General features: G+C 37.6%; 5 protein-coding genes across 5 annotated transcripts; 1 reads left to right on the top strand and 4 right to left on the bottom strand.

Annotated features, from left to right (window-relative positions):
- Window positions 1-38,743: 38,743 nt before the first annotated feature.
- On the bottom strand, window positions 38,744-39,603 carry LOC140885258 (MYB-like transcription factor ETC3). Its single transcript, XM_073292201.1, has 3 exons — window positions 39,498-39,603; window positions 39,295-39,382; window positions 38,744-39,028 (listed from the first exon to the last, which is right to left on the bottom strand). Exons 1-3 carry the CDS (start codon window positions 39,553-39,555, stop codon window positions 38,884-38,886), a joined length of 291 nt encoding a protein of 96 aa, XP_073148302.1. The 5' UTR covers window positions 39,556-39,603; the 3' UTR covers window positions 38,744-38,883.
- Window positions 39,604-41,877: 2,274 nt separating this feature from the next.
- Window positions 41,878-50,812, bottom strand: LOC140882526 (histone H3-like centromeric protein CENH3). The gene is made up of 7 exons (XM_073288582.1): window positions 50,701-50,812; window positions 50,575-50,600; window positions 50,419-50,458; window positions 45,177-45,301; window positions 43,818-43,892; window positions 42,452-42,527; window positions 41,878-42,234 (listed from the first exon to the last, which is right to left on the bottom strand). Exons 1-7 carry the CDS (start codon window positions 50,753-50,755, stop codon window positions 42,179-42,181), a joined length of 453 nt encoding a protein of 150 aa, XP_073144683.1. The 5' UTR covers window positions 50,756-50,812; the 3' UTR covers window positions 41,878-42,178.
- A 1,008-nt stretch (window positions 50,813-51,820) lies between these two features.
- LOC140882948 (rhodanese-like domain-containing protein 4, chloroplastic) lies at window positions 51,821-54,797 on the bottom strand. The gene is made up of 8 exons (XM_073289212.1): window positions 53,930-54,797; window positions 53,359-53,461; window positions 53,180-53,254; window positions 52,967-53,041; window positions 52,819-52,893; window positions 52,537-52,617; window positions 52,195-52,407; window positions 51,821-52,092 (listed from the first exon to the last, which is right to left on the bottom strand). Exons 1-8 carry the CDS (start codon window positions 54,529-54,531, stop codon window positions 52,045-52,047), a joined length of 1,272 nt encoding a protein of 423 aa, XP_073145313.1. The 5' UTR covers window positions 54,532-54,797; the 3' UTR covers window positions 51,821-52,044.
- A 1,015-nt stretch (window positions 54,798-55,812) lies between these two features.
- LOC140882430 (protein WHAT'S THIS FACTOR 1 homolog, chloroplastic) lies at window positions 55,813-58,052 on the top strand. Its single transcript, XM_073288429.1, has one exon. The coding sequence runs from the start codon at window positions 56,061-56,063 to the stop codon at window positions 57,669-57,671; it is 1,611 nt and encodes a 536-aa protein (XP_073144530.1). The 5' UTR covers window positions 55,813-56,060; the 3' UTR covers window positions 57,672-58,052.
- Window positions 58,053-62,482: 4,430 nt separating this feature from the next.
- Window positions 62,483-65,606, bottom strand: LOC140878383 (uncharacterized). Its single transcript, XM_073281983.1, has 6 exons — window positions 65,040-65,606; window positions 64,451-64,948; window positions 64,145-64,280; window positions 63,993-64,003; window positions 62,906-63,424; window positions 62,483-62,629 (listed from the first exon to the last, which is right to left on the bottom strand). Exons 1-6 carry the CDS (start codon window positions 65,604-65,606, stop codon window positions 62,483-62,485), a joined length of 1,878 nt encoding a protein of 625 aa, XP_073138084.1.
- Between the last annotated feature and the right edge of the window lie 6,270 nt (window positions 65,607-71,876).

Genomic DNA, 71,876 nt, shown 5'->3' with positions numbered 1-71,876 from the left:
GCACCGCTAATTGCCGGAGATGAAGAAGCTAAGGCAGATCAGTTCATCAACGGGTTGAACCCCGATGTCTTCACGTTGGTTAACACCAACAGGCCTAGCAACTTTACGGATGCCATGAATTACGCAAAGGGAGCAGAAGCAGGCTTGTGGAGGCAAAGAGGTAATCAGGGGGCACCTCAGCAGCAGAGGCAGTATCAGAACCAACCATCTCAGTACCAGAATCAGCCACCTCAACATCAGAACCAGCAGCAGAGGTATGAAGGTGGTAGCAGTGGGGGAAACAGAAAAGATCAGTACAAAGCAAGAGGTAAACAGTTCAAGAGGCAAGGAAACAGTTCGTCCAGTTCCAGTGGTTCGAAGCAATTTGGTTCAGGACCGAGTTCTGGGTCATCATCGTTGTACTACATCAAGTGTGGAGGAAGACACTCACCGGATCAGTGTGTGGGAGTCTTCGGCAATTGTAACACATGTCAGCAACCGGGACACTTCTCTAAGGTATGCCCTCAACGTAACAGAGATAGAGCTCAGAGTGGGAGTTCGTCTAGACCTGCAGCTCAGCCTGAGAGGCAGTCTTCTGCAGTGCACTCTTTCCAGCCTCAGCAGCAGAACCGACAGGGAGGTAACTCTAGTGCAAATCAGCCTCCGAGACAGCAAGCACGAGTCTTTGCATTGACAGAGGATCAGGCTCAGGAAGCACCTGACGATGTCATAGCAGGTAACTGTTCGATTTTCGATTATTCTGCTCATGTCTTGATAGATACGGGTGCTTCCCATTCTTTTATCTCTGAGAAATTCGTATTATTGCATGCTTTGCCAACTGAATGGTTGCCTACAGTAGTAGCTGTTACTTCACCTTTGGGTGGAGGAATTGTTTCTATCAGATTAGTCAGGAACTGTGAACTGTGTTTTGAAGGAAATTTGTTAGAATTCGACTGTATTGTACTTGGACTGTCAGACTTTGATTGTATTGTCGGGATAGATGCTTTAACCAAGTACAGGGCGACAGTCGATTGTTTCCAGAAAGTTGTCAGGTTCAGATCGGAAAGGGCAGACGAGTGGAAATTCTTTGGTAAGGGTTCTCGATCTAGAATTCCTTTGATTTCAGTGTTATCTATGACTCGTTTGCTACAGAAAGGTGCAGAAGGATTTTTGGTGTATGCAGTTGATGTACTGAAATCTAGCCCAGCTTTGGTAGATTTACCGGTGGTTAGAGAATTTGCTGATGTGTTCCCAGAAGATGTTCCTGGTTTGCCACCTATTCGAGAAATCGAATTCAGCATTGACTTAGTGCCAGGTACTCAACCTATTTCAAAAGCTCCTTATCGTATGGCACTTGTTGAATTGAGAGAGTTGAAGGAACAGCTTGAGGATTTGATTTCCAAGGGATACATCAGACCTAGTGTATCGCCTTGGGGTGCTCCGGTGCTTTTTGTTCGGAAGAAGGATGGTTCTATGCGGTTCTATATTGACTACCGCCAATTGAATCAGGCTACAGTTAAGAACAGGTATCCTTTACCCCGAATAGATGACTTATTTGATCAGCTGCAGGGTTCTTCTGTCTTCTTTAAGATTGATCTGAGGTCAGGTTATCACCAGTTGAGAGTGCGAGAGGAAGACGTTCCTAAGACCGCATTCAGGACGAGGTATGGTCATTTTGAGTTTATAGTCATGCCGTTCGGTTTGACTAACGCCCCAGCGGTTTTTATGGGTTTGATGAACCGTATCTTTCAGTGTTATTTAGATGAGTTCGTTATTATCTTTATAGATGATATTCTTATCTACTCGAAGAACCGTACTGACCATGCAGAGCACTTGAGAATCGTCTTGCAGATTTTGCGAGTTGAGCAGTTGTTTGCCAAGTTGTCCAAGTGTGAATTCTGGTTAGATCGAGTTGTCTTTCTCGGTCATATTATTTCTGAAGATGGGATTTCTGTTGATCCCAGCAAGATTGAAGCGGTTATGAATTGGCCTAGACCTACATCAGTACCTGAGATCCGAAGCTTCATGGGTTTAGCTGGTTATTACCGTCGTTTCATCGAGGGTTTCTCGTCTATTGCCAAGCCAATTACCCAGCTGACTCAGAAGAATGCGCCTTTTTTTTGGACTCCAGATTGTGAGGCTAGCTTTGTTGATCTGAAGAGGAGACTGACCAGTGCTCCAATTCTTTCTATTCCGAAGGGTACTGGAGGTTTCACAGTCTATTGTGATGCTTCTAACCAAGGCTTGGGTTGTGTTCTTATGCAGCATAAGCATGTGGTGGCGTATGCATCGAGGCAGCTGAAACCGCACGAGACTCGTTATCCGGTTCATGATCTTGAACTAGCCGCGATCGCCTTTGCTTTGAAGATCTGGCGTCACTATCTTTATGGTGAGTCCTTTGAGATCTTTTCTGATCATAAGAGTCTTAAGTACTTGTTTTCTCAGGCAGAGCTGAATATGAGACAGAGAAGGTGGTTAGATCTGTTGAAAGATTTCGACTGTGAGATCAAGTATTATCCGGGGAAGTCGAATGCAGTTGCAGATGCGTTGAGCCGAAAGCTTTGTTCTTTATCTCTTTCTACTATTGGTGTTTCTCAATTGATCAATGATTGTTGCACTTCTGGTTTAGAGTTTGAAACAGATAGGGAGACTATCAGAGTGTTTGCTATTCAAGCCGAACCGGAGTTGTTTATTGCAATCAGAGAAGCACAGAAGTCTGAGCTGAGCATTCAGGTTTCAGTAGAGAAAGTCAGATCGGGTCATCAGTCTGAATTCCAGGTTAGAGATGATGTTTTGTTCGTGAATAACCGTCTTGTTGTGCCTGATGTTCCGGAGTTGAGACAGCGTATTCTCCGAGAGGCTCATTGCAGTCGGTTCAGTATTCATCCTGGAGGTCGTAAGATGTACAACGATCTGAAGAACCAGTTCTGGTGGAAGAGAATGAAGAGCGACGTAGCGAGGTTTGTATCTCGGTGTTTGAACTGTCAGCAAGTTAAAGCAGAACGGAAGCGACCAGGAGGTCTGTTGCACAGTTTATCTGTTCCTGAATGGAAATGGGATCACATTTCTATGGATTTTGTCACGAAGCTACCACAATCCGTTCGAGGATGCGATGCTATTTGGGTAGTGAACGACCGATTGACGAAGTCTGCGTGTTTTATTCCGTACAAGATGACGTATCGTCATGATCAGATGGCTGAGTTGTATGTTAGCAATATTGTGAAATTGCATGGTGTGCCAAAGTCGATCGTTTTAGACAGAGATCCTAGATTCACTTCGCACTTCTGGCATAGTCTTCAGGGGGCACTTTGTACTCGATTGCATCTGAGTACAGCTTATCATCCTCAGACCGATGGACAGTCAGAGCAGACTATCCAGACGTTGGAGGATATGCTGCGAGCGGTGGTGCTAGAATTTGGCACTAGTTGGCAGGATTCTTTGCCTCTTGTCGAGTTTTCTTACAACAACAGCTTCCAAGCGAGTATCGGTATGGCGCCTTTCGAGGCTTTGTACGGCAAGAAGTGCCGATCTCCGCTGTTTTGGGATGATTTATCCGAGTCACCAGATTTGGGACCGGAAATGCTTCGAGATATGGCAGAGCAGGTTAAGATCATTCAGACCAGAATGAAGTCAGCTCAAGATAGACAAGCGAAGTATGCGAACGTCAGACGTAGACCTCTGAGTTTTGAGCAGGGAGACCGTGTTTTCGTTAAGATTTCTCCGTTCAGAGGCACCGTCAGATTTGGTAAGAGAGGAAAGTTATCTCCGAGATTCATCGGTCCGTACGAGATTCTCGAGAAGATAGGCGATCTTGCCTACAGACTTGCACTTCCTCCATCTTTATCTGGTATTCACGACGTTATTCACGTCTCTATGCTGCGAAAGTATCATCCAGATCCTTCTCAGGTTCTTCAGCCTGACGAAGCCGAGTTAGATGAGACTCTAAGCTACTTTGAGCGACCGATTCAGATCCTTGATCGGAAGGAGAAACAACTCAGAACCAAGTCGATCCCATTAGTGAAAGTGCAGTGGAGCCGTCACGGAGTCGAGGAAGCGACTTGGGAGACAGAATCTGACATGAGACAGCGTTTTCCAGAGTTATTCAGTTGACGTGAGTTCTTCTTACTGTCTTTAGTTCTTTATTCTAGCTTATGAGTTGTGGTTCTTGTTGATTTCGATGACGAAATCTCTTCTTAGTGGGGGAGAATTGTAAAGCCCCATTTTTATCTTAATTGAATTTATTTGAGTTAATCAGAGATTACAGAGTTCCCGAGCCGGTTTGATTTTGATCAGGGTCCTTTTTGAAAATTTTGTAAATTTCAGGGACTAAAATGCAAATATTAATTTTTATATATTATCTACTCATAGATTTTAATTGGAGAAGCATCCATCTTCCTCTCCAAGACCGTGAACCTCCATTGAAATGCCTATTTGGAGTTTTGAGCTTTCAGATTTCCTCCCGAGCTCGATCCGTCCGTTGGAATTTATTTCTGAAGGCAGATTAGTGATCACTGCAGTGAGAGCTCTGTTATATCGTAAGTTCTTCTTCGATCCGATACATTCTAGTTTTTGGATGTTGTTAGAATCGTTCTAGATTCGAGTATGTTGTTCTTGACAGAGTTCTGATCGTTTATTATCTGTCGGTTTTGAAATAGAGCGACGTTCGGAATTGTTATGATTTTTGGAAGCCATTTTCGAAAATCATGGTTTTGAGATTTGTTGGGTTTGTCTTGTTGTTGTTGTATTAGCATTGATTTGAGTTGATATCGGTATTGAACTGCTGTCTGCGTTGCCGGTTTGTTCAGTTTATAGCCGTTATGCCGTCGGTTTGAGTTTTGGGGATTTTGAACCGTTTTTGAGTTGTTGGAACTTGGCTTATAAGTTGATCTTGGTTATTGATCATTCGTTTGTCTCCGTACAGATTCGTTTGGAGGTATCAAGCCCAGAGTTAGCAGTTGTTTGATCATTTCCGAGATTTGAACAAAGAACGGTATAGAGCATTTCCTTGAACCGTTGCCTTGTTGTTGTTAGATTGTATAGTTGTTGATACAGTCTCTTTTGTAGCGTATCCAGAGTTGGAAGCTACTGCATTGAAAGGTAAAAGCAGTCATCGTAGCGGGATAGCATACTCGGGACTGTGGTTCTCGAGTTTTCCCTTTTGAAACCACATACTTGCATTTACACTTGTTCTAACATGAGGAACTTGTGTCTTGTTTGATTTTATTGGCTTTTGTTAAATGACTTATGTGTTATATTTATGTTATGCATTCATCTTGAGCCAATCTTGTTTTCAGCGGGCAGAACCGCCCTTTTTGTTTAGACGTTTGGGAACTATGATTGAGTGGCCTAGGTTGTAGTATTTCGCCTAGTGCTAGCATACTCATTATGGTTGCTCAAAGTCTAGAGGAGTGGGATACGTGGCACCACCTCGATTGGGAGAGTCGGTGAGTCGTTACGTGATCTCATCCTCGGGATCCCAAAAGCAGAGCAGCACTCCCTTGTTTATCAGAATCGATATCCTGGTTTTAAAGACATGCATATCTTTAGCTTCGACTTGAATATGTTGTTTTGATAGCATGTTGTATATCCATTTTTTGATATGTTGCTTTTACTGGGATTGTTGTTCTCATCGGTTATCCGGCTGTTTCTTTGTTTTGTATGTGTACTTGGCAACAGGTGGGGCAGGATCAAGTCAGAAGAGGCATGGTTAGCCCCGAGAGAAAGTTGTAGCAGTGAGACTCGGTTTAGAAGTCGTGTCAGCATGTCTACCTAGTGTTGTTAGAACATGTTTAGATAACGAACTTCATTATTATGTTGTATTGTCATGCAAGCTTTGCCGTGTTGTTATCGTGGCATGTTCTATTTTGGAATAGTTGTTAAACTCTAGAACTTCATGTATTAATCGGAGGAACTGCATTTATAATGTATGTGTTGATTTGGATTACATTGGAATAGTTTTAGATGGAATTGCAAAGCATGTTTTTTGCTGTTCTGTTTCTGCTGTAGGGGGTGCCTGAGCTGCAATTTTTAGCAGCCCGAGCGCACCCCAATCTGAGAACTCAGTAGCGCCTCTGTCCAGGGCGCGCTCGAGCGGCGGTTTTTGTCCGCCCGAGCGCGGCCCTCTTTAAAAAAAAAAAAAAAAATTTCTCCTTGGCTTTGCTTTTAGTTCTTAGATGTTTAGAACCGAGGTCTCACAATAGAGATGTTCAAAGCATGCAAATGGATATTCATATAATGAATGATCGAACTACCCTATTCGGACTTTCCAAGTGGTTATCACTTATCGAGTGGATAAAGTCCGCGGTTTTGGTTGTACACCATTAGTCCTTATTACTTGAAACATCATTGAGACTCTATATGCTAGTACTGTACTTTGACTCGTTTACCGACTCTATTGGGGTCATCAGGTGTCGGGATTTGGTACAGTTATGACACATATAGGAGTCGATGCTTTGTTGTCAAGGATTCACCACATACTTGCGAGTGTGGATATCCTATGCGATCTGAGGAGATATTAGTGTGAAGAATCTCTGGCCAGAGTACATGATGTGTTTTAGGTTACTTGGCGTTCCTAGTAACACATGCGATGTCACTAATAGATCTCCAATATGTTATGCATAGTTATCGAATCTCGAACGACTCTCGATATACCAATGGTTGTTGATTCGATCGGGATATATGGATGAAGGGACTGTTGTAAAACTGGCGAGTTCCCAGACCAATTACGATTGATACCCGGTGCAGCGGAAGTTTAAAAATTTTTCATGGAACGTTTCCATGGTATGGGTATCAACCGTTCATCGATTGAATTACGTGTGTGTAAAATTTAAATAACAATTAAATAAATTTTACCTCAAATCTCGCAACGAGATTAATGGACACCAACAGAACAATTCTGCTCTTGTTGTCTCTCCCTGGAACCGATGAACGCCTTCAATCAGGTCCACGAACAGAGGTTTAATCCCTCTGATAGATTGCACTAGAAAATCTATCAGAAGTTTTCTGCGAAGAGAATAAACGAATCTGATTCGCTATTCCTTACTGCGATTCAAAATCACAGACCGGAAAATCTCGGGCAGAGTATGGGAGGGGTCGGCCGAACAGAGAGAGAGAGCTGGGGTTCGAAATTTTCTCTGTCTCAAAAATTATGACCTGTTGTGTGTAATTTCTGTACTGAAATAACTTATTTATAATGCAGGCCACTAACACCTTAGGGCCCATTAGTCATAAGCTGGGGCCCGACAAGCAAAGCCCACTCGTACAGAAATTAATATAAAATTCATCGTGACTCCGATTGATGAAACGATTTCACCAATGTGCACAGAAACCATTTCTGCACGTTTTAAAGTCAAAATAAATTTTCCTGAATCCGAATTCAGTGGTTTCCAAAAATGTCCATCCCTATGTCATTTTAGGAAATCCTACTCCCTTACTCTTATTTAAGAAGTCCAACTCCTTAGTTCATTAAATTTAACTCTTTAAATTTAACTATCTCAACGGGGATTAAAACTCCATTACACTGTGTGACCCTCAATGGTTCAGGGATACAGCTAGCCGTGGGCTCACAACTCCTTGTGACTCGGAACAACACTTTCCGACTTGCCCAACGAATCATGGTAAAGCGCCTAGCAACATCGCCCCATGATTCCCTAGGTATCACTGATAGTGCCTACAAGAACCAGTAGATTTTGGTTAGCGTACAGTACGGTCCCTTCATCCATATATCCCGATCGAATCAACAACCATTGGTATATCGAGAGTCGCTCAAGATTCGATAACTATGCAATACATCTTGAAGATCAAATTAGTGACATCGCATGTGCTACTAAGAAACCATTTCTTAAATCACATCAAGTACTCTGGCCAGAGATTTGTCACACTAATATCTCCTCAGATCGCATAGGATATCCACACTCGCAAGTATGTGGTGAATCCTTGACAACAATGCATTGACTCCTATATGTGTCGTAACTGTACCCAATCTCGACACCTGATGACCCCCTCAGAGTCGGTAAACGAGTCAAAGCACAGTACTAGCATATAGAGTCTCCATGATGTTTCAAGTCGTAAGGACTAATGGTGTACAACCAAAACCGCGGACTTTATCCACTCGATAAGTGATAACCACTTGGAAAGTCCGGATAGGGTAGTTCGACTATTCATCCTATGAATATCCATTTGCATGCTTCGAACATCTCCATGTTCCCTACCAATGAAACGTGGTACTCCGCATCGCAAATGCTAGTCTCAAACTCGAGCGATCCTTATCCTTATTATCGGACGGCTCAATCGACTAGGAACGGTTTTAGAATATACAGTGACTATAAGATGTATTTCATGATAGACATCTCCATGTTCTACCACATCTTACATACACTATAGTATATTCAAGGTCTTTATCAAAACAACAATAGTATATCACAATATAACAATATGAAGTAATATAAAGTCATTGCCATAAAAGTGTAAATAATATTAAACAAAAGATTGTTTATACAAAGAGTCAACAAAGCCCATAGCCACACAGTTGGCTCACTGGGCACCCACTCTTACAGGGACCGTACTGTACGCTAACCAAAATCTACTGGTTCTTGCAGGCACTATCAGTAATACCTAAGGAATCATGGGGCGATGTTGCTAGGCGCTCTTACCATGCTTCGATGGGTAAGTCGGAAATTATTGTTCCGAGTCACAAGGAGTTGTGAGCCCACGGCTAGCTGTATTCGTGAACCATTGAGGGTTACACAAGTAATGGATTACTAAAACCCCGTAGAGATAGTTAAATTTAAAGAGTTAAATTTAATGAAAGAGAAGTTGGACTTCTTAATTAAAAGGGAATGGGATTTCCTAAAATGACATAGGGATGGGCATTTTTTAAAATCACTGAATTCGGATTCAGAAAAATTATCTTGACTTTAAAAGATGCAGAAATGGTTTCTGTGCACATTGGTAAAATTAGTTTATCAATCAGAGTCATGATGAATTTTATATTAATTTCTAGAACAACGGGCTTGGCTTGTTGGGCTTAAGTTATGGATTGTGGGCTTTAAGGAGTTAGAGTCATAATGCAATTATAACTTAATCTAGTCTAGAAATTATCTATAAATAAGACTACAGTGTTCGAAAATTACAAGATTTTCAGTCTAGCAATTTTCGAAATTTCAGCCTATATTATTCAAGGGGATTTTCGAAATCCTCTGTCCCTTTTGGAGAAAATTCGGGTTGTGATTTTTGTGAAAAATTACAATCTGAATTAACAGATCATATCTGTTTATTCTCTACGCAAACTTCTGATTGATTTCTAGTGCAGTCAATCAGAGGGTTTTGTTTTCTATTCGTGGACCTGATTGAAGAAACGTTCATTCATCAGTTCCTGGGATATACAACAAGAGCAGATTAAATTCTGTTGGTGTCCATAATCTCGCTTTGAGATTTCAAGGTAAAATATTTAATAGTGATTATTTGTTTTACTTATACAAATTTAATCGTAAAGTTTTGATACCCAGATATGGAATCGTTTCATATTAATAAAATAAATTTTTAAACTTTCGCTGCACCGGGTATCAATTCTAATTGATCTGAACACAGTTTTTCAACAGTGGTATCAAATCCAGGTTGCTCAGATCAAATGATTAAATTAATCAATTGTACAAAATTTTTAAGCCTCGGTTTTTGAAACAAAACGAAAATTTAAAATTGAAATTTTAATGGGCAAATCGGGCAGCGAGCGTCGCTGCCCAAGGGCAGCGAACATTGCTGCCCAATCGCTACCCAGGGCAGCGACGGGCTGCCCAGCCCGGGCCCCTTTTTGGGGAGCAGGCTGCCCGGGATTTTCCCGGGCAGCCCGGAAAAACTATTTTTTAATTTTTAATTAAAATTTTAATTTTTGAAATTCTAGTTTTTGATTCGATCGAAAATTGTTTTTGATTGGTTCACGAGGCATCGGATCGAATTGTTCGAGTCCGAAAATTTTAAAATTGATTTTTGGATAAATTTGAATTTTTGGAAAATTTATAAATTTTATCCGTTAAATTAAATTTTATAAAATTAATTATTTTGGTACAATTGATGATAAGATATGATCTTATGGATGGATAAGATAAAATATGATTTTATCTTTTAAATTATGATGCCTTTGCATGTTTATCCAATTATTTAATTATTGAATTAATTAATGGATAAAGGATGATCGATTGCCATGACCAATGTTTTAGGTGTATGTTAGGTGATTTACATTTGTCTTATTGTTGTTGGTGTTTATTAATGGGCTTGGTTTATAGCTCAATATGATTGTCATATGTAATAAAAGTGGGCCTGGTTTATGGCCCGTTCCCACCCCTAAAAATGTATCACATATTTGTCATCGAAATTTATTGTAAATTTATTAGACTTAGTGGGAGACAAAGATTTGAAGAAATGATGGGCCCAGCAGAAAATGAAGACCGAAGAAATATAAATTGGAAGCACAATATAATAGGATTGCATTGCATACTTGCATATCACCTAGGATTGGACTTAGACTCGTGATTGGCAACCACGGGTCGATGAGTTAATGGGATCGATCATCCTTAAATAATATATGATATTATTGATGTATGCATGTTTAGACAAAATTGTATGAATCCCGCAAGCATACATAAATTGCATGATGAGACAAATTTTCAAAATTAAAAATCCCTCATTTTAAATATGATTTAAAATTGATATCAAGATTAATAAAAAGGGAATTTAAATATTGTTTAAATGTTCCTACCTTCCATCAACGATCAATGTATGAGATGCTACCCGTGGATACGGTCCGGCTCATATTATTGGGGGGGCCCGTTCGTTGGAAAGCTGTACATTGGATCGACACATGTTGTAAGTTGGGTGGAACTCCCATGGGATTGGCTCATATTATTGGGGGATCCACATGGCGACCGTCCATCACAACTTAATATTGATGGGTTATCTTGACATGTCACAATAAACGGCGTCATATTATTGGGCCCTTATTGGACATGAGGTAAAAACATGGGGGTTACTTTGGAAGTAATTGGGCTCTACCTTTTGAAAATTATGGTTGGCTGATATTATTCGGGATCATGATTTGTCAATTGGACTCCATGTTCTCACTAAGGAAAATAGTTTTCCGTTTTCACTAGAGGGTAGTGAAATCGTTAAAATAGTGGGAGTGTAATTCATAAAATAAAATTTGCCATATTTTATGTCTTAGTAAATTAATTAAACAAATCACTGATTATTGTCTGGTTCCTTTTCAGTATTATATTATGATGAATCCACGCAATCCACTGTTTTCAATTCTCGAACAAAACAAATTGACTGGCGCAAACTATACGAAATGGTTCCGTAAGTTGAAAATTATTCTTACTTCGGAAAAAGTTTTCTACGTGTTATAGAAGCCGCCTCCGAAGGAAGCCCCGGCTAATACAAGTCCGGAAGAGTTGGCCAAACTTGATTTATGATGGGACCATGATATCAAGGCCAAATGCCACATGCAGGCTTCGATGTCTGATGAGCTTCAAAGGAGATTCGAGGATGCCGTGAATGCTGCTGACATTCACAAGAACCTCAAGGAACTCTTTGGAGCTCAGTCAAGGTCGGAGAGGTATGCCACCTTCAGAGAGCTCATGACGAGCCACATGCGAGATGGGACTTCGGTCCGTGAGCATGGGGTGCACATGATTGGGCTCATTGAAAAGTTGGTAACACTCGACTTGACTTTGGAGCATGAACTTAGCGCGGACTTGTTGCTTCTATCACTTCCTTCATCGTTTGACGGTTTTGTGATTAACTTCAATATGAACAAGATAGAGGCCACCCTTGAAGAGATGATCAATATGCTTGTCACATATGAAGCCACACTAAAGAAGGATAAACCGGTACTCTTGGTTGGCTCCTCTTCTAACTCTAAGAAAGGACCAAGTGGAAAGGGTAAGAAACGTTCTGCCCCGCCCAAGAAGATTGTACCAAATAAGAAGGGAAAGGACAAGGCTTCAATTGGGATAAAAGATGAAAACGTTTGCCATTACTGCAAGAAACCCGGTCATTGGAAACGTAACTGTAAGGAATACCTCGAACAGTTGCGAACTGCAAAGGGTATGTTTTACATTGAAATAAATGTTTCGCTTAATACTTCTTCTTGGGTATTGGATACCGGATGTGGATCTCACATTTACAATGATTTGCAGATGATGACAAGAAGTCGTAAGCTAAGGATGGGTGAGACCCAGCTAAGGCTCGGGAATGGTTCTAGAGTCGAAGCCAAAGCTATAGGAGACATTTATTTAGTTTTGCAGAACAATTTTAAGTTATTTTTTAGAGATGTTTTATATGTTCCGGATTTGGTCAAAAACATTATATCTATTTCTATGCTTGATAGAGATGGTTTTTCTTGCAATTTTGTGAATGGGATTTGCAATATTTACAAGAATGAATGTTTGATTGGAAATGGACAACTTGAAAACGATCTATATAGCTTAAAATTAAAAGACGTTCCAATTAATTATGTTAATAAACCGGTAACAACAATTAAAATGAAGGACGATAGTCAAAACCCGGCAAACCTTTGGCATGCTAGGCTAGGTCATATTTCCTCAAGGAGGATGAACAAGCTAGTGGGAGAGGGCATGTTTGATATGTCTGATATTAACTCTCTACCTACTTGTAAGTCCTGCCTAAAGGGAAAAATGACTAAATCTCCTTTCAAATGGAAACCTGAGCGTAGTCAAAATCTTTTGGATTTGATCCATACAGATGTTTGCGGTCCATTTAGGATTGGTACTAAATGTGGGAACACCTACTTCATTACCTTTACTGATGATCATTCTAGGTATGGGTATTTATATTTAATGAAATATAAGTCTGAATCATTTGAAAAGTTCAAAGAATTCAAGGCTGAAGTAGAAAACAAACTAGGTAAAAGTATTAAGGCACTTCGATCGGATCGAGGTGGAGAATACTTAAGTACCGAGTTTTTGGACTATCTAAAAGAGAATGGGATTCTCTCTCAGTGGACTCCTCCTATGACACCTCAGCTTAATGGTGTTTCGGAGCGTCGCAATCGAACTTTGTTGGACATGGTTCGATCCATGATGAGCTTCACTGAGCTCCCACCTTCGTTTTGGGGCTACGCACTTGAAACAGCGGTATTGTTGTTAAACAACGTCCACACTAAAGCAGTAAATAAAACACCATACGAGTTATGGAATGGCAAAGCTCCTAAGTATTCGTACTTGAGGATTTGGGGATGTCCTGCTTACGTGAAGCAGACAGTGGGAGATAAATTGGATAGTCGATCTACTTTATGTTATTTTGTAGGGTATCCGAAGAATTCAATCGGATATTATTTCTATCATCCTGCTGAAACAAAAGTGTTTGTTTCAAGGAATGCCACCTTCTTGGAGAAGGAGTTCTTATTGGATAAGAAAGGCAAGATGATGGAACTCGAAGAAATTCGAGAAGAACCCGAGATACAAAATAGTGATCCTACACCTCAAGAATCATCACAAGACACGCCTATTACTAGGAGATCCGAGAGGACTTCTAGGCCTCCTATTAGATATGGTCTTCTTCTTTAAGGGGATCAAAGTGAACCCGACATTGGATGTGATCCAAGAAACTTCAAGGAAGCAATTTCTGATGCGGATTCGAATTTATGGCTTGAAGCTATGCAATCGGAAATAGACTCGATGCATTCTAATCAAGTTTGGTCTTTAGTAGATCCTCCCGATGGAATTGTTCCAATTGGATGCAAATGGATCTACAAGAGAAAGCTTGGGTCTGATGGAAAGGTATTGACCTACAAGGCACGATTGGTGGCAAAAGGTTATACTCAAAGACAATGAGTTGACTATGATGAAACTTTTTCACCAGTCGCAATGTTCAAGTCCATAAGAATCCTTATTGCCATAGCAGCATGGTATGACTATGAGATATGGCAAATGGATGTAAAGACTGCATTTCTTAATGGAAACATTAAGGAAGAGATCTATATGATGCATCCTAAGGGATACACATCCATGGGAAGCGAGCATAAGGTATGCAAGCTTCAGAGATCAATCTATGGTCTCAAACAAGCATCAAGAAGTTGGAACCAGAAATTTGATGAAACGATAAAGGATTTTGGTTTTATCAAGAACCCGGAGGAACCATGCGTGTACAAGAAAGTAGTTAAGAATGCGGTAACATTCTTAGTACTTTATGTTGATGACATCCTACTCATGGGGAATGATGTAGGGATATTGCAGTCAACAAAGATATGGTTATCAGGTAGATTCTCGATGAAGGATTTAGGTGAGGAATCCTATATTCTAGGAATTCAGATCTATAGAGATAGATCTAAAAGAATGATAGGACTCACTCAATCAACCTACATCGACACCATATTGAAAAGGTTTTCTATGGATGAGTCCAAGAGAGGACATCTACCTATGTGTCATGGAGTTTCTCTATCCAAGTCAATGTGTCCCAAGACTGACGAAGAGATAGAGAAGATGACACACGTGCCATATGCGTCAGCCATAGGTAGTATCATGTATGGGATGATATCTACCAGACTGGATGTGGCCTATGCTCTGAGCGTCACGAGCAGATACCAAGCCAATCCCGGTCAAATGCATTGGAAAGCCGTGAAGGATATTCTTAAGTACTTACAAAATAGGAAACGCAACAACTCCCATCTTCAAGAAGGCTAAAAATATTATTTTGGATATAGCAAACAAATTTGAATATCAACATAAAACGAGCCAAAGAATCATCCAAAGTATAAAAAGATTAATCCTGAAAATTCAACACTTTGCTTCTACGTCTACAAGGACTACAACAAACAGATTACATGTGAAAGCTGATAGAACATAATTATCTTCTTATTATAATAATGAACATTATTATTTTCTTTGGTGGGAAAAAGGGCACGGAGGAATTTGGGATACAGCTAGCAAGGACTATGCCGATCATATTTTTTCATTCAGATAGAACTACTAAATATCATGGGGCAGGGCACACAAAAAATAGTCGGGGTCAATGCCGATCTAATATGTTTCCTCAAGGATCTATTTTCTCTAATAAAAAAATTAATCAGTGAAACTTATTAAGGAGATAGCCATAACTTTATAAAATAAAACTCGAATGGTGGCCCTAATTGTGGAGAAAAACAAAACCTTTGGATCAAGACAAATTCCAAAAATCAAGATACATGAGTTAACAAAGAAGAGAAGGAACAAAACATAACTTTCATCATTCACAAACTCCATATTTAATTATCGCTGAAAACATTTCTTAAATGACAATGATAAAAAATTTCAACCTCATTTTAACAGCAGAATCAGAAAGGAGAACTCAAATTTACTGGAGAACTAAATTGTATATATCGGCCACACTTAACCCAAGATGATGGCAAACTATCAACTCTTCCGATTACACAAGTACACAACCGTATCAAATATCGATGAACGAATAATTTTCAAACACTAACTGATATGAATCTAGAAGGCGCTCAAAGATTCATATTGTTCCAAGATTTGCTTCATGATTTACATTCAAGAGTTGAAGGGTTTGGAATTCATGGCAATCAAGTTGGAGTACTTGAAGATCACTTTGAAGGATGCTACAATGTTATTGAAGTCCAAAGAAGTCAAGGGAGTGGAGAAAATGTCAAGAAGAACACAAAAATAGGTGACACATCCCGAGATGTATGCGCGCCCGCGCCTCCCTGACGTGCGCCCGCGCCTGACGGACAGAACTTCATGCGCGCCCACGCCTCCCTGACGTGCGCCCGTGCCTGACGGACAGAACTTCATGCATGCCCGCGCCTTCGAATTTTACACACAGTTAGGCGTGTTGTGTGTGTGCGAGACTTTTTGATATTTTGGCATTATTTTCTATATTTTGAGTCTTTTAATTATACTAGAAAACTTTCTAGATGATATCTTTGATATCTTTAAGCTATATTTTGCGTTATCTTTTATTTTTGATTGTAAACTATAAATACTTTAGTTTATTTCATTAATAAAGAATTCAGATTCAGTATATACAAAAATTATTGAAAATTCTCTCAAGAATTTTATTCAAAGCTTTGCTTTGTTCTTCAAATCAAACTTTCTCAGTTAATTACTTGGAAACGTTTGTCGATTGTTTCTCACTGAAGATTGTCAGATACAAGTTTATCTGAAGGTTTTCTTTGGTTTCAATTGTTGTGGTTTCTGTTGTTAATCGTACCGTCGATTAAAGGTGGAAATCCAAAACCCTATCAATTTTACTTGTTTCAAAGATTGGGCAAAACTTTGAGTTTTTTGTTTATTGGTTAGAGGGTGCGATTCAAATTGTAATCGTGTTTGCTAATCTTACACAACAAGATTCATATCATTTGGTATCAAAGCCAAGGTTTTGAATCAAGTAAGTATCTATATTCATCTATCTCTGTTCTTCGCGTTCTTCGTTCTTCTTATCCGTTCTTCATCGTTCTTCGTTGGAATATTTCCTTCGTCGAATTTCTGTGTCGTTTCTTTAAAACTTGTTATCCAAGTCTCGTGTCTTGTGTTACAAGTTATTAAAAAAAATAGGATTTCGAAATTGTCAAAAAAAAAAAAGGAAGCAAAATAACTTGTGGTCATAATTTCTTGTGTCTTGTGAGTCTTGGGTGCCAAGTCTATTTCAATCTTCATAAAGTCAGTTTCTTGTTTTTTGTGCAATCTACGTGAGTCGATTGGCAAGTGTTTACAAGTTTTGAACTTGTGAGTTTGATATTTAAAATCACAAAGCATCAGCTATTCCATATATTTGAGTGGAAAAACAAGAGTGAATGAGTGATTTTCTTTGGAGTGACTAGTGAGAATTTGGGTGAGGATATTTTATTACTAACCTTTTTCTTGCAGGTACAATGTTTCAAAGAAAATTCGATGGGTATAGGGAGAGTGAAAGGAGGTTTGATTATGGGAGTAGGAGAGAGAGAAAAATTAATGTGTATAGAGATGATGATGGTTGTCGTGGAGAAAAAGATTTTGAATATTATTTGGATAGGATTAAGAAAAATAAAATTCCGTCGTTCCATGGAGATATGGATTCGGAATCATATTTGAAGTGGGAGAAAAGAGTAGATAATATATTTGAAGGTCGTGATTTTTCTGAAGCTAGGAAGTTTAAACTTGTTTTACAAGAGTATACCGACTATGCTTGCACTTGGTGGGATAAAGTGATGGTGAATAGAAAAAGACATGGAATGAGTCCTATTTCTACATGGGATGAGATAAAGAGAGCTATGCGGACACATTTTGCTTCTAATGAGAAGAAAAGTGGAGTTTCCAAACGTGAACGTCAAGGTACATCCAAACTTTCAAATTCTAGTACCTTTGATATTGCATGCTTATGGTGTCGTAGAAAAGATATGCATGATATGAGCCAATGTTTTAAGGAGGCTATGATGAAAGTGTCGGATTTTTGTGTAGAGGTTGAATCTAAATGTGAAGTGGAAGTAGTTGAGAAAATTGAGGTTGATGATAATTCAACTATTGATGATATGAGTGTTAAAATATGTGCGGTGGAAGGTGAATGGCTTGATGAGAAACCTTCTATTGTACATGGTGTGGTTGATAGTGGTGTTAATGTTCGTAAATGTGAAGTGGTAGGTGAGTTTGTAGGTGTTGAAGAGTCATCTAATATTTTTGTTGTAGATGAGAGTCCTATGGATGTTCATAGTGGGACTAGTAATTTGTTATTGGATGAGTCTTGTAATCTTTCTATTCAATTGAGTCCAAAAGAATTTCTTGAGGATCAATTGAAAATTGAAACTTTGAGTGATATGGCTGAAAAAAAGAGTGATGAAAAAAGTGAGATAGCCATAGAAAAAGAAAAAGAAAAAGAAAATTTAGAGGCCGAAAGAAAAAGAGTTCAAAAGAGTGAGATGATATTTGAGGTAAAAAAAGAGAGGAAAGAAAAGAGAGGAAAGAGACCAATAAAAAAAGAAAATATTATGGTCCGAAATTGTGAGGATGAAAATTTTGTGCAATTGAATAAGATCCTTAAATTACTTATGTACAAAGAGGTTTTATCTCATTGTGATGATATAGCCGGTTCAATCCCGAGCATCGTTTGTTCTTCTTTGCAGGATTTTGGAGATGTGTTGTTGAAGAATCAAAGGAGATACAAAACTAAAAGGCTTAACATGTTGGATCCATGTCAAGGTGAGGTTGAATGTTTGAAAATTGTTCCCTTTGAGAGGTACGATGTATGATACCCCGTGAAATTATTTTAACCCGAATCCGTTCGTTATGGGTTTATGAGGGTTGGCCCAATTATTGAATTATAATCATTAGGCAAGGTCCAGCCCAGTTTTACACATGTTAGGGCTTTACTTGAACTGGGCTGTTATCTATGGGCCGACCAGAGCTGGGCCCTAATGGGCTGGATAGACTTCTCTAAGTCTCGGATTTACATGCATTGTGGATAAGTTTTACCATCTCCAGATATTCATGAGATGGGGATAAACTTGAAGGCGGTCCAATGAGTGTAGAGTCCTACTCCTGGACATGTTATAATTCGACTAGGTAACTTACTATTTTTTTTTCCTTTAAATACAGGTACTGTGATGGTTTATTCATTACTTACTCTTCATTATTCATCACACATTCACTCTCACTTTCACACCCTCATATCTCTCAGTTTTCGCATTAATCATACCCTCTGCCTTCAAGACACTGACTTAGGCATCGGAGGGGTCACGCCGAAAACACTTTCGGCGTCCCTTTGACCTAGCTGTTGCTTGTGCAGTTCTGTCATACCCGACCCGACCTGCTTCATTAAGGATTTGGAGGATCCATTCTACCAGACCGAACCCGAGGTAAAATTCCGACATCATCAATTGGCGCCGTCTGTGGGAATTTGAAGGAAAAGAGTTTCGATGGCTAATCAGAATGGAGATCACCCAAATTTAGAGAAATTAATAGCTCAGGCTGTTCAGAGGGCTTTGGCAGAAAGAGGAGAGGCCAATCCTCTGCACCATGAGCACAACGCCCACCTCGATGAGATCAGAAAGTTGAAAGAGGAGATGGAGCAGCTAAGGAAAAAACAGGCCGGGTACCTAGCTACTACAACAAGAAACATTCCTTTTACTCAGGAGATATTGGACGCCGACCTCCCCCAAGCAGTTCAAATTGCCTCATGTTGGAGAATATGATGGCAAGGGAGATCCTGAAGACCATTTAGCGCGCTTCGAGAATGCAGCTCTGTTGCATAAATATTCTGATCAGATTAAGTGTCGGGCTTTTCTTACTACTCTCATAGGACCAGCCCAGCAATGGTTCAATATGATACGCCCCGGAGAGATCAAGGAATTCAAGGATTTTAGCAAATCCTTCGTGCACCACTTCGCCAGTAGCAAAAAGCATCCTACCACTACTTTCAGTCTCTTCGCAATCAAGCAAAGGGAGCATGAAAATTTGAGAGCATATATCCGCAGGTTTAGTGCCTTGACTCTTGAGGTACCCACTGCGACACCAGATCTGCTTATCAGTGCCTTCATGCAAGGGCTGGATACAAAGGATTTTCTCAAATCCCTAATAAAAAGACCAGCGGAAACATACGAGGAACTACTCTCCCGAGCGGAGAAATATGTCAACATGGAAGAAATACAGGTTTCTAGAGCTGCTGTGAAGAGGGAACGACCAAAAAGTCCAAAGGGCAATAGGGTTCCTAACAATAATTCGGGAATGGGACAGCCATTCCGGCCCGTTTTGTTGGGAGAGTTCACTTCTTTCACCCCTTTACGCATGAACAAAGTACGAGCTTTACAAATTTGTGACGATCGTAAACTCACGCAGAGGCCTCCCTGGGCTGAGAAAGGGCCTCGTAACAGGGAATCAGATAAATATTGTCGCTTTGACAATGAGTATGGGCATACGACGGAGGACTATCGTCAATTAGATCAAGAAATTGAAAGAATAATACAGTAACACTCTGAATTAAAAAATATATTGACCCGTCAGGAAAGGTATCGCCCGAACAGGGGACAGGGAGAAAGGTCAAGACAAAGAGCCAGGACTGCTCCTCCCCATGAAGATTTCAACCAACCCAATCAAGAACAGCCCAGGGATGACCGAGCTCATCAGAGACCAGCCCCTCCCGCTCGAGGAATTATCAACATGATTTCTGGAGGTCCTACCAATGGTGATTCCAACCGAGCTAGGAAGACTAGCAGCAGAAAGTTAATGAATATGGAGATTGACAATCAGATTGTCCATACTGGCCCGACCCTCTCTTTTGGACCGGAAGATATGAAAGGGGTGGCTAGCAACCATAATGACGCACTAGTAATAAGGGCTATGATCGCAAATTATGATGTAGCCCGGATATTTGTGGATTCAGGAAGCTCTGTCAACGTTCTATTTCAGGAGGCAATAAATCAAATGGATTTGGGGCAATACAAGATAGAACCAGTCGTAACATCACTGTTTGGTTTCACAGGTCATGCCATCCGACCTGTGGGGTTAGTGCATTTACCCTTAACTCTGGGTAAAAGCAGCATCCGCAAAACCAGGATTGTGAGTTTCATTATTGTTGACGCTCCGTCTGCCTACAATGCCATACTAGGCAGACCTTCCATGACCACTTTCATGGCCGTAGCATCAGCCCTGCATCAGAAAATAAAATTCCCGGTGGGAAATGAGGTTGGTGAGGTAGAAGGGGACCAAATCATAGCTCGCAAATGTTATGTAGAGGAGGTCAGAATAGAGCAAATTGAAAGAGTGGGTGCCCGGTGAGCCAACTTGTGGCTAATGGCTTTGATGACTCTTTGTATAAACAATCTTTTGTTTAATATAATTTACACTTTTATTAATGGCAATGACTTTATCTTTCTTCATATTGTTATATTGTGATATACTATTGTTGTTTTGATAAAGACCTTGAATATACTATAGTGTATGTAAGATGTGGTAGTACATGGGGATGTCTATCATGAAACACATCTTATAGTCACTGTATATTCTAAACTGTTCCTAGTCGATTGAGCCGTCCGATAATAAGGATAAGGATCGCTCGAGATTGAGACTAGCATTTGAGATGCAGAGTACCACGTTTCATTGGTAAGGAACATAGAGATGTTCGAAGCATGCAAATGGATATTCATACGATGAATGATCGAACTACCCTATCCGAACTTTCCAAGTGGTTATCACTTATCGAGTGGATAAAGTCCGCGGTTTTGGTTGTACACCATTAGTCCTTACTACTTGAAACATCATTGAGACTCTATATGCTAGTATTGTGCTTTGACTCGTTTACCGACTCTATTGGGGTCATCAGGTGTCGGGATTGGGTACAGTTACAATACATATAGGAGTCGATGCTTTGTTGTCAAGGATTCACCACATACTTGCGAGTGCGGATATCCTATGCGATCTGAGGAGATATTAGTGTGACGAATCTCTGGCCAGAGTACATGATGTGTTTTAAGAAATGGTTTCTTAGTAGCACATGCGATGTCACTATTTGATCTTCAAGATGTATTGCATAGTTATCGAATCTCGAACGACTCTCGCTTACCAATGGTTGTTGATTCGATCGGGATATATGGATGAAGGGACCGTACTGTACGCTAACCAAAATCTATTGATTCTTGTAGGCACTATCAGTGATACCTAGGGAATCATGGGGCGATGTTGCTAGGCGCTCTTACCATGATTCGATGGGCAAGTCGGAAATTGTTGTTCCGAGTCACAAGGAGTTGTGACCCCACGGCTAGCTGTATCCCTGAACCATTGAGGGTCATACAGAGTAATGGATTTTTAATCCCCGTTGAGATAGTTAAATTTAAAGAGTTAAATTTAATGAACAAAGAAGTTGGACTTCTTATTTAAGAGTAGAGGAGTAAGATTTCCTAAAATGACATAGGGATGGGCATTTTTGGAAATCACTGAATTCGGATTCAGAAAAATTTATCTTGACTTTAAAAGGTGCAGAAATGGTTTCTGTGAACATTGGTAAAATCGGTTTATCAATCAGAGTCACGATGAATTTTATATTAATTTCTGAACATGCGGGCTTTGCTTGTCGGGCTTGAACTTATGACTAATGGCCCCTAAGCTGTTAGCGGCCTACATTATAAATAAGTTATTGCAGTACAGAAATTATACACAACAGGGTCACAATTTTTGAAAACCTAGCTGATTTTCTCTCTAAGTGGCCGCCCCCCTCCCCTCTGCTCGTGAAAATCCAGCCTGTGAATTTTGAATTTACAGTCTGGTTTAACGGATCAAATTCGTTAATTCTCTTCATAGAAACTTCTGATAGATTTTCTAGTGCAATCTATCAGAGGGATTAAATCTCTGTTCGTGGACCTGATTGAAGAACAGTTCGTCCATCAGTTCCTGTGAGATACAACAAGAGCAGAGCAATCTGTTGGTGTCCATAATCTTGATTCGAGATTGGAGGTAAAAATTTATAATTGTTATTTAATTTTTACACACACAATTTAATCGTAAAGTTTTGATACCCATTATGGAATCGTTCCATATAAAAATTTTTAAACTTCCGCTGCACCGGGTATCAATTCTGATTGATCTGATCGCCGTTCTCCAACACAAAAGGTTGCCAGGACTGATAATGTTGACAGACCTGGACTTTCTGGGATGGAAAAAGTTAACTTGATAGAGGACACATCTGTCACCACTGAAGAAGAAATTGAGGAAATCATGATATCACCTCCCTCTGGGGTGGTGAAAATTGCTCACACCCTTGAAACACGGTTGAAGCAGCCGCTACTGGAATGCTTGGAAAAAAATAAGGATGTTTTTGCATGGTCGGTTTCTGACCTGACAGGGGTTCATCGGGAAGTGGCAGAGCACAAACTCAATATAATAAAGAGTTGTCGCCCTATTATCCAAAAGAAACGGCACTTCGGTCCCGAAAAGTATGCGGTTATAAAGGAACAAGTGGACGAATTACTCAGAGCGGGACACATCGAGGAAATCTACTTCCCGACCTGGCTGTCCAATATAGTGCTGGTGCCAAAGTCCTCAGGCAAATGGCGCATGTGCGTGGATTTTTGGGATCTAAACAAGGCTTGTCCAAAGGACTGTTATCCGTTACCCAGAATTGATCAACTTGTCGATTCGACAGCAGGACACGAGCTGCTCTGCTTCTTGGACGCCTATCAAGGATATCATCAAATTCCATTAGCCAGAGAGGACAAAGATAAAGTAAGTTTTGTGACGTCAACAGGAACATATTGTTACGTAGTTATGCCATTTGGGCCCAAAAATGTTGGGGCTACATATCAAAGGCTGATGGATAAAGTATTCGAGCAACAAATTGGGAAGAATATCGAAGTTTATGTAGATGATATTCTGGTCAAGACCCGAACTACGGACCAGTTTATTACTGACTTAACTCAAACCTTTCAGACCCTGAAGCGCTACAAGCTTAAGCTAAACCCTAACAAGTGTACTTTCGGAGTCCGAGCTGGAAAGTTTTTGGGTTATATGGTCACGCAAAGGGGAATAGAAGCTAATCCTTAAAAAGTTCAAGCTATCATTTCTATGAGCTCCCCTAAGAATATACATGAAGTACAGAGATTAACGGGAAGAATTACAGCACTGGCCCGGTTTATAAGCAGATCGACAGATAAAAGCCTCCCTTTCTTTAAAGCACTAAGGAAAACGAAGAATTTTGAATGGAATGAAGAAAGTGAGAAAGCATTCCAAGACTTGAAGGCTTACTTAAAACAATTACCCGTATTAAATAAACCTACCCAAGGGGAAGAATTGTTCTTATATTTGGTAGTTACACCCCGAGCAGTCAGTTCGCTCCTTGTCAAAAAGAACGGAATGAATCATCAGCCCGTATATTTCGTCAGTCACGCCCTGAGGGGACCCGAGCTCAATTACCTGACTCAGGAAAAGCTTGCTCTAGCTTTGATCATCACAGCAAGAAAATTAAGGCCTTATTTTCTCTCACATCCTATCACTGTACTCACCAATAGTGCTTTAGGAAAGATCGCAGCTAACCCGGATGTATCGGGTAGACTGGTCAGATGGATCACAGAATTGAGTAAGTACGATATCAAATATGAAGCTCGAACAGCTATAAAAGCCCAAGCCCTAGCTGATTTCTTGGCAGAAACAATTCAGTTAGAACAAGAAGAACTATGGAAGATCTTTGTAGATGTGTCATCATGCAAGTCCGGGAGCGGAGCAGGAATTGTAATAATCTCACCTTGGGGTGAAGAGACTAAAATTTCAATCAGACTAGACTTCAGAGCCTCCAATAATGAAGCAGAATACGAGGCCTTGTTACTCGGACTAAAGGCAGCGCGGAATTTGGGGGTTTCCCGAGCTATCCTATATTCCGATTCCCAATTAGCTATTCAACAGAGCAATGGAAAGTTTGAAGTTAAAGACGATAAAATGAGGAAATATTCCAATGCATTGGACAAGGCCAAAGAAGGATTCACAGATCTGAAATTAGAGTTAATTCCCCGAACAGAGAACATCAAGGCCGACCACTTGGCCCGTTTAGCCAGCGTTTTGAGCGACCGATCGGATCCCATTGTCATGGGTCGAGAGCTCGTGTCCCAGCTGGAAACTTTGGATGACATGCTAGCCCAAGTACCAGAAAGGTTGGAGGTATGATATACACAAATATCTAACTACAAAAGAACTGCCAAGTGATAATAAAAAAGCAAGGGAAGTAAAAAGAAGGGCCCTCCGCTTTGTCATGATCAATCAAATTCTGTTCAAACGATCCTTCTCTCAGCCTTTGTTAAAATGCTTGGGCCCGGATGAGGCCAATTATGTGTTGCGAGAAATTCATGAGGGATCTTGTGGCAGTCACCTGGGCAGTCTTGCCCTAGCTCGAAAAGCACTTCTGGCAGGATTCTTCTGGCCTACCATGCGAAAAGACTCATCAGCTCTGGTTAATTCATATTATAATTGTCAGAGGCATGCTAACTTACAGTGGAGACCTGCAGAATATATGAAGGCAGTAGTAGCTGCTTGTCCTTTTGATCAGTGGGGAATGGATATTGTAGGACCATTCCCTGTTAGCACGGGGCAAAGAAAGTTTTTATTGGTTGCGGTCGATTATTTCTCTAAATGGGTGGAGGCCGAGCCCCTAGCTAAAATTACAGAAAATGAAGTGCTTAATTTTTTGTGGAAAAATATAGTATGCCGTTTTGGAATCCCTCGCAGGTTGGCCTCGGATAATGGGAGGCAGTTCTGTGGTTCTAAAGTTCGAGCATGGTGTCAAGAGATGAAGATTGAACAAGTTTTCACCTCTGTTGCATACCCTCAAGGGAATGGACAGGTTGAGGTTACCAACAGGACGATTGTCCAAGCTCTCAAAACACGGCTAGATGCAGCTAAGGGTAAATGGGCAGACGAACTCCCTTCTGTATTGTGGTCCTATCGAACTACAAATCGATCTGGTACAGGTGAAACTCCTTTCAGTATGGTGTATGGGATGGAAGCAGTTCTTCCGGCAGAAATTGGACAAGAGAGTGCGAGGATAATGGCGTATGGGGCAAACAATCAAGCACTACGATCAATGGATTTGGACTTACTCGAAGAACACAGGTCCCGCGCAGCACTTAGGCTCGCAGCCTATCGTAAACGAATGACCCAGGCTTACAACAAAAGAGTATACCCTAAAGTTTTTCAGGAGGGAGATCTGGTTATGCGCAAGATACAACATCCAGGAGAAAGAGGAAAGCTGGAGGCCAAGTATGAAGGCCCATTCAAAGTAATAGGAAAAGCTGGAATTGCGGCATATTATCTGGAAGATGCCCAAGGCAAGAAGGGTAAAAGGCCCTGGAATGCTCAGCACTTGAAAAAATACTATCCCTAAGCAGGCCAGCCCGGGTTTCACCACAGTATCTATAACTCATCAAGCTGGTCCTTAACCAGTGGGTTTTTTTTTCCGTTATGAAAGTCAGTCCTGTTTTTATTTATCTCGGGGTCAGTCTTGTTTTGTGTCAATTTTGTTTTTTAAAAAAAAAACAATCGCGCAGTAGGAGCCAATTTTTCTTATATAACGCATTAGTACTTTTAGACATTCTTTACAAAGCCCAGGCAGGTCTGGCACTCAAAGTCCACTTCAGTGGCACGCAAGGACCACATCAGTGAAACTAAAAGCCCAGGCAGGTCTGGCACTCAAAGTCCACTTCAGTGGCACGCAAGGACCACATCAGTGGAACTAAAAGCCCAGGCAGGTCTGGCACTCAAAGTCCACTTCAGTGGCACGCAAGGACCACATCAGTGGAACTAAAAGCCCAGGCAGGTCTGGCACTCAAATTCCACTTCAGTGGCACGCAAGGACCACATCAGTGGAACTAAAAGCCCAGGCAGGTCTGGCACTCAAAGTCCACTTCAGTGGCACGCAAGGACCACATCAGTGGAACTAAAAGCCCAGGCAGGTCTGGCACTCAAAGTTCACTTCAGTGGCATGCAAGGACCACATCAGTGGAACTAAAGGCCCAGGCAGGTCTGGCATTCAAAGTCCACTTCAGTGGCACGCAAGGACCACATCAGTGGAACTAAAAGCCCAGGCAGGTCTGGCACTCAAAGTCCACTTCAGTGGCACGTAAGGACCACATCAGTGGAACTAAAAGCCCAGGCAGGTCTGGCACTCAAAGTCCACTTCAGTGGCACGCAAGGACCACATCAGTGGAACTAAAAGCCCAGGCAGGTCTGGCACTCAAAGTCCACTTCAGTGGCACGCAAGGACCACATCAGTGGAACTAAAAGCCCAGGCAGGTCTGGCACTCAAAGTCCACTTCAGTGGCACGCAAGGACCACATCAGTGGAACTAAAAGCCCAGGCAGGTCTGGCACTCAAAGTCCACTTCAGTGGCACGCAAGGACCACATCAGTGGAACTAAAAGCCCAGGCAGGTCTGGCACTCAAATTCCACTTCAGTGGCATGTAAGGACCACATCAGTGGAACTAAAGGCCCAGGCAGGTCTAGCATTCAAAGTCCACCTCAGTGGCACGCAGGGACCACAACAGCGGAACTAAAAGCCCAGGCAGGTCTGGCACTCAAAGTTCACCTCAGGGGCCCACATCAAGGGAATTCATAGCCCAAACAGGGTTGTCATACAAACTTCATCAGTCTTATTAAATTGTCAAGCAGGACTGGTCAAACAACACGGATAAAAAAATCATAGGGGTTCTGATTTCCAGGAATGTACCTGGACCCTTGAAAATTTTCAATCAATTTTATGGTTTCTTATATATATTGGGCAGTTCGGGTGTATGAGGTCGGGATTTTAATAAAGTACATTGCATGAGTTCCCGCCAAGCTCTTAACCCAGTCTAGGCACAGGAAGGTCATGTCATCAAGATTTCATCATTTAATCAGTTCGGTCACATATAGGACGGGTGTGTAACTCCTTACACTTGGTAAAAAATCATGGCGTAACTGTTATTTGCATTCATAGCAAGCATATGAAAAACCCGAGTCGGGCAAAAACATGCATAACAAGCAGAGATGGGCAAAAACATTTCATTGAATAACATTGTATCAGCCCGATCTGGGCAACAACAAAACTAAATGACCGCGCAGGGTCTACCATATAGGTCATGTTTTAAGCAGGTATTTCTACAGAAATAATCAAGGGGCGGGGGCGTCTTAGGGCTTAGAGCTTTGTTCGGGATCCGAGGGTTTTTCTTGCTCAGCCTCCTCAGAATCCTCTTCGGGCATGTCATCAAGAGCTTTGGAGCAATCCAAGAAAGAAGCGGGGTGCTCGGCCTCGGAATATCCATTAGCCCTGAACTGGGCAAGACATCCCTTGAAGCCCTCGTCAAAAAAGGTTGCCGCCTTCTCAGCTACTGCATTATCAAAGTCCACGGAGTCCAAAAACTCCTTTTTTCCAAGTTCCTTGGCAGCTTTTAGTTCTTGGTTCAAGGCCCGCACTTGGACCTCCAGCTCGATCTTTTCCACCTCCAGCTCGGAACATTTGGTGTTGACAGCCTCCAGAGCTGTGCGGCAGGAATCAGCTTCAGCACGGAGACCGAGTTGTTCCTCTTCATACTCTTTTTTCATCTCACGGGTTTTCCGCGTGAGTTCGGAAATCCGAGCTACGAAGGCTTCTTGATTCAGGGCATGGTCTTCTCGTTCCTGGGAAGCTCGACTGGTGATCTCCCCGCCCCAAGCTAAAGCCTGTAATAATATAAAAGGATGAACACTAGCTCGGTGTATAAGCTAGGAATTAAAGCACAGTAACATACCTGCATGAAGGCCAAAGCAAAGTTTTGTTCAGCCTCAAGATGAGTTACAGCTTGTAGAATTTTTACGTCACCTCGGGAGATCAAGTTTTGCATTATGCCCAGGGTCCCTTGGGGATCGGGCTTCGAGAAGAAGGACAGGTCAGGTAGCCCCGGCTGAACCGCCGTACCCCGGCGCTCCATGTCCTGGAGAGATCCAAACTCCTCTACCGGGCTTTTGCCATGAGGTCGGGATAATAAGGAGGAAGGTGGTGGTGGCAGTTCGGAAGCCGTAGTATGCCCTTGCTCCTTAGCCTTGGAGGATTTTTTCTTAGGCGGTGCAATCAGTTCAGCCTCGGGATTCGAGCTAGCCTCTGCGTCCTCTGATTTTTTCCTTTTCAGGTTCTTCAAGGCAGCTCTGAAATTTGCAGGCATGGTGGCGGATCTGATCCTGTCGTCTAAACAAATAAAAGTGCAATGAATAAATAAATTGTGTGTCTCAATTAGTCTAAATATTGGTAGTACGGGAACAGGGGTACTATCTACATCCCCTTCAATCTCTACTCCTTTCCCACTGAAGCCGTAATGGCAGAGCAGATCATCCCCGATCAGGTTCTCGATGTCAAAAATTTGAACAGACATGGTATTGAGAAAATTGGTGAAATTATGGGATGGTAGAGCTGGGGGGTCAGGAGTGGTGAAATTCATAGCCTAGTTACCTCGACACTCCCAGGACTGGGTAGGCTTAACATAGAAATATCTATTGGTCCAACCTTTGTGAGAGCTCGGCTTTCCCCTTAAAAAGGGGTATTCGGGTCGCATGGAAATGTAAAAACGGCCCGGGGCTATCTTCTTAATTTGAAGGAATTGAATAAAATTTCCTATGTCTAAGGAAATTCTGAAAAAACAAAATAGAACAGCTAGGGATAAGATCGAACTAAACGAGTTCGGGGACAATTGACTTGGGCACACACAAAAATATTGACAGAGCTGAGATACGCAGCTCGGGATTGGGAATCTCAAACCCATTCTTACTTGATCTATGCTAAAACTTAAAAAACCAGTAGGTGGTTTGTGAGCTTGGTCTTTACGGCCCGGAATTATGAGCTCATAGCCCTCAGGCATTCCCGATCTCTCTCTAATACTAGGATCCAGGTCAGGGCTCAAGTGGGAGGCCAAGACCTCATACCATTGTCTACCCTTAGCAGATAAACGGGCCTCATCCGACCTAAGTTTGTGTAGTCGCTTTAACTTTTCTATACGAGTCTCCGATAAATCCAGCTCGGAGCTTGGATTATTGGAATCAGAGGGCTCGGGGTCGTTAGAGGGAGAGTTGGGTGCTTCGATAAAAGATACTACTTCTTTAACGGAAGTTTCGTCGGGGGAAGACATGTTAATCAACCTAGTGTAAAGGCGGGAGGACTTACAGGTGAGAGATTTGTAGCCCGGGATTGACACAAACGATAATTGCAGCTCGGGATTGCGCAGTTCAGGTCGGGAGGGCTCTCGAAATTCTTGCAGTGTAACAGTACAAAAGTAAAAGGTAACAAACAAAATTTTTACCGACTCATATATATAGAGATGGTGAATCGATCTGGACTGTTGATTTTTTACTGGATCTACGGCTCGGGACGGGACAAGTCAGGGTTTTTGGCTTCGAAAAACGAACCGTTAGGGGACATCTGAGGCGTTCATGAAAAACACATCACGCGGATCCTGATCTGGACCATCTGAAAGAAACACATTGCATGAATAAAATGCTGGACTGTTCTAAGGACACATGTACAGTGCGGGGACCGGACTTCATTCTTATTCTAAACTCATTCTTCTTTTAGACCAGTTCGGGAGGTACTATTGATACCCCGTGAAATTATTTTAACCCAAATCTGTTCGTTATGGGTTTATGAGGGTTGGCCCAATTATTGAATTATAATCATTAGGCAAGGTCCAGCCCAGTTTTACACCTGTTAGGGCTTTACTTGAACTGGGCTGTTATCTATGGGCCGACCAGAGCTGGGCCCTAATGGGCTGGATAGACTTCTCTAAGTCTCGGATTTACATGCATTGTGGATAAGTTTTACCATCTCCAGATATTCATGAGATGGGGATAAACTTGAAGGCGGTCCAATGAGTGTAGAGTCCTACTCCTGGACATGTTATAATTCGACTAGGTAACTTACTATTTTTTTTTCCTTTAAATACAGGTACTGTGATGGTTTTCATTATTCATTACTTACTCTTCATTATTCATCACACATTCACTCTCACTTTCACACCCTCATATCTCTCAGTTTTCGCATTAATCATACCCTCTGCCTTCAAGACACTGACTTAGGCATCGGAGGGGTCACGCCGAAAACACTTTCGGCGTCCCTTTGACCTAGCTGTTGCTTATGCAGTTCTGTCATACCAGACCCGACCTGCTTCATTAAGGATTTGGAGGATCCATTCTACCAGACCGAACCCGAGGTAAAATTCCGACATCATCAATTGATGCAATTCGAAGGTACAATTTCAATTCAAACTTCCAAAGGTATGAACTTAATTCTATGTTGCATGAATTTACTTACTTTGTTGAAGGATTTGAGAAAATGTTAGCTATGAATTATGCTTTGATTTCAAATTTTGATATTAATTCTCTTAAGTTTGTTCATACTAAAACATTTGATGAGTTAGTTTGTGTCGATGTGAGTCAATTATGCATGGGTAGCATATGTGGTAAGTCCTATTTTCTTGATTGGTTAGTGATAAATTTTGGGCTAGCTAATGTGCGTAGTACTTTCATGAGATTGATGGGATATATTTTGCATGCATCTAGAGGTAAATTTATTTTGTTATATTTTGATTATATCTTAGTATATATCAAAATTTTGAATGGGCGTGTCGAATATTTTATACTTGTGGTGTCGACACAAAGAGATGAGAGTTTGTGTGAAAGATTGAATGATAATGTGTTGTGTACAAGAAAATTTGCCTTACTTGTGGATGGTGAGAATTTTCAAGAACTTAGGGTTGTTGGTGAAGAGTTGATTAAGTACCAACGAGGTAAGAAAAATGTGGTAGTTACTACACTATTACAAAGGTATGAGTTCTTATCTCTTTTGGTTACATGGTTCTTATGGTTTGAAAAATACTTGTGCAATGTTCATGATAAATTTTATGTGAGCAAGTATTTGTTTAAAGAAAATAAGTTTTTCTCTATACGTTCGTCATTGCATGATTTAATTGATGAATGGACATGTGTGTTGAGGTTGAAGTGTAATTTTGAGAGATCCAAAAGAATGAGTCTAATGGATGAATATTTGTTATGGTTACACATGAAGAGATATATCGAGTGGAGTTGTGAGTGGCATATTTCATTTGGCTTGATTCTTATTCCTAGAGCACAATGGTTGTATTTATCTATGAATTTTGTGTTGGGGTTAACTAGGTCTAAGAAGGAGAGGAATTTGCTCTATGTTTTGCTTAATGGCATTTTAATCATGTTTATACGTGCTAGTGGTTATAAGGTGTTTAGTTTGAGTATGAGAAATTTCGTGTGTCTTGATATAGTTTTGAGTGTGCAAAGTACATTGTTGCTTGTGAAAAATATTTTTAAAGTTTCTGATCTTTGCTTGGTTTTTGTAGATAAAGGGCATGATTTGAGGACAAATCTTTTTGAAGAAGGGGAGTCTGATATGAATCTAGAAGGCGCTCAAAGATTCATATTGTTCCAAGATTTGCTTCATGATTTACATTCAAGAGTTGAAGGGTTTTGAATTCATGGCAATCAAGTTGGAGTACTTGAAGATCATTTTGAAGGATGCTACAATGTTATTGAAGTCCAAAGAAGTCAAGGGAGTGGAGAAAATGTCAAGAAGAACACAAAAATAGGTGACACATCCCGAGACGTATGCGCGCCCGCGCCTCCCTGACGTGCGCCCGCGCCTGACGGACAGAACTTCATGCGCGCCCGCGCCTTCGAATTTTACACACAGTTTGGCGTGTTGTGTGTGTGCAAGACTTTTTGATATTTTGGCATTATTTTCTATATTTTGAGTCTTTTAATTATACTAGAAAACTTTCTAGATGATATCTTTGATATCTTTAAGCTATATTTTGCGTTATCTTTTATTTTTTATTGTAAACTATAAATACTTTTGTTTATTTCATTAATAAAGAATTCAGATTCAGTATATACAAAAATTATTGAAAATTCTCTCAAGAATTTTATTCAAAACTTTGCTTTGTTCTTCAAATCAAACTTTCTCAGTTAATTACTTGGAAACGTTTGTCGATTGTTTCTCACTGAAGATTGTCAGATACAAGTTTATCTGAAGGTTTTCTTTGGTTTCAATTGTTGTGGTTTCTGTTGTTAATCGTACCGTCGATTAAAGGTGGAAATCCAAAACCCTATCAATTTTACTTGTTTCAAAGATTGGGCAAAACTTTGAGTCTTTTGTTTATTGGTTAGAGGGTGCGATTCAAATTGTAATCGTGTTTGCTAATCTTATACAACAAGATTCATATCACTAACACGGTCGGAAAAAATGCAAGTTACACAAGCACAAACTAAACATACCAAGGAATTGTTAAAATGCATGCAGGTAACTGAATACGGTAACTATAAGTAAATATCATCATGGTGTGATCCCTCACCGATATAAACCACAGTAAGAAGGTTGCACCAGCTTCCAATAATAGCAACAACACACAAGCTCAAAACAACCTGCAAGTAACATCAGGATATCATTTACGTCCTCGAAATTGGTCGCTGGGAAAAGTAGAACTAGTATGTGGGAGGTGATCAGATCTCCAGTTGATTTTTTTTTTTTGGCCCCTTACAATAAAAATTAGAGAGCACAGAGAAACAATTATGCAATTTGGTCCAAGGGCTTAAAGAAACAGCAAACAACCCGAAGATCTGGAATTTTTATTATTAACTATCTCTTGATGTTCAAAATAATCAGTGTCTATAAGTGAAAAAAAAATCATATGGTTATGCACTTGAACATAATAAAACAATAACCGTTTAATGTGTAAACCAAGATATGAATTGAAAAAGGCTATATAAAACACTAGTTTTCTATCAAAAGGGTTCAAGTATCTAACTCGGGACAACAAACAGGGGAATTCCTATTGATGTGTGATTTTCAGTACCCACTATATAAAATCACACAAGACGATAAAATCCCACAAGATGTGGGTCTAAGCATTAATTCCACTTGAATACAATAATAAAACCAGTAGGTATCCAACAAACATGCACTCGGGGAAAGATCAACAAAAGTGAAGCATATCAGGAAATCAGAAAATTGAAACAAGAACAAGTGAAGATCAACCAAAAAAGAAGAATATCTATAAACCCAAAACAGCAGAAAAGAAAACTAACCCGATATTGAAGCTTTCCAATCCAAGAAGAGGGAACAACATTGAGAGAAGGAATCACAATCAAGCGAAGGGAACAATGGGACGGCCGATAGCAGTGATTATCTTCAACAGTCCAAAGCCCACTGTCTATGACTGTAAAAAAAATCGGGTGTTGGGGAAAGAAAAGCATAAACACAATGGACTAAATTGCGGCCACAATCCGGAGTTAGGAAAATCGAGGACTAAACACCAATACACAAAGATACTTACGGCTGCAATCAGGAGTTAGGAAAATCGGGTCTTCACACGCTTGGATTTTGAGGAGTAATATCGGCAGCTAGCTAAAGAATATGGACAGCCGAGCACATAAAAGCATGAGTGTGTCCCGACAAAGCCTTGTCTTCAACCAATAATGCACGTACCCGTCGCTACAGCCTCCGTACAACACCCTACCATCCGTGCTCAAAGCCAGAGTTTTAACAGGGGAATGCTTTGCGGGAAGGGTTATGGTAACTGAAGATCGATCGACCTAACTGGAACCATTCTTGGATCGATCGATCGATCGATCTAGATAAGAAGGAAAAACTAGGGCACGCCGACAAGATATGAGAAATGAGAGGAGAGAAAGAAGTCGATCGGGTTTTTTTTAAATAGAGTAAACACAACGGATTTAATCCGTTGTGTTTATGTGTTTTTTTTATTTTTTAAATAAATAAAACAACGGTTTAAATATCCGTTGTCTTAGGTCAGAAATCTGTTGTCTATTTGATTCCAGAAACGCACAACGACAACGGTTTAAAATTACTGTTGTCTTTAATTTAAAAAAAAGCGCTCATAGACAATGGTTAATAAAAACCGTTGTCGTAGAACACCAATTACAACAGATTTTTTAAATTCGTTGTCTTAAAATAAAAAAAAAATGCACATCCACAACGGTTTTAGTACAAACCGTTGTCAAAGGCAAAAAATCAACAGTTTTTTCTACAAATCCGTTGTCTTTTTAGTGTTGTTATTTAGCATGTTTGTTGTAGTGTTTCTTCTTTCCCTTCAAGAGCATCAATCAAACCTTGTTGAATCGGTATTGCTCTCATTTTAATTCTCCATAAAGAAAAATCATTTTTCCCAGTGAATTTCTCTAAATCGAACTTCAGTGATCCCATTTTTTCTGATGCGATTCCCACAGACGGCGGCACTTGTTATAAATGTAATCACTTATTCAATCCAATCAGAGAACTCAACTATATAACACTAATGAATTTAACACACTTTAATCAAATAAACAGACACAAGGATTTTACAGAGAATCCTATATCAGCTCAAACACAACCCAAGAAACACAGCAATATCAACTTCGAGTAACCATAAGGCATAAGAAATCAAGACAGCATGATTTACGTGGTTCGATCATCAATGATCTACATCCACGGACGAACACCCCACCACTTTATTGATACTTTAATCAGAAAAATACAGATTATTCAGCTTTAATCTTCACAACAAAGTACAATCCAAGATACTTCTACAATATACAGCACTTGTTTCCTATACTTCTTGATTCTTCAGCTTACTCTGATTTCTGATGTGAATATCTTCAAGAACAAGATCGAGAGAGTGAGAGATGAATGTGACCCCTTTTCACCCTTTTATTTCTTCCTCCCCATTTAACTGATTAACTCATTTTCCGTTAGATCCAGCTAATTGGGCTTCCAAAATAAGCCCAAATATACAAGATGGTCAGTTCAATATCTCGAGCCCACATTAAAGAATGAATGATATAAAAGCCTTTTAGTTTAAGACACATTTCCACAAATACTTTGACAAGTATATAAGTATGTAATAATATAGAGAAAAATATAAAAATTTATTATCAGGAAATTGAGTTGTATCAGTATAAAAATCGTAAAGAAACAAATATGAATACAAAAATTTGGATTTAATCTAGTACAAACTTCGAATTTCTGGGGTTTGGTTGACAATTGGATATTAACTAATTCCAATTATTTTCGCTTTGATGTATACAAAACATGTTCATACCAAAATTCTCTCATCTTTCAAGGTTGCTAATTATATGATTTTTTTTAACTTACCACTATAAGTTTAGGTATTAAAATTGTGCTTAGATGAAAGGATTTGAAATACTTACTGTGGGGCCTCGGGTTGCTAATCTCATTATTCAGTTGTCGGCTCTTTTTTTAATTCAATTTCAATTTTAAATAATTTAAGAATATTAAAATTTAAATCAAAACTCTAAATATTCTCAAATTAAATATACTCGAATTAAAATTACATAATTACGGATTAAATCAAATAATAATCATGGGCCTTACACTTACGGATTTCGAATCCATAGATTTTAAATTTGTTTGATAGTATGATTTTATGTTGGGTGAGTTGCAAAAACATCACTTGCTAATCCATATAGATGCAATGACAATTATTATGTATTTGAAATACACCAAAGATGAATTACTTTATATTCATCCTCAAATCAAATCTTTCTTTCATCATTTCAAATGCAATCCCCATGTTCCAAGCGCAACATGAGATTGCATATGGATCGATAGATTTGAATCTAAGGATTTTAAATTCATAATAATAAATCCCTTGGTTTGTTCGGTCGGATCTACTTCGTAATGTATTTCAAATGCCAAATAGTTATTTTTTGAGTCATTATGATAGATTACAAATCAATTTTTAACATGGAGTGATCATTTCAAACCATCTCTGGAATAATTTAAAAAAAATTCAAATCTATTGATCTTAACGCAATCTAAGGTTGTATTTGGATGAAAAAATTTCAAATCAATTGATTTCGATTATATTTCATTGTTAACATGAAAGAATATATAGATCAAATCCTAATGCACCTTAATACTTACAAATAGTTATATAGAGTTAAATGAATTTCAAATTACAACATTTTTAACTGGATGTGAAATCTATCTCAACTAGCATGAAATAACATATAAACATGGAAATAGTAGATTTAAAATTTATGGTGTTACTCCTCTAATCGACAATATTACATATGAATATATTTAAAATCCATAAATTTAAAATCATTTCATCCAAATACAATGCATTTATAAAAGTATTAAATTATAATAACAGCATGATCTTTTGGTTTGCATTTCTTCTGAAACTCTATTATTGCGCTCAACATTTAATTGTTTTATTTTCAATTTGTTCATGCTTCTTATAAATATACTCATTTAATTTATATTATCCAAATTACATATATGAGTATCTAAACGGTTTCGTACGGCTACCTTTTCTTTTTAAAAAAGGATTGGCCTCGAAGGAGACTACATCCCACATGAATCAGAGGCTCATTGGTTTATGCGAGAGTTAAATTGAGAGATGTGCACGAGCGACAGGGACCTGAGGGAGTGAGCAACATGATCAACCCCAGAGCATACTCCCACAATATTTCAACGGAGAATATGCTCCACAAAAGGATATTTTAAATTTTTAGTAACGAGATCAGTCAATGGAATAAATTATATTGGAAAAACAAGAATGTGATAATTTTTTTTAAAATAAAAGAGTTCAAACAAAAGATTTTTGGAATTGAGAGTAACTTTTAATCACATGGAATTTTATTTTATTAGCTTATTTATACAAATAATAATTTTACATCTTTCGTATAGTCATACTGGGGAAACAAAATGAATTAATATTTCTGTGGATACTCTTATGTTAGCAGTTAAATGCCGAGCTTATTATCATTTAGCAGATAATATGTAGCTAAACATTATTAACTTTAAAAGATTTATTAAACTATAATATTTTGAATAATTAACATTTTAGATTACTGATGTTGGGAATTAAAATTGTTCACGTCTTGCGATTTGAGTTCTCTCTGTCGTAAAATTTCAATTTTAATCATATATATTTTTCAATTTTTGACAATTCTAATATTGTTGTCTTCATGAATGATAACGTTGTACTATATATACATATTGTCCACTTATCCTCTTATCAATATAATGGTTGATTGTAAAGTTCAACCAATTTTGTACCATCAAATAAAGTGACACCAACCCATCAATTAAAAGCTTTTAATTACCATCATATATCCAAAATTATATATTTTCAGTTTTCACCAAACTTGCGCTGCTTGGGGAAAAGGCCGTCTAAGAGTGTCAAAAATCAAATCAATTCGTCAACCCGACACGAGTTAATCAAAAAAATATCAGGTTTGAGTTGGGAGTTTTTGGATTCGGGTTGAATCGGGTTGACTCGAAAGCTAACCCAAAAAAATAATCGGGCTCGGGTTGGATTCAGTTGACCCGAGATGATCCGAAACTTTTTATTATTTATTATATATATATATATATAATTAAAAATATTTGCTAAATTTTCATATGTTATATATTTGAAAAACATTTATTGTATATTGATATAATAGATTTTCGTAATTTAATGTTTATTTTGTACAATTTGATTTGTTAAAATATTTTTTTATTTTTTGTAGTGTAAAATTGGTACATATCAACCCTACTATTAGAGTAAATTAAAGGAAATGTTGTAATTTTCGTCAAATATGTCATTTTTTTATAATTTTGGTCATCTATTTATATTTTATTATGAAAATTGAGATTTTAGTTCTATGCAATTTTTGTTGTTTTTAACTCAAGTGTTGATATGTCGTTACATATGTGAGTGTAATGTGGGTGTCATATTAGAGTCACATCACATGCATTGGAAAAATATCAAAATTCAAAAAAAAAATTAAATTTAAAATTTGATAGATAGATGACTAAAATTACAAAGAAACAAATATAGTTTTACGTCGCGAAAAATACCAAAATTGAAAATTATGTATATAAATAATGATTTTTGATAACTAAATGACCAATTTTTTTTTTAACAAAAAAACATACAGAACCAAAAATGCAAATTTTCTAAATTAAGTTCAATATCAAGTATTCAATTTTCATAATTTGTAGAATTGGAGCATTAGTTGGGAGAAGCATATTTTGAAATCATAGTTGCACCGGCTATGCACGACACATTGATGGACATTTACATTGAATATCTTGCTCACAACATGAGCAAAAACATTTCACTAAAGAGAAGGGATCAACCAATTCAAAAGAAAACAAAGAGTACAATACATATCAAAAGGTAGCGACGACATATTTTCATGTAAAAAAAAAATTTATGTTAAACAATTTCATAAACTCGAATCATGCATCCATACAAATGTTTATTCAGCAACTTCCAAAGAAATTAAGTTTAACTTACACCTTCAATTAAATAGATATCGATTATTGAACCTGCAAATTCAAACATAATTTAAAGTAGTAATATATATCATAATGTAATCAATCCACCAAATCCATTGCCACAAATGCATGCTAACTGAGAAGTTGTTTCATTTCTTTTGCTACATTCCCAACTTTGCTGCTCTTGATCATGAAAGTATCGTTGTTTTTCATCAACCAATATCTCTCAATCTCCTCGGGTTTTCGACCGGGAACTCTCCCAGCTATCAAAGTCCATCTGGAATATATATGGATCATTCTGTTAATGTCAAACAAAAGATTAATCCTAGGTCCACTACTGTAATAAACCCCTGCAGCTAGAATCCTAGCTAGCTATATATCTAACAGATATTACAGTACTGTAAGAATTTTCAAGCTTGCTTAATATTTATCAATCATGCATGTTCATTTTAGTTCATTAATAGCAGTAACGTTCTTATTAATAAGATGGAAGCATGCATTAATTAATACATATAATATATATATGGGTTTTAATTTAATTACTTGTCTCCCACGAGCCTGTGCATTCTTGAAATGATATCTTCTTCTTGCTCATTCATGTCTACGGATTCCCTTTCGATACTGCTCACCTCTGCACCAAAAATGGTTTAAAAAATAACCCAAAAATAAGTTTAAAGATATCATCATAGACTTAAATTATAACATTATATATCTATCTAGTACTACGTGTGGATCTGAAAGAGCACCTTCAGTACTGCACGCATCATCTTGAATCTTGGGTTGGTTTTGCCGACACTTGTCCATACAGGAACAGGAAGAGGAAGAGGCAAAATGAAAAAGTTGGGAACTGTTTATGATATTCTTTTCGTAGACAGGAAGACATGATTAAACGTCGATTTCTTGTTTTATATATATAGACTAATTTAGTAATTTATTTAAAACAATATATCTATCTATCAATATTATAAATAAGTCACTTTCAACTGTGGATTAATTTTCTTAAATGTCCTCCACTATTTAGTTTAACAAGTTAATTTAAATATGAATTAATTTATAATTTCATTTTCTATCTTAACTAATGACTAATTATTAATATGAATTAATTTATAATTTCATTGTCTATCTTAACTTAATGACTAATTATTAAGTTATAGACATTAATAGTTATTCATTGAATACATTGATTTTCTTAAGATAAATCTATATGTGTGTGTGTGCATACATGATATATTTTGTTGTAGGACTGTCCTCGAAATTTAATCTGACTATATATGATTGCTAGATCTGAGAATGATACTTTCCATATTTTGGATAATTTATTGGGTGAATTGCATAATTGCTATAAATAAAAACTTACGTTAAAAAAATGATATATTAATTTTCTGTGTTTTCAAATTTTGAGTATATTCATTCCTATATTTTCAAATTTTGAACATTCGCCTTTTATCCGTATACATTTTAGGTGTATTCGTACTCAAAATTTAAAACAATGAGAGTTAATCGTTATAGAATATTTTCAGCAATTTCGTTGTTTTAATATATACAATTAACCTTAATTTATATATAATATGAAGCGACAATTAATGATTTTGTTGTTCGCTAAACTTGAGCCGGTTTACCATAAATATTTTTAAAAAAAATTGCAGATTTTATAGAATAATTTAGCAGTTGATTTAGGGAGTATTTGCAAAAGATTATGCTTTTTTAGAAGTGATTAAATTTATAGATTATAAAAAAATTAAGAAAAATCAAAAGTTAGTAGTATTTGAAAATAAATGTGAAAATCTAAAAATCAAAGTTGGGTAGTATTTGATAAATAAGTGATTAGATTGATTTTAACATTGACTATTTTATTATAATCATTTTTTAAAAATCATAATCATCATATAACTAGCTTTTGAAATTCAATTAAGTTAAGCATAAGCTAGCACATAATTTGGGTTTAAAAAACATACAAAAGTGATTTTTTAAAGTTAAAATCTAACCGTCATTTTTTTTAGTGATTGCAAACACTCCCTTAATATCTTATATCTATCCATCTGTGTACTATAACATATCAGAAACCTAGTTAATTAGTTTTAGGGTCATTCATTTGATTAAACAATATCACAAAAATTAATGTTAGTAACTTTATTGTTTGTCTCTAATTAGTATATCTTGACAAAATACACACTTTTAATTTTTTTAAAAATGATTAGCAATATTTTAACTTTTTTTTACATAAAGAAATATTTTAACTTTAATTTTCTATTTTAACGTCATTTCACGCCATTATTAAACAACAAATAAATTTTAATTTTAGTTTTAATAGATTAGATTAAAAATAGTATACATGAATCATCGATCTAACAGGATACACTAGTTTTAATTAAAATTGAGATTATAAATAGTTGTAAAAAGTAACTATAAAAAATGGGGGAAAAAATTGAAAGAAAATAGAACCAATTCACGAGCTTCAGATATCTGTTCAGGTGAATCGAAATCTAAGACATCGAGGAAATGCCAAACAGAAGGGACTAATAAAACGAGCTAAATTTACAGGCAAGCCGCAATAGCCCTATAGGATAGGATTTAGCTTCAAGGTTAAATTACTAGCAGGGTGTGGTTGCCTGTAACATCAAATGGGCCAATCCACGTGCTTATTTAATTAGTTGCATTTAAATGTAGTAATGATATATTGCAGACCCAGTACTTATTAGCAGATTTTTTCAAGATTATTCGGCGAGAAATGCATTCTGCATTCAAGAAAAAGATCATAGTACTGTGCCTCCTTAATTTCAGAAAGTGTGGGCATGCAGATATTTAAGTAACGTTGAGATTTTTTAGAAAAACTTTCTCAATTTTTTTTAACAAACTTTTGTGAAATTTTGTATATGAAAAGTTGAGAAATGCTTCATAAAAGCTTTTCCAAACACTAACTAAATTAAGTGCTTATTCTGAACTAGCCCAACAACGTAATCAAATAAAAATACCTAGCTTAAGTTTTAACAAATGAAAAAAAAAAAAAATCGAAGGCAAGAAAGGAACAAAGAAATGCTTAAGTTTTAACAAATGAAAAAAAATCGAAGGCAAGAAAGGAACAAAGAAAGAAGCTAAAAAACAGAAACCCGGTGTATGACAGGAGGAGGAACACATAAAATTTAAATTCGATGATTTAGATGACATATCTATTGAATTACAACACAGAAATAAGCGGACCGAAAAAGAATTCTCCTTCCATGACTCCGATAGAGGTTTTTCAGTTTCACAATAATATATGAACACGCCAACTACCATTCATCGAAGTGAAAGCTAACTGTCAATGACCTTGCCTAATGGTTAGATGCAATTCTACATTGAATAAATGCTCACAGTTTTTTCAATGAGGGGGTTATTAGTCAAATCATCAACAACCATCTTGAACAGTGATGAGCTAGCTGACACGCTTTCACCGTGGCTGCCCTTTACCTCCAATTCGCCGGGCCAACTCAAAATCCTTCTTCACTGAGCAATTAAAAAATGGCATTGAATTAGGAGCATCGAGAAAAGATTGATTCAACAAGATATAGGTTGATTCGTGTGATGATAAGTTCAGCGAAAAACATCAAACAAAAGAAAATCAGTTAGTTCAAGCGCTTGAACTATGTTGATTTCATGCAAACTAATTTAGGCTGACCATCAGTATAAAGTATTTAAAACAAGTGCAAGGATCATGACCTACTTAAAGTTACACGCTTTGCATGAATTGCACACAACATCGCCTCTTGAAACAGTCCAACTATGTAATCCTCTGCAGCCTACACGAGCAAGCTAAAAAGGGTCAAACAATAGCCATGTTAAAATAAGCAGAAATCAAAAGGTCAAATTATGCCCCGGCTTAAATAGTTTAGGTATCATACAGAAAAAAATTCTACACTCTTAGGGTCCTTTTGGACCAGTACTTTAAATACGTTTTTAAAATTTTAAGAATGTGTTTGGACAAAATTTTATAAAACATTTTTAAAAAAATGTTCTTCAATTATAGTGTTTAGAGAACAACTGATATGTATTTTTTAAATGTTTTTTTATAATTGATAGCAAGGATGGAAAACAAAAAAATACTTCTTTTTAATTGTAAAAAACATTTTTATAGAATAGTTATCCCAACTAATTAAAACAACTTTTGAATTTACAAAAACAGTTTATAAGTATTTCTCCAAACGAAGCTTTAAATGTCTGGAATCATGTAGATATGAGTAAATTTCATATTCACCATCTTTCGGTTTATTCTTTTGCATCAACAAATAAATACATCCAAATTGGTGCCATCTGAAATCCAAACTTCAAATCCTTCTCCAAATCATATCGCACCACCGATATCCTTGATTTCCATCCCTCAATCCAAACTCAAACTAAGATGGAGATGACATGCAAGAAAGGGATAGTAGGGCTATTGCAGCAAGCCCAGGTATATAATCATCCAATGTGAAAGGATAAACAGAATTGTTGACCAAGAAAGAAGTAATTTAAACTAGTCTATCAAAATCTTACGATCAACCTGTATGATGATATTAAAACTTCCTTATAAATTTGAAAGTCAGATAATCATCATCATCTTAGTAGTGTGGGCTGTGAGACCGTGATCAACATCAGGAATGGAGGTAAATTACCAAGAATCAAAATCAAAACCAAAATTATTATTAACTAGTTGCTCTGAGAAGTGAACACATTTTCGGAAGTGTCACTCATCAGCAGTAATCCATAATAAGGTTGTGCCAACAAAAGGAAGCAAATTCAGACAACGCCAACTAAATCTGGAAATGAAAACAGCTCAGAGTCAGGTATTAGCATTTTCGCCACTTTCTTGCTATGTTTATTTGTTTGATTTGATTCTGTTAGCTTGATTATTAAACACTCTCTTAAACTGTATGAATTTGCCTCAAAAAATTGGACAAAGTCTAGTAGTCTATGTTATAGAGATTGGTGCCACAATATGAGTCATCCCGAGAAGCTAATTTTGTCTCTAAAAAGGAAAGCCCTGAACATATCGCAATGATTCAAGCTAGAATGTCTTCAATCAAGTTGCAAAACATTACAAGTATTAGTACCTCCTGAAGGGCCACTAAGGCTTCTGCTTGCCAGCGAGAGATGCCTGGAGCATAGAAGGAGGTAATCTCTCTCACCTGTTACACATGAAAATGGAGTTCGGCATTCCAGATTTATTTAATAAGAAAAAACCAACACAGGAAAAGTAGCTTCAAATCTTGCATTACCATTTCGAATTTCAAGCCAAAAGTTGATTTTCGATCATGTTACAAACATTGACATGAAAAGTCATGCTAAGTGATGTCATATAATAAAGGCACATATTAACAATCCCACAAGGATGTCTGTGTTTATGTGATACATATCTACTGGTTCTATAGTATCACAAGAAGAAGAATCACATTCATAGAAACAGGGAGAAAAACAGATATGAACATATGTTTCAGTGGACTGTGAATTAACATTGTACAGGACACCAAATTTGAGGGAGAAAAAACCACACCTGAGATACTAAGTCAATCACAAGGAAAGTAAGTTTTAACTTTTGTCCATCGGACAAGTATAGGACAATTTCCACAAAATTCCTGTGGGTCAAAATTTTAATTCTCAGGAAACAAATAAAGCTTGCAAATTCATGATTCTTTTGGGGCTTCGGTGCCAAGTAGGTTCACAGTTCAATGTTTTGCTTTATCTACAGAGCCAATAATCATTTTATTGCAGTTACCATCCCTGGATACGACACTAAAACCACAGAGGCTCAAACACCAAATAAGTTGCAAGCATATAATCACCCTAAATACTTTCTGTAGTTAAGTGGTTATCTAAACAGTTGTATACATTCTTGGTAGTTGGTACAATATTGATAACCTCATGACATCCGAAAGCTTAAAAAGCATTCCAAATATTAGTTACTCGACAAAAGTGGTTATCTATCAAATTCATTAGGGAGTGATTCAATAAAGTGAAAAGTGAATAATCATTGTTTTAGAGGTTGCAATAACATATTATATCCATTGAGTTCCAAAAACATTCCAATCAGGTCTTCTGTACCAGTTACTCGAAAAAAAAGATAAGTGCCCCTTGAGTATGCCCGTTCCAATCACTAGATGCCATACACTCGTAAACAACCGTGTAAGACCCCAAAAACAAAATCTAACAAAGCATTCATACTATAGACATCCTTTAGTCCATTTTTTATCCACAAGACTGCAAACCAGACATCCAGAGAACAGACATGGAATGATATTACTTATATCATGGCATCAAAAAAGACATAAAAAACAGCCAACATAAAATCAATGAGTGAATATTATGCATCGAGTTCCACAAACGGTCCAATTTCGATTCTAGTGTCCTAAAGAACCACAAGATGAGACTGAAAACAAACTATAAGGAAGCATGTACATGATGTTAGATATTACAATTCTAATGAATGGAGCAGCGGGCATTAGAAGGTTCCAGGACTTCTGATATTTCCGAATCTCTCGCAGAGCCACAGTCCCGGGCCTGTTCCGCCGCTTCTTTTGTGCATGCCCAGCTCCAGCAGCTGAAAAAATTAAAGAAAACGTATCACAACACACCCCACAAAAATGAAACTAAGACATAAGTTACGCTTAGACACAGCAACACCTGAAAATTAAACGACAAAATAAAATTTATAGAAGTTATGGAACTTGATTTTATTATTGATATGAACAACCAGTATAAATAGATACAAAGAGGTTCCTAGGAAATCATAAAGATATACACAATATAAACTCCTAACTTACATTGCAATATACAAAGAAAGCTTTAGAAGATAAGGAAACAATATAAATACAAATATGAAAAGTATTGACGAGAATATTTGCTAATAGGCCCCCTCAAGATGGTGATTCATGAAAAACACCAATCTTGAATGATGAGTCACGAAGACGAGTAGAGGATAAAGGTTTGGTGAGCGCATCTGCCAATTGATCTTGAGAGGAAACATGAGAGATGCGCAACTTTGAGCTTCGAATCAATTCACGAACAAAGTGATAATCCAGCGCAATGTGTTTCATACGAGAATGAAAAACTGGATTAGCACATAGATAAGTGGCCCCAATGTTACGGAGGTGAGAGAGACGCCTAGCTCACGCAGGAGAGAACTGATCCAAATTATTTCAGCCGCACCTGACGCAATAGCACGATACTCGGCTTCAGTGGAGGATCGAGCAACAGACCGCTGTTTCTTGGAGCTCCAGGAAATTGGATTGGATCCTAAGAAAATAACGTAGGCGGCAGTAGAGCAACGGTCATCAGGATTGTCAGCCCAGTCAGCATCAGTGAAACCGTGTAAAGTAAAAGCATGATCCTTCCGAAGATGAAGACCATAGGCAATAATTCCATTGAGATAGCGCAGTAAGCGCTTGACAGCACCCCAATGATGTTCAGAAGGAGAGTGCATGAATTGGGACAAGCGATTAACAGCAAATGCTACATCAGGACGTGTAAAGAGAATGTACTGTAAACTACCTACAACCTGGCGGTATCGAGATGCATCAGTAGATGGAGCACCATCATTGAGAGATAAGGGCGTGCCAGTTGCCAAAGGCGTGTGAACCGGTTTGGCATTCTGCATGTGAAAGCGTGCGAGAAGATCAGCAATATACTTTCGTTGAGAGAGAATAAGACCGCCAGCATTGGGAGTGACCTCAACCCCCAAGAAATAAGATAATTCACCCAGGTCTTTGAGAGAAAACTGAGCAGCCAGACTGGTAATAACATCAGTGATAAGAGATGAAGAGCTGTCTGTAACAATCAAATCATCAACATATACCAAGAGATAAACAGTGGCAGATGAGCGACGGAGAATAAACAGTGATGCATCAGAGAGGGAATTGGAGAAGCCAAAACCCAATAGGAATGTACGCAGCGCATGATACCATGCACGGGGCGCCTGTTTAAGCCCGTATATAGCTTTCCTGAGCTTACAAACATGAGTGGGAAAATTACTGTCAGAGAAGCCCGGAGGTTGAGCCATGAAGACCTCCTCATCTAAAGAGCCCTGCAGAAAAGCATTATTAACATCAAGTTGGCGCAAGGACCAGCCGTGTTGCACCGCAAGACTCAAGATAAGACGAACAGTGGTAGGCTTGACGACAGGGCTAAAAGTGTCACTGTAGTCAATTCCCGGGCATTGGTGAAACCCCTTAGCAACAAGACGGGCTTTAAAGCGATCGATAGACCCATCAGGATGACGTTTTATGCGAAATACCCATTTGCATCCAACAAGATTCTGAGTAGGATGAGATGGAACAAGATCCCAAGTACCATTCCGAAGTAGTGCATCAAATTCAAGAGACATGGCAGAGCGCCAACGAGGATCTTTGAGAGCTATATTGGCACATGTGGGTTCAAGCTCAGGGAAGTTAGTGGTAGTGACAAGGGAGTATTTGGGATTTGGCTTGTGAATCTGGTTCCGAGAGCGAGTGAGCATGGGGTGGGGAGCAGGGGGTGGAGGGGGGATGGTAGTGACGGGCTGCGGTGTGGGCGGCGGTGGAGGAACTCGGCAAGGGGGCAGGATTGTAGGTGGTACCACGGTGGACGCCGGAGGAGGGAACGTGGGGGATAGCGACAAAAGAGGGGATGGGGAATCGACAGAAGCAGGGGGATTCGAGGATTGGCAAAGTTGAAGAAAGGGAAACTCAGCTCCTTCGAAGTGGACATGACGTGAGACAAGTGTTTTGTTAGACAATGGATCAAAGCACAAGTATGCACTTTGAGTGAGGGAGTAACCAAGAAAAATACAAAGACGCGATTTGGGTTCTAACTTGTGTTGATTGTACGGTCGTAACCATGGATAACACAAGCACTCAAAGACACGAAGTTTAGTGAGATTTGGACAGTGACCAATAATTTCTCATAAGAGGAGGACAAAGAGGTAAGAGGAGGACAAAGAGGGATTGGATTTGGGCATGCGGTTGATGGTGTAAGTAGCTACAGCAAAAGCGAAAGGCCAGAAGGTAGTGGGAAGAGACGCTTGGTGAAGCAGAGTGAGACCAGTTTCAACAATATGAGGATGCCGGCGTTCAGCATATCCATTATGTTCCGGGGTATGAGGGGGAGTGGTGAGATGAGAAATGCCATGAGTGGAGAGAAAGGGGCGAAGAGCCAGAAACTCGCCAACATTGTCAGTGTAGAGGGTGACGATTTTAGTTTTAAATTTATTTTCAACCAGGGGAGTGAATTTAGTGAAAACAGACAGGACATCAGATTTGCGCTGCAGAGGGTACAGCCAAACATATTTCGTGTAATGGTCAACAAAGATAACATAGTATTTGTAACCATCCATGGAAATAACAGGGGAGGACCATACATCAGAAAAAAGTAATTCGAGGGGGCGGGAGGAAGTAAGACTTGACTCATAAAATGGTAACTTGTGACTTTTATTAATATTGCAAGAATTACAATGAAAATTCGGAAAACAATTAGGAGGAGCAGAAAAAACTTTGGAAGTGACTAAATGACGCATAATTGCAGACGAGAGATGACCTAAGCGAGAGTGCCACAAGGAAAGGGAATCAGAAGTGGCACGAAGAGCAACAGGAGCAGACAGGAAGAGGGTGTCCGGCGGCCACACATAGGTTCCACGCTTACATATTCCGGTGAGAAGAAGGGCCCCCGTGCGAAGATCCTTCACCTGAAAGGACGAGGACAAAAAAGTAACAGAAACATTACTAGTGCGGCAAAGTTGAGTGACCGAAATCAGATTTTTAGTCATGGTTGGGACACACAAAACATGAGTAAGTAAAATAGGAGTAGTAGATGTAGGTAGTGAAAGAGAGCTAGTGTGAGAAATATGCAAACCACTGCCGTTTCCAACTGTCACGGTGTCGGTCCCATCATAAGGTGTATGAAGCGATAGATTGGCAAGGTCCGTGGTGACATGATGAGAGGCACCGGAGTCAAGAAGCCACTCAGTAGAGGAGGGCTGGGCCAAAGAGTGCGACACGGTGTGGGCATGTGGAGGCATGTAGGCGGGAGGAGCAGGACTCGACGACGAGGATGGAGTCCATGGCAAATACTGAAAATTAGGACAACGTTTGGCAGAGTGTCCAGGAGTAGCACAGAGTTGGCAGCGGCCAAGATAAGGCCGGGGAGAGGAGCCAGAAGAGGCCGAGGACGGCCGTGGTGCCCATGGAGTGGGTCCGCGAGGGTCTCGGGGGCGCGGCGAACCAAAATAATGGGGCTGCCCAGAGGTTGCACTGGCATGAGAAGACTTGGTGGAGCGAGATACAGGGAAGGCGGTAGCTGGACCAGACACGACAGATTGGCGAAGTATTAGCTGTGCTTCAAAGTTGAGCAATTTTTCGTGAAGCTCGTCAAAGGAGATTGGAGTGTCACGAGCTTGGATGGCATGAGAGAGTTCCTTGTAGGAATCATCCAGGCCATTAAGAACCTTAAGTGTAAGATCCTTAGAGTCATAGGAGACGTTCATAGAAGCGAGAGCATCCACAGAGACCTTGATGCCATGCATGAAGTCGGTTACTGTTTTGGATCCCTTGATCGGATTTGCAAGTTGATTTTTGAGTTGGAGGATGCGGCCACGACTCGGGGCAGCATAGGTCTTGGCCAGTGTGGGTGTAAGATCCTCAGAGTCATAGGAGACGTTCATAAAAGCGAGAGCATCCACAGAGACCTTGATGCCATGCATGAAGTCGGTTACTGTTTTGGATCCCTTGATCGGATTTGCAAGTTGATTTTTGAGTTGGAGGATGCGGCCACGACTCGGGGCAGCATAGGTCTTGGCCAGTGTGGGTGTAAGATCCTCAGAGTCATAGGAGACGTTCATAAAAGCGAGAGCATCCACAGAGACCTTGATGCCATGCATGAAGTCGGTTACTGTTTTGGATCCCTTGATCGGATTTGCAAGTTGATTTTTGAGTTGGAGGATGCGGCCACGACTCGGGGCAGCATAGGTCTTGGCCAGTGTGGACCACGTGAGGTGGTAGAGGAAGCAATAAAGGGGATGAGCGTGGGTGTGAGAGAACCAGTTATGGCATTGAGAAGAAGTTGATCCTGACGAACCCAGAGAGAGTAAGCATGATTGGAAAGGGTGACATCATCTTTCAAAAGAGTGGACGGTGGGCATGGATTGGAGCCATCAACAAAACCCATAAGGTCGTACCCAATGAGTAGGGAACGAAACTGGAGCAGCCAAGCCGGGTAATTGGATGAAGTTAGTTTGAGAGGTATTTGGGCAGTAGTGTTAGATGGAGATTAAGGCCGGAGGGACGACGGAAACAGAGGAAGCAGCGTCGGCCATGATGGTGTTTAGCGGCTGGGGTGGACGGCTTGGGAGGCTGGGCGGCAGCAAGGGGTGATGTTTAGAGGCGTGGCGTTAGCCAAGGGAAATCTGATACCATATAGAAGTTATGGAACTTGATTTTATTATTGATATGAACAACCAGTATAAATAGATACAAAGAAGTTCCTAGGAAATTATAAAGATATACACAATATAAACTCCTAACTTACGTTGCAATATACAAAGAAAGCTTTAGAAGATAAAGGAAACAATATTAATACAAATATGAAAAGTATTGACGAGAATATTTGCTAAATATTTACTCCCAAACTTACACAAAAATAACAGGAGTAAAACAAAACACACACAAACGCGAAAAGTGAGAAACTCACTTGTCTGAGCACTGCCAGGACTCCTTGTTCGAGAGGAACGCTAAAGAAATTAAAATCACAAAGTTCAATAACATTCTACTTCTACGTAGTTAAAAATCACATTTCTGAAAATAAAAAAAATCTAATAGAGCAAGATTTAGATGAATTTCACCAAACCTGATGAGTTGAAGTTGGAGTACCTCCTGCAAACAATAATCAGAAAGTTAAGATGAATTAGGGTTCCGAAAAGTCGGTCGAAATGAAAAACTGAAGCGGAAACGTTTCGCCCACAATGATGCTCACCGGCGGGTTTACGGCGGGTGGTTCGGCTGACAGCAGGATGTTTCGTTCTGGCCATGTTTCATATATTTTCTACGGTTTCAGTATTTGAAAATGTGGAAGTTCTATCTGGGCCGTTCAGGGGTCGGGCCCATAAATAAGAGCTCGGGCCCCCACATAATTAGAATAAGCCTTGAAAATGATGCCAAAAGCTAAATAAAAATAAAATGATTTCTTTCAATATATTTTAATTTCTTTTTGGATATGACCTCAGTTAGTGTTAGAAAGTTCGAACTGTGACAGAAGAAAGAACGGGGGGACGAGTTCACTATATTTGAAATCGTTTTTAACTTAATAAAATTCTTCATAATTTAAGCTTCTAGTGTGTATGGAGAAGGTGTGAGAAGTTTTGAATTATAAATTAATTTTTTGCCTCTTAATTATTGAATATTTTGAAAGAATGATAAAGCTAAATTTAAAAACCTATTAAAATGACTAAAAGTAATGTTTCTAATGAGTTTAGCTATTATAATATAGTAAGGATGTCATAGATCAAACTAACTTAGTGTTTGGAAAAATTTATAGAAAGTACTTATCAGCTTTTTATTCACAAAATTTTGAAATTTTATGCCGGAAAAGCTGATAAGTGGCTCGTACAAGCTCCTCCAAACACTACCTAATTAGATAAATCGCACTTAATAAAAAAAAATTAACATATTCATTCGAAAAAGTTTGGACAGAAAAAATAGTCATAATAGAAAAAAATATTTGTGAGATAACCATGGTTCAAATTTTGTATTCTCACATTGTATAACTTACAATATTATGTTGGAAAAATAAATCTCACGAATTCTTTTGAATCTGCAACTTTCATCCACTCCGTTTTCCTTTTATAATGTATTCTATTTATTAACGAATTTTTTTTTAAAAATAAATAATGAAAATGTTGTCACGTGTTAAACTGTAGCACCGTTGATCAAGCAGTTATTAAAATCAACATTAATCAGTGGGATAAATTGAAAGAGATCCCAACTAGGAAATTTTCCCTTAAAGAATATGACTTGTACTACTTTTCCAATAATATCCCGATAGGTAATATGAATTCTAGAAGATGGTTGTTTTTTTAGAACAAAGTTGCGATTCGTAAACACGGAGACTGTAAAATTTTATTGCTGAAGAAAAAAACTCAACACCATTCAAGGAATTTTACAAACCTGAAATTTAGATATACTAGAAATGGCACACATTCTGGCAGTAACAAAATATACATTGTTTGTTAGCTCAAAACCTCTCGTGAAAGGGATAATATGTTCTAAAACTCCAAGAAATCTGACCACAAATAAGTATTTGTGCTTCTTCCGTTCTACTCTATGGCTGCGAAGGTATAGGCGAAGATGGAGGCTTGTAATCAGGATACTGCATATATCAACAAGAATAGTAAGAATAATAAGATATTGAAAATATAAACAACTGAAATAATTTCAAAGAACTGGTAAAGCATATTGTTTACTAACTAACATTAGGATAGGGTGAGAGTGGCCTCGAAGTGCCCGAAAGAGACTCATCTTCAGCTTCTGCTTGTGGGACAGAATTGACCTCTGGAGTTGCTTCTACTTTTGCTGGTGCACTGTTCCCCTCAAGCACGGGCTCAGCTGTCTGGACGGCACTTTCAACAGGAGCAGGCAGAGCCTTGCTATTCACAGACGAGGGTAGAAGGGCCTTCCCTATTTGCTGAAGGATTTTCAAATCAAAATTATGTAAGAAATTAGTCTCACAATGTGTATTTTTTAAGGTTTTTTTCAAAAATTCGGTGACGAATTGAACCTTCACTAACAAGGTCACATTCGCTATGGCAGGTACCTGTATGTCACCCACAAGTTCTTTTGGAGCGACTTTATTGTTCAAGATAGATTCAATTTGCTGTATAGTCTGCTTTCTATCCTGTCGATGCAAATGATCAAAACTTGTTTCAGTGTGACCGTATCAACGGTATGATATTTCAGCAACGTATGATGCTGTATTTGCTTGTCATTGATCAAGTTTTTAATAATCAGATAAATTCATAAGAACTAATATTCTAATATTAACATCGAAAACAAAAAATCCGCAAGAAGAATCAAGAAATCAAATAAAAAAACAGACCTCTGCAAAGAGGAGTTTCTTGCTTATAAACTGAATAAGAGCAGCAGAACCCAAAACTTGGAGAAGTACTTCCACCTGTACAATAAATTGAAAAGATAAGACAATAGTCCCCGAATATCACAAATATCAAACTCCATCGATGTCGAACCTCTGTAAAAGACAAAATCCCAATACCAGCTGCAGCCGCAACACCAAGAATTATAGGCAAAGCACCAGAGGCATCCTGCAAATATACTAATTATAGGCTTGGCATTTGCTTTGGATAAATTAAGAACATGGTACATTTGAACTTGAAGGGATCTTTAATTCTTACTTATTAACTAAAATGTATTCGGTAAAATAGTGCAAGACAAGACATTACCCCAACGCTGCCGGTCAAATCGCTGAGGTTGAGGCTCCACGTTTTACTTGGAACTATCCAAGGAAGGCCACTATTCTGCATTATTTTAATCATTTGTAAGTTAAGTTTCAAACAAGAGTCCCTGATTAATATTGATGAATTTTGTTTTATGAAATTTCAGAACAAAAGCAAGCAGGCACCGTCCATCCTCTCGATCCTTCTGCGCCATCTCTGATTGCATAAGCTGCTTTAAATCCATTTGCCGCAACCAACTCTGCCACAAGTTCAGAGTTTCCGTCGAGTCTGCTTCATCAAAATTCAAAAACATCAACTTTGGCCATTGCACTTGCAACTTTACATTACTTAAGCCCGAAACACCCGCAATGTGAAGGTATTTACAATTGTACAAAGTTGTTATTTTGGCAATAAAATTCCATTCTTCATCAATGATTTATGCAATGGCACAAATGATTTATCGATGAAGTGTCAATCACCATGAAATTACACCAACAAACAACGATGCCTACAAGTGGCAGCATACCATGAACTTTGTTGAGCCGTATCAAATATGAATTCTTTTGTTTATTCCAGTAGCTAATAGCTAGCCCTACTTGCGCAAGCTAGATCATCTCCCGATATCATAGTCCTATCTTTAAGAATTTAAATCCAGTATAACAAAGTATGACCAATTTCAGAAGAGTAAACAAAGGATTGAAAGTTGTGAACTATCAGATTTAAGAAATAAAACACGAAACAGGTGACAATTCTTACTTATCAAGAATAAACAATGTGGTGCTTTCGGGTTCTTTAAACTTCAAAGACAGCTTTTTCAAGAACCCTGACTTGTCTTCATCTTTATTATACACCACAGCCACCGGCTTCTTCTTGAAGCTCCGGATATCCGGGCTCCCCACTTGCTTAATATCCTGCGGTGCCCGTATATCAAGTAATTGAGCCTTATCATCCTCACCCAATCTCGCATAAGCAGTCTTCGCACTCTCCACTCCCCAATTCTTGGATTTGCTGAGCAGAGAAACCACCACGGGTAATGCAAGGAACACCGCTCCGCCCCCCACGATAAGGGGATTCTCCGTAACAAAACTGGTCACGCTACCAAGAACTCCACTGACATCAACATCGGGGGCCAATCTGCCCACGGATTGCTGTAGAGCTTCATCATATGTCAATGCTCTAGCAAAATCAGTACCCAAAGCCGAAGATAACAGTGCCAGACCCCCCGCCATACATCTTGAAACGGGAAAAGATTGATTCTTGGATGGGGAAACGATGGCTGGCGTCAGATTTTTTCTGGGCCCCGATCTTGTAGCAAGAACCGAAATTGGAGTCAAGCCAACTGCATTAAGGGCCTCCATTACACGATCCGAAACACTTATTTACAATCCTTTAAGCTCTAAGAACCATGAGAAGCATAACATACAACAGTAATAGCTGGTTTGAAGTTCTTGGCTTTTTTCTTTTTGTTACAGCTAGTCCGCTGTTTTTGGGGTTCATGTGCTGTGCAATGGGATATTTGGCAAGTGGCTGGTGATAGTGAGTCGGGGTAATAAGTTGGTGCAAACTAGAAGGGAACTTAGAGGTGTATACAAGTGATAGATGACACGTTCCACTGCGGGTAGATGGATTGGGGGGACTGTTTTGCGCTCCAATGATTGTGTGGCTGAGGATATTTTGAACTACAGAAGTCTGGAACATGTTTGGTAATAAAAATACAAAAATAAAAGAAAATAAATCTGAAATATGTTCAAGTACCTTCCTGCAATCCTGCCGCGTAGAACAGAAATGCAACCCTCTCTGGTTTTTGGTTCCTTGTATTTTTTTTTATCACATTAAATTCAACTTAGATGTGTGTTTTTTCCGATAATGATATGCTAGGGATTTTTTTTTTTTTAGACTAACGATATGCTAGTTTTAGAATAATGATATTTGTGATATAAGGTGGAAGCATGTTTAGATACACGTGAGTAGTTCGAACCTCATTTCGAGTTTGATTTAATCAAATTTGAGTACTTCAACTCTGAGTCGATATCTACTTTTTATTACTTCTGCTCAAATTGCTCGCGAGCTACACCAAAAATTATACATATATTTTTTTAGATATATAATTTAAGGGTGTTTTTGTCTATGTAAATATAAAATTGAAATTCTAAAATTATGCTACAAAACACTTCCGAGTTTTTAGAGCACAAGTTCGAGTAACTCGATTTTTTCATGAGTCGAAACTTCAAATTGAATACTCGACTGTGTATGAGTCAAACTCGAACTCACGAAATCGAGTAGCATGATACTCGAGTTCGACTTTTACTTGTTTGCACCTCAAGTCCTCAACTGTGATTTACCCATATATTTATTTTAGAGACCACGCATGCCAAATACAATTCACGTCATTGGATTTTCAAGTTGGGCTAAAAGTAGCCTAAAATTAATCGTGTTTGTCTTCAAAATACTTATCAAAATATTTAATATATATTGATGAATTATTTCGTTATTGAAACCATTAATTTCTCCAAAGACACCTAAATTGTTGTAGGAAACTTTGATGGCTAAGTTGTGGGCCGGAGCCAAGGTGAAGTTAAGAGTCGCATTTCCCTAAAAAAGAAGCGCCTTTTCCGATCTTATCTTTTCTTTTTTCTTTCACAAGAATACGTTACCCAGAAACACTTGGCACGAAGTAGAAACAAATATCTTGGAGAGGGTTTTGAGTTTTTAGGTAAACCCAGACGTCTCGAATTGCTTGTTCCTCGAGGTCAGTCACTTAATTTCGCGACTCCCATCAATCCCGTTTCCTTCTTATGGATTTATGCATGAATGGTAATTCTTAGTGTGTGTTCTGCTGTGTTATGATATATTTCCATTTGCTTCCACGAAGAAACTAGAGATTATAATGGAACCAAAGTTGTTGATTTCTACCCAGAGAGTTTCATCTTCAGTGGGTACTTTTCCATTTTTTCTTTCATATAAGTCATCACCGCTTCAAAAGCCCAAGTTCTGTTTTGATGGCCATTCATCATTATGTGCTAAACAGTCGGGGAAGACTCCGTTTCTGGGGAAAAAATTAGTCTTTCAGGAGAAGAATGGATTTTTGTGGAATACAAGGAGAGATCATTTGCCTTTTCCTGTAATAAGAGCAGGTGTTGTGAAGAGGAGGAAAGAGCTTCCCTTTGATAACGTGATTCAAAGGGACAAAAAGCTTAAATTAGTTTTGAAAATTAGGAAGATTTTGACGTCCCAGCCAGATAGAATTATGGCACTTCGTCATTTGGGTAGGTTTAGGAAAACTTTGGGACTAGAAAAAAGGAGGCGATTTATTTCTTTGTTGAAGAAGTTTCCTGCTGTGTTTGAGATTGTGGAAGAAGGGGCTTATTCCCTTAGGTTCAAGATGACACCCGAGGCGGAGAGGCTATACCTCGAGGAGATGAGGATTAGGAACGAAATGGAGGATTTGTTGGTTATTAAATTGAGGAAGTTGTTGATGATGTCGATTGACAAACGGGTTCTTTTGGAGAAGATTGCACATTTGAAAAATGATTTTGGGTTGCCTTTGGAATTTTGCGATACCATTTGTCAGCGGTATCCGCAGTATTTTAAGGTTGTTACAACTGGTCGAGGGCCAGCTCTTGAGTTGACTGATTGGGATCCTGAGCTTGCTGTATCTGCAGCAGAGCTAGCGGAAGACGAGAATAAGGAAAGAGAGATGGAAGAGAGAAATTTAATTATTGATAGAAGCCCAAAGTTCAATAGAGTGAAGCTACCTAGGGGGCTCAACCTTACCAAAGGTGAGATGAGAAGGATTAGTCAATTTAGAGACATGCCTTACATATCACCTTATTCTGAATTCTCAGGACTCAGGTCTGGTACGCTGGAGAAAGAAAAACATGCCTGTGGTGTTGTTCATGAGATCTTGAGTCTCACTGTTGAGAAGAGAACACTTGTCGATCATTTGACCCATTTTCGAGATGAGTTTAGATTCTCTCAGCAGCTCAGGGGGATGTTTATCAGGCATCCGGACATGTTTTACGTGTCTCTGAAAGGGGATAGAGACTCAGTGTTCCTACGCGAAGCGTACAAAGATTCCCATTTGATAGAAAAGGACAGATTGTTGCTCATCAAGGAGAAACTTCGTGCACTTGTTAATGTTCCAAGATTCCCGAGAAGAAATATTTCAAAGGCTGGTTCAGATCAAGCAGTAGGGACAGAACCTGAGGGTGGATCTGGTGAAGATGTCGAAGATGAATGGTCCGACATCGACGATTTAGCAATTGACGAGATTGATGATCTTGCTGATGGTGAGGATGAGGATGAGGATGAGGATTACGAGGATGATTGGAGTGATGTCGATGAATTGCCTCCAAAATTCAACAGTGAAGAAGATGATTCATCGTCGAGTTTTGAACGGAGCAAACCAAATGTTAAGCAAGTTAATGGCTCAAGGAAAAGTGATGAAAAAGATCTAATTCCATTGTCTCCAGATGGCAAACCAAGAGAACGTTGGTGAACTGAATTTATCATGGTTACATACCAAATGTCCTGGCGCTAGGCTATCAGCTCTTTATTCTACACCATTTGTGGTGGAGTTTATTCTTTAGAAGAATCAATTATAGGAGCTTGAATGTTTCTCAATGTGGATCTTTGTTGGGCATTTATATCTCAGAGACAACTCAAGAATAGATGAATATTTGCTTCTTGTTTTGGTCTTCTAAATTATCCTATGTTGCTTTCTACATGTTTTGTCATGAAATGTAAAGCAACGCTTTCCTGTTCTTGTCATATGCATTTTGATATCATCCACCTTATTCCTCCTGTATCTCTCTCTTCCAGTGTGATAGGTATTGATTATTATAGGATAAATGCGAGGTTCTCTAGTCTCTAAAGAATACTGTGTTAAAAACGGCAGATTATCCAGCATGACAATGCCATGGAAGTTTCAAAAAGAAGCATGCAGCTTGGATATTGTATTCTAATCAGGTATCTACTTAGTCTATGCTAAGCGAATTCGATCGCCGAGTTGGTGTTCAAAACATGTCCAGGTGAAGTTCAAGGAAATTTGACCACCTCACCAATAGTAGAACCTTTATTGGAAATTTGGAAGAGAGATGACATCATGAGTTAGATGTCTTTGGAGGACTTCAATTGACCAGGCAATGGGGAAGAAAAAAGGGTCATGTTGGTCCTAAAGTTCTATCTGCATTCTGTTTAGTTAAGTAACTAGTTAAACTTGGTTATTGGTCCGTTTAACTTGTAATTTTTGGCTATTTGGTCCTATTTTTACCAAATTATCGTCTAATATAACGCAAATTGATGATTATGCCATAAAATCTTATGGCATGACAACAAACTTGGGGTATTTTCAATTTGAAAGAAAATAATCCTCGTGAAATGTAACTTAAAATGATACCTATCAAATCAAAATTATAAAAAAAAATATTTTGAAAAAAAAATTAAAATAGGATGACAGCATCTTTGCTCCACCGGATGTTTTTCATCCAATGGATCTTGGCCCTTCAGTGGGCCCCATGTCCCATGAAGGGCAGATGCACCCGATGTAGTGTAGCATAGAAGCTGCCAGTCTTCATATTGTTTTGTCATATAATCGGATTTACAACCTAATCGACCATTTTCGGCTGAATTGGGAACTTCAGTAAAAATAATTTCAAAATGCAAAACTCAAAAGTAAAATGTTAGTCGATCAATATCTAAATTTTTTATTAATTAAAAAAAAACATGTAAAGTTAGAAGATGAAAATGACTTTTCTTCGGTATCATGTCCTTTCCACCCTTTTTTTTAAAATTTTTTTTTCTCATTCTCTCTTTTTTTGTACTTTTTTCTCGTAAACAATTCAACCACTATTTGTTGCAAAGCTGATACAATGATTTTTTGAAACATCATATCGTCATTCTTTGTATTTTATTTAAGCACAGGGTTATTGTAAAGCTGATATCATTTTCACATGAAATTATGCATTGGACATCATGAAAATTTACATATAATAAGATTGATTTTGATCAACTCGGGATGGAACAAATCTATCTATGTGGTAGATGGGTTTGTCTATGCAGTGCTCATGTACTACCTTCAACGACTCAATTTTTTTACATTTGATAGACGGTTGAGATTTCGTGAAACAAAGGTCCTCGGTGACACGTCTCACCAATAATTCAATACTAAATATGTTTAGCAAGGGTTTAATCTCTTTCCGTCAAAAAAAAAAAAAAAATTATAGGTGGGGACCTCTAAACTAAAAGTGGGTGAGATGGCTTTATTTTCTTAACGTGAAAGTTTCGATGAAATATAAAAAGGTTTTAGTGATTTTTAGATTTAGAGTCCGTTTGGATTTTGTAGAGATTTTTTAAAATAAGTTATTTTTTAAGCTATAATTTTTGGCTTTTGGAAAAGCTTTTTTTTGACTTAAAAAACACTGATTTTGTAGATATTTTTTTAAAATAAGTGATTTTTTAAGCTATAATTTTTGGCTTTTGGAAAAGCTCTTTTTTGACTTAAAAAAATGTTTTTTAAGCACTTATTTGGTCATTCAAACACCATATTAACTGAAAAAGCACTAAAAAAAGTGCTTTTCTGGTCCGACTTTTGTAACCAAACGAGGTCTTAATATAAGAAGAAGACTTGAATATATAATTTTTTTTGAAAATAATTAAGTTTCATTTTTCTGTGATGTAGCAATTGGCATTTTAGACACGTTATCTGAAGATATTAAAGTCTCCTGTTAACGCAAATGGCAAAATCCTCTCCTCGAAGGAAAAAAAGTAAATAAAAAAAAAAAGAAGAAGGTAAAATCTTTTTATAATTTTTAATTAATACTTGAAATCACTTGAGAAATAAGTTTGGTAAAATTATAGGCTCCGTTTGGACAAATGTTTATAAAATGTTTTCATAAAAAAAAAAAATTTAAATTTTTTTAAAATGTTTTAAAAATAAATATGTTTTTGAAAAACTATTCTATAAAAAATATTTTAACATTTCAAAAGTAACGGGTTCATTCTTTCATTAATTCTATAGTTTCATTTATGCAAAATGCATAGATGATGCAAATTGTTTCCATATTGTCATTATGTTTGGACAAAAATATTTCAAAAAAAGTAGTTCAACTGGCAACTTTGCATTTGCACCAGGACAAAGTCAAGTAAATGAAGCTCTTGAGGTTAATGTAAATACCTCTTTAGATTTTGATGATGATGAGGAAGTGCACTTGACTACAAATTCTTTTGCTAAGAGGCCTATTTTAGATACATCTAGTAGCACAAAGCAAGAAGGATCAAGAGGTTAAAAAAAAAAAAGCAAGGAAGATTTTATACAAAGAAGACCTTTATCTAGAAGTTGCTACTCAAGCTTGTTTTGCTAAGGCTAACAAATATAATACTCAGATAACCCCAGTAGTTGATGAGTACTCTATTGAAAAATGCATGGATGCATTACGTGAGTTGGAAGATGATATTGGTGATGAAAACTTGTTTATGAAGTCAACTAAGTCATTCCTTGATCCTACATGACGATCGCTTTTTATGAAGATGGCTCGAAGACATAAATTAGCTTGGATTAGAAGTCTTTAGATTTTATTATAGTTTATGAAGTTATGATATTTTTTTATATTGATAGAGATGAACATAGGAAGTTACTCTTTGCTAAATTTTTATTTAAATTAAATTTGGACATATATGATATATAATTTTTATTTTGTTGCGTTTTTATTTAAAATTTATTATTTTTTTGTTATGAGTGTTGATATATGGTTATATGAATTTCTTATTTGTCAATGTTAATTATTGTGAACTAAATGTGTAGATAAAATACATGGCAGATACTTCACACATAGGTTATTATTCCTCATTCGATGATGAGATTGAGAAATGGATGTTATATCAACTAGTGCATGGCTCGTAAAAGAAAACTGTGGATGATAGATAGAATACCATGTAGGACATCAATGCTTACCGGGAATGATTATACGAGAGAAACATTGACCGAGCATTGTGTTCAAATTTTAGAAAATTGTCGGATCACAGTGGATAATTGTTAATATGAAATGGAGAAGAAAAACTGTATATTGAGCTACTTTGATTTGTACAGAAATAGTACATATTTATATAGACGCTTACCAACTAACTTGCTTAGCTAACTCATTTAACTAAAATAATAGAAGCGTGAATACGACTTTGTCAACTTTGCTTATATTCAACAGACCCCCTGCAAGCTTGATATAGGTTACGTATACCAAGCTTGGACAACAAAAACGAAAATTTTTCATGACCCAAAGCTTTGGTGAAAAGATCAGCAGGTTGAAGAGAAGTAGAAATATGTAGTGTCTTGATGAAGCCTGTTGTAATCTTCTCCCGCACCAAGTGACAATCTATCTTAATGTGTTTAGTTCGCTCGTGATACATAGGATTAGTAGCAATGTGAAGAGCAGCTTGGTTATCACAATGCAAAAACGCAGGGCCAGAAAACTGTACACCCATATCAGATAAAAGTCCAGTAATCCAAGTAAGTTCACAAGTAGTGGAAGCCATAGCTCGGTATTCAGCTTCGGCCGAAGAGCGAGATATGGTATTCTGTTTCTTTGTGCGCCAAGAGAGGAGAGAATCACCAAGTTTAATACAAAAACCCGTAAGAGAACGACGAGTCATAGGACATGACGCCCAATCAGAATCACAATATCCAGAAAGTTGGAGTGAGTTTCGAGCAGGGAAAAATATGCCAAGTCCAGGAGAACCTTTGATGTACCTAACCACTCGAATTGCAGCTTTCATGTGAGATTCCTTTGGAGCATGCATAAACTGACTTAAATGTTGAACAACATAACAAAGATCAGGACGAGTGACAATAAGATAGATAAGACGACCAATCAATCGGCAAAATTTATCCGGATCAGAAAGCAGAGGATCAGATGACTCTTTAGAATGATCCTGATGGAGATGAAGATCAAAATCATGACTGGTCAGTTTACTGTGTTGTTTCATAGGGGTATTAAAAGGTTTAGCACCCGAGAGGTCAAGATCAGTGACTAACTCAAGAGCATATTTCCGTTGATTAAGATATATCCCTTCTTTGGAACGAGCTATTTCAATTCCCAAAAAATATCGCAATGGACCCATATCTCGAATGCGTAATTTAGAATTCAAAAAAGACTTGAGCATGGTGATGGCATTCATATCACTTCCAGTGATGATAATATCGTCAACATAGACGATTAAAAGAGTTATATGTGACTTAGAATTGCAGACAAACAAGGAATGATCATGCTGGGATTGAGTATAGCCAGCAGCACGCATCACACTAGCAAACTTAAAATGTCATTGACGAGATGCCTGTTTAAGACCATATATGGACTTGCGCAGTTTACAAACCAAGTTGGAATCACTGATTTTGTATCCTTGAGGAAGACTCATGTAAATGTCTTTATCTAAGTCCCCTTGGAGAAAAGCATTGGCAACATCAAGCTGAAATAAAGGCCAGTTATGCATAGCAGCCAATGTAAGAATACAACGAATGGTAACGATCTTGGCAGTGGGAGAAAAAGTATCATGAAAGTCGATACCAAATTGTTGCGTATAGCCCTTGGCAACCAAGCGAGCTTTGAATCTATCCACTGTCCCATCTGCTAGGAATTTAATTTTGTAAATCCAACGACATCCAATAGGTTTAACATTGGGAGGTAATTCCACCACATCTCATGTATGGTTAGATTCCAAAGCTTCAAGTTCTAGATCCATTGCCTGCTGCCATCTAGGATCAGAAATTGCTTCATGATAAAATCGGGGTTCATGAACGGAAGAAATCTTGGCTAAAAAACTTTGATAAGGAGCAGAACAAAAAGAATACTGAATGTGATTAGAAATGGGATAGGAACAAGAAAGGTTTGTGGTAGAAGATAAGATGGGGCAAAAATAATTAGTAGTCCAATTAGGTGGTTTAGACATTCTGGATGATCGACGCAACTGAGGAGCTGATTGTATAGGTGGAGAAACATGAATAATCGGATCTGGAGGCTCAAGAGTAGAAGGAGATTGATCAGGAATCAAATCATAGGAATCAATAATAGGAGAAGACTTTGGAAAGATAGGAGAATCAAAAGCAGCAGTGGCAAAAGGAAATGACTTCTCATGAAACACAATATCACGGGAAACATAAAATTTTTGTGTTTGAATATCCATGAACCCCCTAACCTTTTTGCACATTGGAATAACCGAGAAAAACACAAGCCTGTGCTCGTGGAGAAAATTTGTGGGGAACAACTAATGAGGTAATGTAACAGAGACAACCAAAAATTCTGAGATGATCAAATGAAGGTGGCTTATTAAAGAGTGATTCAAAAGGTGTTTTATTATGGAGAAGTGGAGTTGGAGTACGATTGATAACATAGACGGCTGTTAAGACACAATCACCCCAAAATTTCAAAGGAAGAGAAGATTGAAATCTTAAAGATCTAGCAATTTCCAAAATATGTCTATGTTTCCGTTCAACAACACCATTTTGTTGTGGAGTATAGAGACAAGAACTTTGGTGAATTATGCCAAGTGAAGAAAACAGATCAGTACATTCATGTTTAAAGAAATCAGATGCATTATCAGTACGAATGATCTGAATCTTGGAGTGGAATTGTGTTTGAACCATAACAGAAAAAAACTAAAGAATTCGAAGGATGTCCAACTTGGATTGCATAAGATAAGTCCAAGTTGCACGAGAGAAATAATCAACAATGGTTAAAAAATAACGTTCTCCATTATAGGTAGGAACACGAAATGGTCCCCGTATGTCCATATGTACTAGGGCAAAAACCTGTAAAGCCCGAGACATACTAACCTTAGGAAACACTGAACGTGTTTGTTTAGATAAGAGGCAAACAGAACAAGAGTGTAAAGATTCTTTATTATCAATAAAAGACAACATATACATTCGAGACAAGGACATATGTCCTAAACGTTTATGCCAGATATCAGTATTAATTGAAGTACAGGAAATAGGAACATGAGACTGTAAAGAAAAAGTGTTGCTAACTGTAAACCAAGAAGATGGAGGTAGAAAACATTTGAGGTAGTATAGACCATGAGACTCCTCACCAATCCCCATAATCTTCCCACTCTTGCGGTCCTGAAATAGACACAAATGAGAAAGAAAGATGAGAACACAGTCAAGGGATTTGGAAAATTTTGAAATAGAGAGGAGATTAAAATGAAAATGAGGAATATAGAGGACGTTATGGATAACAAATTGTTCAGATAGTTGGATGGATCCTACACTATGGATATGAACCCGATCACCATTTGGCAACCTAACTGAACTAGATGGTTTAGGTAAGGATTTGACACAAAGAAGAATGAAAAATCACTAGTCATGTGCTCATTAGCCCCTGTATCAAGTATCCAAGGAGCATTGCCAAAGGTAGAAAAACAACCTGCCACATTAGCAATGGGAGCATCTGAAGATTTCAAAGAAGTATTCTCAAGCATCTTCATGATTTCAGCATATTGAGCAGGAGTAAAAATGGAAGTCTCCCTTGTAGAAAGTGTATCAGTAGTGTCTTCAACAATATTCACTTCAGCTGGATTCTTTCTGTCCTTATGAGAAAACCTGTATGGTTTCTTGGAAGCATGTTTAAAATTCTGCGGATTATGAAGTTTATGACCTGGAGGATAACCAAAAAGCTTATAACAAAAGGCTTTAGTGTGACCAGGACCATGGCAATGATCACAACAAAATTCAGTCCTCTTCGAATCAGTTGCCTTATGTTGTGTAGAGTAAAAAACAGATGGAGAAGCCTCCACAGCAAGCAAAGAGCGATTGGCAAATCAACGAATAAGCCTGGCTAATACTAGGTAGAGGCACCATCATCAGAATTTGACTTCGCACATGCATGAAACTATCATTAAGGCCCATCAAAAACTGTAGGAGCTTCAAGTGTTGATCGTGTTCTATATACTTGCGAGCAGTAGGACATTCACAAGAAGGCAATGCGACCAAAGATCCAAATTCATCCCAAAGTTGTTTAAGACGACAAAAATACACAGAGATAGTGTTGTTTCCTTGAGTTAAACGACCTATATCTCTGTGAATGGAAAAAATGCGAGATCCATTAACCTTATCAAATTGTTCCTTCAAATCTGCCCAAACCGTAGCTGCCTCAGTAGAATAGACTATGCCCCCAAAAATTTCCTTAGAAACAGTAGTCATAATCCAAGATAAATCCAAGGCATTACAACGCTCCCATTGTGCAAGAGAAAGAGTTCCCGGAGCTGGTCGAGAACATGTTCCATCGATGAAAGAAATTTTATTCTTCGCACGTAAAGCAATGAGCATGGCACGACTCCAGACACCGTAATTATCAACTCCAAGCAACTGCTCATTGATTATGTTCATACCTGGAGTATCAGATGGATGAATGAACAATGGATCATTAGAATTCGAATACCCAGCCATGGCGATCTAGTAATCGGTGATGGAAAACAGAGATCTAGCAATCGAAAGCATAAAGCAAACAATTCAGAATCGAAAATCTTCAACAGATCCACCAACGAAGCAGTACAAGATTGAAGAAGAATCGAAGAGAAGCTTCGAAAAAAAATGCCCAAAATCGCCAAAATCCTAAAGCTTTGATACCATGTTAATATGAAATGGAGAAGAAAAACTGTATATTGAGCTACTTTGATTTGTATAGAAATAGTACATATTTATACAGATGCTTACCAACTAACTTGCTTAGCTAACTCATTTAACTAACATAATAGAAGCATGAATACGACTTTGTCAACTTTGCTTATATTCAACAATAATTTTAGAAGACTTTGTAACATATACTTAAAAAAGGACATCATATATCAGAGCATCATCAACGACAAGTATCAATTGAGGAGGCTCTTGCCATGTTCTTAACATTGACTGGTACAGAAGGTCATATACGCATAGTTGCAGAGAGATTTCGACATTCAACTGAAATCGTCGATCATAATATTACTTTGATTCCTGAAGCTTTTGTTCGCTTTGCTCCAAATATTATTTCCCCTCGGAATGAGCATGTGACACAATCTAGGATAAGAGATAGCTCAAAGTTTTACCCATGGTTTAAGGTATCAATTTTTTTATGCATTTTATGAAATAAAACATTAGTATCGCATTATAAATATAATTTTTTAGGATGGTATTAGAGCTATAGACGGTACACATGTGCCTGCATTCGTACCAACAGCTTATCAAGATGCATTTTGAAATAGAAAAGAGAACATCACTCAAAATGTATTGGTTGCATGCCACTATGATATGAGATTTATATTTCTTAATGCTAGAGGGAAGGCAGTGCACACGATTCTAGAATCTTACAAAGTGCACTAAGTCGTTAAGGTGTGTATTTTCCAATGTCTTCTTTAGGTAAACACTACGTGGTTGACTCGACATACATAAATATGCCAGGATTTATGGCTCCATTTCGTGATGTTCTCTATCACATGCAAGACTTTACTGGTCGTGGTTGTGCTCCAAGAACTCTTGAAGAATATTTCAATCACATTCATTCTTCTTTACGAAATGTGATTGAAAGAACTAAGTTTTGGATGTTTGAAGCGTCGTTTTGCCTTCCTTAAGGGACCCATTAATAATTATAGTTTAAAGAACCAGACATACTCTGTGGTTGCTTGTTGTGTGTGCATAATTTTATTAAAAAAGTTCAATTGGAAGATGATATTATTCGTGAGTTTGCAAAAGAAGATTTACGAGTGGATCAAGAAGGCGGAAATGAATTAGGAAATCATGGAAATCAAATGAGATTATAAGAAATTGACATATCAGATGGAGCCATCTTCAATGAAATAATCGTCGAAGTACTATAACAACTAAAATGTGGAATGCATAAAAAAATCATTAACTTAATTTTTTTCCTTTTGCTTTCAACATTTTAATTGAAAATTTTATGTTTAAAATTGTATACGTTTAATGCACTTATAAATTATGTTTTTTTTCCTTTCAACATTAGATTAAAATTTGTATGTTTTAAAATATATATGTAGAATCAAAACAATAAATTCGATACTAAACCAAAGCTCAACCGAATCACCAAAAACACAACAATTATATGGAAACTCTTAAGAACAATAAAGAACACATTCAATTACGTGATTCAGCCATTTGCATGACCTACATCCACAGAGGAACCCCAAAAAAGTTTATTGAATCACCACTGAAAGTTTTACAATGCAAGTGTTCAGAATTGAACCAAGAATACAACAAGATCTTAACAATCTTGGCTCATATTCCTGCTTTCTCCTTTTTGCCTTGTATTCCCCTTCCTCTCAGTCTTGATTGTAATCGCTTGTATATCTTCAATCTCTCGTGTAACCGAGAGTGAAGATTTCCCAACTTCATATATAATCCCCACCTTTTTTTTCCAGCTAATTCAATGGATCGGTTGACAAGCCAACTGCTTTAACGGATTCTTGAACTGCTCTTTGAGCCTGAGTCTATCCGGTCCAATTAGTAGGTGATATGGCCATCACACATCAATGGAAGTCCACACAAAAGATTGGAGACATAGTTCAAGCCCAACAATATACATTTAATTGTGTGCTAAATGAGAAAAATAAAATAAAAAATAAAATTAATCATAAGAATATAGAAAGAAAAATAAAAGATAAATAAAACAATTTCAATCGCAAACAAGAAAAAAACTAGGAGAAAGAAAATTATTATTAAAAAATTTATAAAGTTGTCTAAACATATTCTTATTTATTTTAAAATTTAAAATTATTTTTATAAAATAAGTATCCAAACACATATTTATTCCAAAAACAACTTTGAAAATATTTTATAAATTTTTTTAAAAAAATAGTTTTATAAAAATGTTTTCGAAGTTGTTGTCCAAACGGAGCCTTAATTTTGGGATCTTTGCATAACTATTTAAAGGAAAAAATTATTTTTTTAGTCCTGTATGTTTGTCACTTTGCGATTTTGGTCCTTTATATTTTCAGATTTCAGTTTTAGTCCGCTATCTTTATTTTTTGGAAATTTTAGTATTTTTTCTGATGTGGCGCTGATGTGGAGCTGACGTGTATAGTTCCACATAAGCATTTTGGAATAAAAAGAACTGAAACTGCCAAAAATCGAAATGTGCAGGACTAAAACTGAAATATGAAAACATAGAAAAACGAAACCACAAAGTGATAAACATAAAGGACCAAAATTGCAGTTTACCCCTATTTAAAGTGTTGGTCGCATAAAATTGTGGACATGGGGTAAATGTCAATTCATTGCACATATTTTTCGGGGATAAATGTTATAACATTATTTTAAGTTTGTTTATTTTGTATTTTGATCATATATATTAGGTTATGTTATAGCAAGCTTTTGCTCATTTTTACATTATCAAAATAAAAAATTGAATATTTAAAAGAAAAAACAAAAAATAGGCGTTTTATAGACTAGTTTCACAACTTCTTTTATTATTTGATCTACAGTGGAACGGTCTCATGAATTTGTATTTTGTGAGACGGGTTGATCTGACCTTTATTTAAAAATAATATTTTTGAGATAGAAAGTAATGCATATCCGTAAGATCGTATCTTAAGAGTTTTATCTTCCATTATTTTTTTCGCCTAGGTCTCAAATTCAAGTTAAAAATGAAGGGAAGTCGATTCATCTATCTTTATATAAGAATATTTTAAAAGTTTTAAAATAACGAATAATATTTTTTAAGTATGATTTTGATGAGATTCAATATTTTTACATTATCTAACGTCTGATTTGTTACATTAATTTGAGTTTAAACAAATTGTTATGTTATTCTTCATCACGAGTCAAATAGTACCTTATATTATTTACGCGTTTGTCCGCCCCATAATATATATATATATATATATATATATATATATATATCATCTATTGTACCGGTCAACTCATCTATTGTACATGGTGTGCATGAAGTTGATATATAGTGTTGGGCACCATAAAAGAACTTTATATATATATATATAGAGTTTCTTTCAAGTGCCCACCTATCATGCCCACCAATGATGTGACACTATTCTATTGGACCACATCTTTATCACATCCAATAGAATAGTGTCACATCATTGGTGGGCATGGTAGTGGGCATGATAGGTGGGCACTTGAAAGAAACTATATATATATAGAGTTTTTTTCAAGTGCCCACCTATCATGCCCACCAATGATGTGGAATAGTGACACATCATTGGTGGGCATGGTGATGGGCATAGTAGGTGGGCACTTGAAAGAAACTCATATATATATATATATATATATATATATATATTGATTAATATATATATATATAACTATTTGATTGCATGTGTATATTAATCAATTAATCACTTTATATATCTTGATTCACTATCTCCTCTTGTTTTTTTCTACTTGCCTCTTCCATAAAGGTGTACGGAGATTAATAAACCAATGGCATGGCTTCGAACAAATCTTTTGTTTTTACTTTATCATTGTCAAAAGAAGATCAATAAGTTACATACATACTTGATACTTCCACGGAAAATGTATCATTTCTTTAATTAACATTATATGGTTAAATTTGTCAATATTAATTCTAAAGTGTTGCCATCTTTTTTTATTAAAATATATATACAGGTGCGGGACCTCAAGGTCTATAAATTAAAAAGGCGAAGAACCCAAACAAATTAAAGAAGATCAGCAACGTCTTTTAATCGCTTTATTATATATTACCTGTGTTAGTGTTGAAACTATTTGCTATGGGTAAAAATTCCGGGAAAAAATAAATAAGTCGTGATTTAATGATATTAGAGTGTTTGGAAAAACATAATGATTTTGTAGAAGTGATCAAAGTTACATAATAATTTATGAATAAATAGAGAAAAATGAGAAAAAAAATGTTTGAAAACAAAAGTGAAAAATTAAATTAAATCAAAAGTGTACACATGTGTAGTGTTTGATAAATAAATTATTTTAGTATTAATTTTTTTTTACTAAAATCATTTTTGGAAAATCAAAATCAACATATGACTAACTTTGGATAATTAAATTAAGCAAAAACTAACTCAGAATATGATCGGTTTAAGAAATTAAATATTACACCAAACCAATTTTGTTTTTTTTAATCCAAAAACCAAGAATCACCTTTTTCAATGATTGCATACACAACAATAATTTTTTTACAAAGTTTATATTGTTATGTGTTCCACTTATAAGAATTCCATTAATTTAATTTCGCGTCGATTCCACAGCAGAACCTAAAAAAAACAGTATAAGTTTACCTTATTATTTATTATTTTATGTACACGGGAATTAATTCTCTTTTATATTAATAATGCTGAATGCATGCCACCAACCCCTATGCATTAATATTAATTAATCTATTCGGGGTCATCTGTAGCTTTCAGCATATATCAAAAGGCCAAACTGTGCATGAGACGCGGTGCCACTGAAGTGTATATCTACAGAACCATCACTCAACTGCAATATTTATTCTTTTACATTTTAAATTCAATTTATAGCAAGAATCCCTTCATATATATATATATATATATATATATATATATATATATATATATATATATATACTTTGCATGCATTAAGTGTGGATTTTGCAAAGTAATATATTTGGTGCATAGTGCACTACGATCCAATATACATGTTTACGCGGTCAGGATATGTATGTATGAGACGAATATCTCGATCGTTGTAACAGCTTAGTACGTAGAATATTCGAGATGGGTTGAAATGTACGTGAAGATAACAAAATTATCGAAAGGAATCAAATGTGGGAAATAATTGATTGGGTAAGATGCTATATTCTTGGTTTTGGATGGGTTGACTTTTGTCTTTGAGGGGCCCTGTATGTTTGTATCTGTCTGTTCGAGCTGGAAGTTAATTAGTAGATACAAGAAAAAGACTTTCTTTTATGTTCGATGCATTTGATTCAATTCGAATCACTAAATTCTTATTCTAGCTTATCTATATAAACTTCGAGGCTTCGAGCTTCCACGAAAATTATGAAGTATATATGAGGCATTTGGAGAAATCGTTTTAGTTTGACCTCTCATAAGAAATTTATTTTCAGTTTTGCCTCAATATCATATTTAATATGTAGCTAGAGATTACATAGGCTTATAATTTATAAGTAATTTCAACCTCGGTCGCTAACATTTTTCTAAGTTTTTTTCTCTCAACGCTTACACATATGAATATGATCGATAGGCCATTTCTTGATTTATTTACTCATGAATTTAGAGGTAGAAAATCATAATTAATTAAGTCTAATATTTTAAAAATATTATTTTCCTACAAACTAAAACAATTATTTAAGAAATTAATGCGTATTATATATGAAGAAACCATATTCAATTATTGTGTTATATGCACGCAATGCGTGAAAAAGTGATCTTGCAATTTCAAGTAGTAAGATATGGAGGAAAAAAGTGAAAATATTTTTTTGTTTTATTAACTTGTTCATTTTTTATTTTGGTCTATTAACTTTTCAAATTTTGGTTTTAGTATATTAACTTTTAGTATTCGGGTATTTTGGTCCAACTGCTGATGTGACAACGGAAAAAAATGCTGACGTGACATCGAAAAATGATGATGTGGCACCGAAAATGATGACGTGTCTATCTGCCACGTCAACAATTTAACCAAAATAACTGAAAATTAAAAGTTAGTGTACCAAAACCAAACTTTAAAAATTTAATGGACCAAAACCAAAAAGTAGACAAGTTA

Source organism: Henckelia pumila, chromosome 2 (assembly GCF_033568475.1).
Source record: "Henckelia pumila isolate YLH828 chromosome 2, ASM3356847v2, whole genome shotgun sequence".
Taxonomy (NCBI): Eukaryota; Viridiplantae; Streptophyta; class Magnoliopsida; order Lamiales; family Gesneriaceae; genus Henckelia; species Henckelia pumila.
This window is presented reverse-complemented; position numbering and strand designations above follow the sequence as displayed.

What these genes read in the sequence shown, in the direction of transcription:
- LOC140885258 (XM_073292201.1), bottom strand. Translation starts at nt 39,555, where the DNA reads ATGGACAAGTGTCGGCAAAACCAACCCAAGATTCAAGATGATGCGTGC. An exon ending in TGATGCGTGCAGTACTGAAG is followed by an intron (nt 39,383 to 39,497) that starts GTGCTCTTTCAG and finishes TTTTTGGTGCAG; the next exon opens with AGGTGAGCAGTATCGAAAGG. An exon ending in CACAGGCTCGTGGGAGACAA is followed by an intron (nt 39,029 to 39,294) that starts GTAATTAAATTA and finishes TATATATTCCAG; the next exon opens with ATGGACTTTGATAGCTGGGA.
- LOC140882526 (XM_073288582.1), bottom strand. Translation starts at nt 50,755, where the DNA reads ATGGCCAGAACGAAACATCCTGCTGTCAGCCGAACCACCCGCCGTAAA. An exon ending in TCCTGGCAGTGCTCAGACAA is followed by an intron (nt 45,302 to 50,418) that starts GTGAGTTTCTCA and finishes TAATTTTTTCAG; the next exon opens with CTGCTGGAGCTGGGCATGCA. An exon ending in CTGCTCCATTCATTAGAATT is followed by an intron (nt 43,893 to 45,176) that starts GTAATATCTAAC and finishes CATGTGTAACAG; the next exon opens with GTGAGAGAGATTACCTCCTT.
- LOC140882948 (XM_073289212.1), bottom strand. Translation starts at nt 54,531, where the DNA reads ATGGAGGCCCTTAATGCAGTTGGCTTGACTCCAATTTCGGTTCTTGCT. An exon ending in AAGGATCGAGAGGATGGACG is followed by an intron (nt 53,255 to 53,358) that starts GTGCCTGCTTGC and finishes AAAATAATGCAG; the next exon opens with AATAGTGGCCTTCCTTGGAT. An exon ending in CACTCTCACCCTATCCTAAT is followed by an intron (nt 52,093 to 52,194) that starts GTTAGTTAGTAA and finishes TGATATATGCAG; the next exon opens with TATCCTGATTACAAGCCTCC.
- LOC140882430 (XM_073288429.1), top strand. Translation starts at nt 56,061, where the DNA reads ATGGAACCAAAGTTGTTGATTTCTACCCAGAGAGTTTCATCTTCAGTG.
- LOC140878383 (XM_073281983.1), bottom strand. Translation starts at nt 65,606, where the DNA reads ATGGCTGGGTATTCGAATTCTAATGATCCATTGTTCATTCATCCATCT. An exon ending in TTAATGATAGTTTCATGCAT is followed by an intron (nt 64,949 to 65,039) that starts GTGCGAAGTCAA and finishes CTTGCTGTGGAG; the next exon opens with GCTTCTCCATCTGTTTTTTA. An exon ending in TTCAGTTAGGTTGCCAAATG is followed by an intron (nt 64,281 to 64,450) that starts GTGATCGGGTTC and finishes TGTCTATTTCAG; the next exon opens with GACCGCAAGAGTGGGAAGAT.